This window comes from Corythoichthys intestinalis, chromosome 7, assembly GCF_030265065.1.
Source record: "Corythoichthys intestinalis isolate RoL2023-P3 chromosome 7, ASM3026506v1, whole genome shotgun sequence".
NCBI lineage: Eukaryota > Metazoa > Chordata > Actinopteri > Syngnathiformes > Syngnathidae > Corythoichthys > Corythoichthys intestinalis.
This window is the reverse complement of record NC_080401.1, coordinates 7,200,279-7,272,367: the sequence shown is the minus strand read 5'-3', so window position 1 is coordinate 7,272,367 and position 72,089 is coordinate 7,200,279. Positions and strand designations below refer to the sequence as shown.

Genomic DNA, 72,089 nt, shown 5'->3' with positions numbered 1-72,089 from the left:
TGGAAAAATATGTTTTAATTATATACTGTATATGTGGTAAAATGAAACGCTTAGCCATTGGGATAAAACAATAGTCATGATCACTGTATGTGAAATGCTGTTTTTGATTAACACAAAATGAATATTTTATGTTATCAAACAAAAAAAGTTGTGTGTCGTCCTCGTCCCTGGCCCTACAGTTACAGTATTGCCTTGAAAACGAGCAGCAGCACAACCTTTGAATGAGACTCAATAGGTAAAGATTTGCATCCTAGAACGGAAAAGTGGCATCACTAAACACACAACATATGTCAGCTGAACAATTTAACTCATCATTAACTCTCATCTAAAAATAGCTATACAGTACGTACATTTTGAAATCCAACCCCAATTCTAATTAGGGTTGGAACACTGTGTAAACCAAATAAAAATAGAAGCTGATTTTTTTGTTTGTCTTTAGAAAATAATCATTACCTGAGAATTTTATGGCTTCAACACATTCCAAAAGAGCTGGGACACAGTCATGTTCACCACTGTGTTACATCACCTTTTGTTTAAACATTAATGCATCTCCCGAGCCGCTTATCCTCACAATATTCAATATATATTTGGGAATTTAGGACACTAATTCTTGAAGCTTTGTAAGTGGAATTTTTTACCATTCTTGCTTTAAGTACAGCTTCAGTTGTTCAACCGTCCAGGCTATCCGTTGCCGTATTTTACGCTTCATAATGCGCTGCACATTTTCAATGGGAGACAGATCTGGGCAGCAGGCAAACCATTCTAGTACCAGCATTATTTTGCTATGAAGCCACACTGTTGTAACACGTGCAGAATGTGGTTTAGCATTGTCTTTCTGAAATAAACAGGGGCGTCCATGTAAATGATGTTGCTTGGATGGCAGCATATCTTGTATCCATAAGCGTAGTTTAAGGGGAGGCCAGAACCCCCCCCCCCCCCCCCCCCCGGTGGCCGAAAAGTGTTGTTGCATGTAAGTGACTTTCTTATTTATGATTTTAAAATTAAGAATTTTCGGGCAAAACATTGTCTATAAAAGTAGTAAAGCAATAAAACAAAGAACAAAAATGAATGAAATGAACTAAAAATTATATTTTTATAATGGGTCAAAATTATTTTTTGATGTGACTAACACCTTAGACGGTCATTTGCTTTGCTTAACCAAAACCACCCGAGGACCGAAGCTTTCAAAAGCGACAACAGCTACCGAGCAAGAACCAAAGAATGAAAATGTGGACCATGAAACACTAATGACCACCGCCAAAATGTTGTGCGGAGTTTCAATTTGCCCTACTAAAGACGGTAATTGTACAACAGAGCCACCACCTGTGTCTTGCCAATGTAGTTACCCCCATCAAAAATTGTGGGCCCTGGCCGCAGGAGCGCACACACAATGCGCACACACAAATTTAACTAGTGGTCCTGTATGTCCTCCAAATGCAATGTTGGTTTAATTCTTGTTATATAACAGTCACAAAATCAACTCCTTTCATTTCCCATTGACCTCTGATGGATATTTTTCTGTAAAAAGTAATAATATTTATTTACCTAAGACAAGAATGATAACTAATACTTTTGACTTTTGTTTTCTCTTCCTTGCTTAGGTCTTGAACCTGCAACAGGGAAGCCTGTCATATTTCTGATCTAAATAGTCGTTGTAGATTTTTCGTTCCTATGTGTAAGAACTAGTTTAATCGGAAAAGCCCTTCCAAATAAACATCTTAATAAAAACAATTTATGGTGCTGTGGGAAGAGCTGTTTAATTTCCTCTTGCATGACTGTGAGCTGGAAGGCCTGAGAATCTAGACACGTACTGTATATAGTCACCCGACCCCATGTGACAGCAATTCAGCAAAGCTTACTTGAGAGAAAAAAAAAATAAAGACATTTTAAGATGAAAATATCTGACACATTGAGTAAAGTAAAATGTAGTGCTACACAAAATCATCTCACAGAATATTTTGGGTTTGACATATTGCATAAATTTTATGTAAATAAAAAATAAATGCCCCAAAATCTGATCGCTTTCGCCATAAGCAAGACATGTTGGAAATGTGTTAATGCTGTGAAAACCAGAGTCATGCCATATTCTGTGCATATGAAATGATGCAATCCCGACAAATATACACTACTGGCCAAAAGTATTGGCACCGCTGCAATTCTGTCAGATAATGCTCAATTTCTCCCAGAAAATGATTGCAATTACAAATGCCTTGTTAGTAATGTCTTCATTTATTTAGCTTGCAATGAAAAAACATTGCAAAAAAAAAAAAAAAACAAAAACATTTTACTCAAAACAAAAATGGGACGGACAAAAGTCAATTTGGCACCCTTTAAAAAATCATGTGATGCTTCTCTAATTTGTGTAATTAACAGCACCTGTTACTTACCTGTGGCACATAACAGGTGGTGGCAATAACTAAATCACACTTGCAGCAAGTTAAAATGAATTAAAGTTGACTCAACCTCTGTCCTGTGTCCTTGTGTGTACCACATTGAGCATGGAGAAAAGAAAGAAGACCAAAGAACTGTCTGTGGACTTGAGAAGCAAAATTATGAGGAAGAATGAATCTCAAGGCTACAAGTCCATCTTTAAAGAGCTGAATGTTCCTGTGTCTACCCTGCGCAGTGTCATCAATAAGTGTAAAACCCATGGCACTGTGGCTAACCTTCCAAGATGAAAGAAAGATAAAAGAAAAATTGATGAGAGTTTTCAACGAAAGATTGTGCGGATGGTGGTTAAAGAACCTCGACTAACATCCAAACAAGTTCAAGCTGTCCTGCAGTCTGAGGGTACAACAGTGTCAACCCGTACCATCCGTCGGCGTCTGAATGAAAAGGGACTCTATGGTATATGATACCCAGGAAGACTCCACTTCTGACCCAGAGACATAAAAAAGCTAGGCTGAAGTTTGCCAAAACTTACTTGAGAAAGCCAAAAACGTTTTGGAAGAATCTTCTTTGGTCAGCTAAGACATAAGTAGAGCTTTTTGGGAAAAGGCATCAACATAGAGTTCAGAGGCAAAAAAACTAGGCCTTTAAAGAAAAGAACACGGTCCCCACAGTCAAACATGGCAGAGGTTCCCTGATGTTTTGGGTTGCTTTGCTTACCACGGCACTGGACTGCTTGACCATGTGCATGGAATAATGAAGTCTTAAGACTACCAAAAAATTTTGCAGCATAATGTAGGGCCCAGTGGGAGAAAGCTGGGTCTCCTTCAGAGGTCATGGGTCTTCCCGCAGGACAATGACCCAAAACACACTTCAAAAAGCACTAGAAAATGGTTTGATAGAAAGCACTGGAGACTTCTAAAGTGGCCAGCAATGAGTCCAGACCTGAATCCCATAGAACACCTGTGGAGAGATCTGAAAATGGCAGTTTGGAGAAGGCACCCTTCAAATCTCAGAGACCTGGAGCAGTTGGCCAAAGAAGAATGGTCAAAAATTCCAGCAGAGGATTGTAAGAAACTCATTGATGGATACCGGAAACGGTTGTTCGCAGTTATTCTGTCTAAAGCAGCGGTCTCAAACCGACTCCACAAAGGGCCGCAGTGGGTCCTGGTTTTTGTTACAACAGATCCAGCACAAACAGTTCAACCAATGAGGTTTCTACTAACATAAGCAGCACCTGATTGCAATCAACTGATTACACTTGTAAGAAACCAGATTGGTGAAAAGGTATTTGTCTCGTTTGGTTGGAATGAAATCCAGTACCCCCTGCGGCCCTTTGAGGACTGGTTTGAGACCACTGGTCTAAAGGTTGTGCTGCCTAGAGGGTGCCAATACTTTTGTACGGCCCATTCTTCTTTTTATGTGTAAAATGATAATGTTTTTTTTTTTCCCATTCTCATTTGTTTTTTTTCTTCATTGTAAGCAAAATAAATGAGGATATTACAACAAAAACATTTGTAATTGCAATCTTTTTCTAGGAGAAAATGAGCATTATCTGACAGAATTGCAGGGGTGCCAATACTTTTGGCCAGCAGTGTAGATTTTAATCTCTTGTGCCTAAACAATCAAGCAAAAACTCCCACCTAGGTCAATTTGCCTCCAGTCATCAGGAGTTCATACACGAAAAGCAATATAATATGTTCCATTTTTGGCATACCGAGTACTTATCACCGATATTGATTTGTAGGTCACAGCAACCCGTGACAAGGGTGTGGCCTTCTTTTCCTATAAAGGGTTCTTGTTTTTGCAACACTGGACTAGTTTTATGGCTGTGGAATGTGTGTTATGAATTGTAACTATAGTAAAGTATAAGATGTAGTAATAGAAAAGTTGCTTCATGAAAAGACCAGAAAGAGTAAGGTTAATATGAGTGTATGACAGAGTCAGTTATTAGTTCTTATTTATTTACTATTTTGCGACTGATGGAATGATCTTAACCTTACAAGTGCACTCCCAATTTTCTAATATGTTCTGTGTCCAGCTTGTCAGAGTCCGTTTTGTGAGCACATTTTTTTTTTTGTGAACACATTTGAACACATCACACGGGAGCGAGAGTGAGATCATGCTCAGCTTTTACAAGCAATCGACGAGTTTTGATTGAAATAATGTTGAGAAAACAACAAAGGAAGCCAAACATTTTACTTGGGATGTTACAATCATTGCTTGGTTGCACACTCACCAATTGGAAAATAACAAATAGAAACATGAGGTGGCGTCAAAAACACAATCAGAGAAAGCAGGGGGGATTTGTGAAACACAATGGCCAAGACAGGGGTTTCATGGGTCTCGCTCTTGTGGAAGTGGCAACAATTTGACAGGCAAAAAAGTCATGAAAGTGAAACCGATTGTGAGCCTCTGTGACATGGCGTACCACGCAGATCACTCTCGTGGTTTAATTTTCTCCTATGCATTTATTATATCAAGTTCACTCGGCATTGAGTTGGGAGTTGGCTGAGCGAAGAATTAACGCAGGAGGCGAGCCGATCTCCATGCAATGCGTTTATGCATTTATGACAGCGCCGGAGTTTCTTTGTTTTCCTACAAGACAGGCGCACGTGAGAGAAATCAACTTGGGTTCCAGCAATGTTAGTTCACGTGGTGAATAAAGGTAAAGGGTGAGGCTTAGCATTTAAATGATGATGGAAATGATAGGAAAATATGAGCGTGGGGTGCGCATCCGTGAACTGGTTCAACATTACGGCCGTAGACGATCTATGGTCTCGGCGGTCCTTTTCCGCTCGTCTTTATAAATTATGGTGACAATTATTATTATTGTAACATCGCCAAAGAAATTGCCAACTTCCTTAGGTTTTTGATCATTTATTACAGAACTTGTACAAAACAACATACCTACTGTCCGCCGCAGCTGAACATGTAAAGTGAAAGTAAAATGTCCTCCCTCACTCTGACACGTCAACCACGCGGTGCGTTCAGGTACACCACGCAAAAATACATCTGCCACATTACAACCCGATTTGTTACATTATTACAGGAATAATTATTATTATTACTAATATTATTATTCCGATTTTTATTCATAATTAATTTGTTTTGCTCTGTGTAATTACTATTTGCAATAGTACCATCAGTATTTATTAATGATTTAGTGTAGTCTTTCGGGCTGTGGAACGAATTAATGGAATTATAATTTATTCTTATGGGAAAATGCTGTTCAACATACACCCGTTTCAACTTACAATCAAGGTCCTGGAACGAATTAATTCGTATGTAGAGGTACCTCTGTTTAATTGCGATGTACGTTTGAAGTGCCCGAGATCAATGTGTGACTGCACCATCAGCTCATCACACTTCGTTCATGTCAAGTGAGTCGGCCAATTCCACATTTAAGATTACGGGTTGGCGGAGAGCCAGAAGCACTCATCAAAAGAGTCAGAAACGTATGATTCATGAGACATAGATTCCCAACAACTGATGTAGAGCGTGTGATCGTTTCTTGGAAGAGTATCAAGTAGATTAAACACTGTGTCTGAGAGGGCGCTAGCGTCATGTCGAAGCAATACCCTGTTGCAAAGTCAAAGGACTGTACAGTATGCGATTTGATCCTATACTTAAATGGATTCTTTAGTCGTAAACTTTGAATGACAAGCGCTCCCACCGCTGCTTCATTCCATCACATCAATGCCAAATGTTCAAAGTGTCAACACTTTGTCCAGCACCTAAATTAATTTTTTTGTTGTTGTTGTTGTTGAAGTTTTTTTGAGGTTTAAAGATCAGCTGAAGAGCTTTTTGGATTTCGGTGTAATTTTACAAATAGTATCTTTGGACGAGTTCGTCAATACAACCATGTCATTTTTAATGTGGTACTGCGAGGATAATTTGCGTTTTATTAGGGTTGTGCTCTCCGTTAATAGACCCTACCCACCGACGTCACAAAATCACGTGATCGCTGTATTGTTCCGCCCCATTGTCCGTCATTTTGTGTCTGTATTATCAATGGTCTCAATTGATCGAGCAATTTATAATGCATTTCATGGAAGACCCGGTGCTTTCTCACTGGATGCGTTGCATAAAAGGCGTTCTGTGGAAAAGCTTCAGTTTATCCATTCGCCAGATCCGTATTTGATGCCTAAATCGATGTTTTTCGACCCGCTGTCTTCGCCGTCTTTGCCTGACATCTGCTAGCTACCCTGCTATTTACAACTATCTTGTCCACACAAAATCAGCCTATTCTCACGAAAGTTTGAAAAACTTTAAGAGCTTGGAGGCTTATAAATACTTCGTTGCTGGTTGGGTGAAACAGGTCCTGGTCCACGAAAATTCGGCAGGAATCTATCTTGTGCTTGGAAAGGTGAGCTACGAAATTTTCAATTCAAAATCTTTTGTTCTTTCTAACATCCACTGTCAAGTCTAATGTATTTCATGTCATTTGTCAATGGAGCTAGGGCTTTTAATGTATATATGGTTTAGCGATAGCACTCTCACTACATACATACGTGTATGTTGTCGGCAATTAGCCTAGCAATGATCTTAATTGTGGTTGTCAGCCCAAAACCCTCTAAATATATATTAAATGCATCTTACCAGATATAAAATGACTACTACATAATCTGTGGTAATCGTTTGGAGCCCAGTTTTCTCGTCGAATTGCAGCAGCCCATCTCGCTCTCCTCACCGGGTCTCTCGGAATCCGGTAGAACTTCAAGTCTCTCCGTCTATCTTCTCTGTTATTGCAACCGACCGCCACACACGCATTCACCATTTTGATTATTAATGTTAACGAGCAGAAAAACACGCCGTAAATAGGAGGAATGTACGTAACCGTAACAGGTAAACACGATGTGTTGACGGACAATTGGGCGGCACCAGTCAGGAGGGCGGAGTTGTGACGTCACGTGGGTAGGGTCTATAGTCCCTTCCCAAACCCAGAAGTGTGATGAAAAGCTCATAGATTTTGGTGGAAATTTTCATACAATATTGGTGACATAAGTTAATCCTCTTGTTGCAAAAATTGTTTCCAATTACTTTTGCTGACATCACACCACCGGACCACAAGACTTGTTAAATTTGCAAACGAAAAGTACCCATATCAGCGACGAGTCGATATGTACAGATTGCTTCAAAATGGATTGATGATAATTAAACAAATGCCCTTTTTTCCTTGCAAAAAAAAAAAGTTTTCTCATGAAAAGGGGCTATTTTTGCTGAAGTGTCAATAGCTATCTCCCACATTTGTCTACTCCCAGCATTTGATCAGGAATTTCATTCATCTACCGTATTTTCAAACTATTTAATCTCTCTTTCCCTTCCTTTCAATTTGTACCACTATCCTGACTCAAGGTCCATGTCCTTTTTTTCCGCCATTTTTCTGAATGCAGATCAAGAATGGATCGTTAAGGCACTCAACCGCAATCTAATTTACTCATGAAGTGTAACTGATAATTGTATCCCAGCGTTCGCAATGTACTCACATGCATGGGTGCATGCGTCAGTCCATCATTCATCTAAGCAAAGTCTTTTGTCTTTTTGCACCTACACACCCTGTTATTGGTCAAGACTAACAGCTGTGCACACATGAGGCTCCAGTCACCAGCAATTACCGAGGATCCTGAACAGTAAACACGAGAAAACTGGTATCCAGGCGGAAAGCAGGATGATGACAGTAACATGGTATTACTATGGAATTGTTTAATTAAAATGCTGAAAATTTAAAATAATAACGTTTTTGTTGTAAAAAATATTTTAGATTTAGTTCACTATTCAAAATGTGATAAGACATTGAAAAATCTGAAAGATTTTTGTGGGTTACATAGTTCATTATTTGTACAAAGACAGTGGAACATAGTTCATGTTTTGCACACATAATGAATGGACTCTATGGTAGGATACCCAGGAAGACCCCAATCATTTTTGAGGGAGAAATTGAGCATTATCTGACATAATTGTTGGGCTGCCAATTCTTTTGGCCAGCAGAGTAAGTTCCCACATGCATAATTGCTTTGACTGAGAATACAGGGTTATATAATGCATACAAGTGAACATATAAATGTGAGTACATAACACTATATATCGTGTTTAACCTCGAAGCCTATGACCTACGCTTTATAATATAAGCATCTAATTAATCTAATACATCGATATCATCCTATAATCAGCAATCCAAACGGCAACACAGGTCGAAAAGATAATGGATAGCACGCAAGCCCTCATTATACTGGTTAGGTTAGATATAGTAAAGAACGCTAACATTTCTTGGCTTCTTAATAACATGCCAAGAGCACCCTCATGTAGCTGGTTGTGGTTAATGTTTACTCCATGGTTGGCCAGTATAACATCTCAGAAGATTTTAGCTTAACATTATTTAATTCGCCCATGTATAAATCAAAAGCTGCGACTTATAGACCGCAAAATACGGTACTTCCTTCGTGGTTGTTTATATTGTTTGAAAACAAAATGCAGCTGTAATTGTAAACGCATCAAAAAGTAATTAATGTAAAGAGACAATATGTCTTGTGTGGGACCATGTTAACTATCTAGACAAGAGAAGGGGGTCAGTAACTCTTTTGAAACAAAGATCTATCTTGACTTTGATTTAAAGTGCTTGTGACAGCATAAAAAAATTGTAAATAGCATTATTACGTCAATTAGAATAACATTTTGAGACGATTCGACTATATACAACAATCTGGCAAAGCGCAAACGACAAGAAATTAGTCTTTTAATCTGCTGTTGAGCCCCGCCTGTCACTATCGCGCTCTAGCGTCCTCAGCTGTAGGATGACGTCAGCAGGGTCACGATTTCATCTGTTTTACCATTCAGCCCATTGAGGGGGAATTATTCAGAATGAGGAAAATGCGATGAAGAGAGCAGCAAAATGGCATTGTTTCAATCTCGCTACTCCAATTTGTTTACAGGATATTCATTTTATCTAAGTATTTTTCCCCAATTGCTAAATAAATGGTATGGTCATGACAAATAACAGTCTTGTGCTATATGGAATATGAAATATTAAAAATGCATTTATTCAGTACGACATGGCAAAATTATTCCATAATGGTCAAAACTTCTTGCACCTCACGAGCTATAATTTATGCCACCAGAGTTAGTCCGGCTTTTGTCATTTCCCTGCCCCGGCTTCGGAGAGCGTGAACAAACCAGGACGCGTGACAGTTAGCTGAAATGGTAACCCGAACCGAGCGGCGTTTCCGGATCTTATTCTCGCCTTTCGAAGCGAAAACTCACACAAACCTACCCCGGATCACATCACAAGGGGTTGTCGATTGTCTTCACCGATCGGCAACCCCCCCCCGGCGCCGAGCATAGTGATCTATTGCCGGGCACACGAAGAGGGCAGAAGAGGCTGGAAGTATGGACGATATGGACAACCGCTGGATCATAAGCCGAGTATAGCACTCTCCCAGCGGACACGCAAACAGGACCGAGGGGGGTGAGTGACAAGCCGCCGGTTGTCGGCTGAGTGGCCTTCTCGGTGGACAAGGAGCATGTCAGCCACAAAACGCAAGCCACCTCCTTACTAAAACGTGTGCCATGATCCCAGTATTTGACATAATACAAAACACAAGGTTTACCCACTTCCTCATGCGTAAGTCCAATGGTCCCACAGTTGTCGGACTTGTTTTGGCCTATCTCAGCGGTAAACGGGAACTTTTTGAAACCCAAAAAGGCTCACATGCCTCTCTCTGGTCCAGCAACAGGACCCTGCAGCACATTTGGCTGGCGTGATGGAAAAAAATAAACGAATTAATCCACAAAATCAGCTGAATCGGCCGTCCATCTGCATGCTACTAGTATAAAGCAATGCTGTATTGTGAGATGCTGTCCCAGGTGACATCACATTCGCATTCCTCCTTAATACAGAAAGTTATTCTTTTTAATGGCACGGGATTTAAAAAATTTAATATATAAATCGATCGCTTCCACACAAATGCAAGTGGTCCATTTTATTCAGGACCATAAAATAATAATATGAAATAAACATGCTTTTTGCTGTCATAGGTACTTTAAGCGTCATGCATATGCGGATTTTCAGGGAGGTCCAGTTGGCCGAAAAGTGTCATTGCATGTAACTGACTTTCCTATATAATACTGTATATGATACAATATATGATTTTAAAATGAAGAATTTTCCAGTATAATATTTTCTATAAAAGTTGTACAGCAATAAAACAAAACAAAAAAATAATAATGAAATGAACAAAAAAATATAATTTTATAATGGGTCAAAATTATTTTTCGAACAGATTATGTGACTAGCACCTAAATTGGTCATTTGTATGCTTAGCAAAACCACCCGAGGACCGAAAAGGCAAGATGGATAGGCTATACGTAATTTTTGATAAAAACCTAAGCTTTCAAAAGCGACAACGACTGAGCAAGAACCAAAGATTGAAAATGTGGACCATGAAACGCTAGAGACCACCATCAAAATGGTGAGCAGAGTTTCAATTTGTCCCACTAAAGACGCTAATTGTACAACAGAGCCATTACCGGTGTCTTGCCAATGTAGTTACCCCCGGCGAAAATTGTGTCCCCTGGCCGCGGGAGCGCGCACACACACATTAGGTATGAGGGTTGTCGACTTAAACAATTAATTGAAGCCAGAAAGGAACCACAGTTATATATTTTGGACTTCGACGTTTACTAAACAGGAAAAACTCAATACAGGACTTGAATTACAGTAAGAACAGTTATTGGTCATCCTACGAGTAAAACAGTGAAACATTGCCTTTTTTAACGTTCAGTACGTTTGTTACGGTATACGACAGAAAAAAAAGTTTTTAAAATTTTTTTTTTTTTTTTTATGGATGTGCCATGTTTTAAAACCTCGTAGATGACTACATCACCAAAACATGGAAATCAAGCAAATCAGTGCAGTGAAGTGGCTCCACCCAGACTGGGGTAACTACATTGGCACGACACCTGGATGACGATCTTGGCGAAAAGTATAGCCTGAGCAGCCTGATTTTAGAATCCCCCTCAAGAATAATGGGAAACAAAAAATGTTCATTTTCAGCTTATTATTATAAATATTCTTATAAGTTAATTTTATTGCCGACACTGCGTTTCGGGGTCATCAATATATTGTGCCCCCCCTGCCCCAAAAGTCAAACTCCGCCTATGGCGTCATGCTACCAGGTTGGGACACATTTGAAAAATTATCAAATCTGCTCATATACGTTTCGATGGGTTGTTAAGGATTAAACCATGTCACATTGGGCAAAGATTAGTGATCTGATGCTCTTGTGGAAGCGAAAAGAGGTAGAGGTCGAAGAGGAGTGTTTGCGGTGGCGAATGTTGAGATGATGTAAGTTTATCTTTCTTTCTTTTTTCAAATGGGTGAGCGTAATCCTCATTATTGAAGGTCGAATGAATGGAGATACACACTGGAAAAGTCTTGTGCATTCCATTCTGTCTAACGAGCATGAAACATTTTAAATGGTCAACAGTCTGCCATGAAAAAAATAGATTTAGATGGTCTGGACCCATTAATAGTCTTTATGGATAGTGATGACAGTATATAGTAGAAATGAATTGTTGAAAGAAAATTAAAAATGATATTTTCCTGCACTCAGGCATCAACCAATGTTAGGTGCCAGAAGGATGGTTCCGTTAGACTCCATTTGAATCGTTGCTCATTATCTTCTCAAACTATATGTTTATATCTAAAATGTCAGGAAACAACTTCTTCCTCCTTAAAAGAGTTTCCCAGAGTGAGAGCTGGGGAAAGGTCAGTCTCTTAGCCTTCTGCCTGCTGTGAGTCTCTGTGGGTGAGTGTACAAGAAAATTGCCACTATTCGGTAAATGAACACTTGTTCAGGATTGAGTCCTGAGCTTATTATTGGTTGTGAACTGACAAAGACATATCCATTAGTATCATTCTCAGTAGCTTTATTTTGCATTACCAATGTGACTGTTTTATGTCACACAGTCCTGGATAAACAACAGGCTCTTGATATTTAAATACAGTATTATGATAGTTGTTTCTTCTGATTCAGCTTCTCTCAAAATTCTCTTAAATCCAACCAAACATCAAAGTTCTTAGCTGTTGTCTTCCTCTGTATTGAGAGAAGAGTGGAATATTTTCCAGAGTTGGGTATGTGTGGGTGGTCATGTAATAAAAATAAAATAAAATGATTATACACTGGTCTGTAGTTAAAGATGATTATTCTGTAACACAGCCCCACCAGTCTGAAATCTGAACTACAAAGGTGTTCAAATGTAAACACCTGTTTTTCTTTGTCCAGGCATCGCCGCTGCACACATTCCAGTCTGATTGGCTTCACTTTTGGCGCACAGCCCAGAGGGTGTCTGCATAAAACCCCGGTGTGTTTAAAGCCAGCGCCAGAAAGCAAGAGGAACTCTCAGGCTCATTTTGGACTAAAACACTGAAGGTTAATCTAATTTTTGAGCAACGTGCCTGAGGGTACTGCAAAATGTGTAAAGGATTAGCTGCCTTGCCCCAAACCTGCCTCGTACGGTAAGGCCTACTTGCAATTTAAGTTTTCCATATAATCGGCAATTAATGTTCGTCTTTATATTCGTCTTACTTATAGTACAACAATATTTTTAAAAATATTGTATTTCAGGGATAAAATAAAATGTGTTCCATAATCATTACTGTCCTCTGAAAATGTTTTAGTTCCCTGATGTGTCTATGCCACGACATTTAATTTTAATTAAAATTTAATTTTTATTCAACATTTATGATACAAAATGCTATTTAGGTAAAAGATTAAAATTAAATGTGCAACATACAATATTAATAAATTTTGGTTAAAACATAACTAATCATTTTGTGTTTCTTTAGTATGTATAGTATCTTGTCAATGAAATATCATTCTCATAACAAAATATCAATATTTAATGTGAGCATCAAGGTTTGTTTTTTGTGCGCTTCATCCCGTTCAGCATTTTTTTGTTTGTTTCGTTTTGTTTTAATTTGGTATATCACTATTCTGTCATAATTTCTTATAGTATGTTTGTGAGTGCTAAATAAATACTCCATTATTATATAGCCTATATATTTTTAACGAAATTACTTGGAGTTTGTTAGATGAGATTTAGGTCCCGCTGTGGATGAAATTTAATCTGAATTTGAAATTTGATGATTTGAAAATGGCAACTAGCTTTTCGAAATTTTGTAGTATAATGTCGAGTTGCTGTTGAGAATGGCCCCCACATCTTAAAATGAGCAGCACTATTTATGTGTCCTTTTCACATTGCTATATCTCCTTGCATGCATGCGATCTAGTTCTATATATTGTGGTGTAATACAAATATACTGTATATACAGCTGCGTCAAAGTTCAATGTTTTCTTAAGAGTTTAAAATGAGTACAATCAAAACAAAAGTTCACTTCAAGGAAAACTATTACATTCCCCTCTGCGTCATGTTTTACAGGGCTAAGGAGATCAAGTCAAAATTGGGAGTTTTGCTGCAAAAACCAGAAAATGCAATCGATCTCATTGTTCCTTATCCGGAGAAAACGGAGAAGAAGCCAGAGAAGTTGCAGAAGTAACTTTTTTTTTTTTCCTGATGTGTGTTGAGAGCAAAGATCACAGATAATCCCAGTTTGAAATGTTTGATCGTATTGTATGTAAAGGCAGACTAACCTAAAGCCAGGGCATTATTAAACAAAGACATGATTTAAAGGTTCAAAGGCTGAAGCCGTTCAAACATCCATCAAACAGCTTCACCTTGACGACACTATCGTGTGGACTGCAGGGGCGTCAATAATAATACGTCAATCCTGTCAATACTGTCAATACTGGGGCACAGCAGGGCAAATTATTTTTAGCACTTGCTGTAATTTTTGGACTATAAGCCGCTACTTTTTTCCCTCATTTTGAATCCTGCGGATTATTTGTTGATTTATTGGGTTAGTGGGTAAAACTTTATTTGACAGCGGCGTCATAACACTGCCATTAGACCCTCACAGTTATGACATGACACTATCATGGGCATTACTGAATGTTTATGACTGATGTCCTTAAGTGTCATCTGGCAAATTATGTCACTAACTCCATTTACGTCCAGCAGGAATCTTTTCCAACCATTCAAAAGTTAGATAATTTGCCGGATTAATGAAACAGCTGGAACAGTAACTGAAGAAATAATTAGCACAGAACATGAATTTTGATTGTTATTTTCATCTGTATCGCTGCAATACACTTCTAGGAGGCATGTTGGACAACAACAGTTTTGACAGAAGATGGCAGCAGAGGTTGACTGTCCCTTCAAGGGAGCAATGATGGCCAAATGAAGCTTTTTGAAGCAATGAAGCTTTGCAGGCAATTGGTTCAAAGCTTCATGGTGGTTCATTTGGTTTTTACAGTCTTATGATGCCGCTGTCATATAAAGTGTTATCTTCTGGTGTAATATCCTATAATACAGTGAGGACAGCTGCGGCTTATCTATGAGCAAATGCTGTTTTAGTGTCAAATTTGGTGGGTGGCGGCATATACTCAGGTACGCCTTATTGTCCGAAAATTACAGTATCTATCATAAAACGTTAGAAATATTGCTTTAAAGTATATATAGTTGAACAAAAACACAATTTTCTGTAAAAAAGGTTTTTTTTTCAGCCATTAGTGTTTAAAATCAAAATTGGAACATCCCTTGTTGATAGTCAATTCACCTCATGCTCATCAACTTTTATCTTTCCTTCACCTCTTCCTACACTCTGCTGTTCTACTTTGTCTCAACCAAAATGAGGATATATCACTGTAACTGCTATGCAATTTATCAGTGTTTCTCAACTCACTTGAGCTACAAGCTACAGTACAAGTATAGGTTAGCTTCCATATAGCACGACTTACCGACAAATTTCGTTCATATAGCTTTTCCCCATAAACATACATATGCATATTTACTGGTTAGTATAGATGGAAAATATTTACAGACATACCGTTTCCAAGGCAGAAGCGTAACAGAAAGTACTCGTCAGCATCAATGCGACCGACAGGCTGTGTACGGGGAAAGTGAGTGACCATGTATTCCAAACTGCGTCACACGATGGATGCAGTGAATTATTATGACCACATAGTGGCATTAACGAACTGTAAAATGTCAACTGGGTCTAAACACTGGCGACTCTCGCCAGCACATTAAACATTACGTATATATAACATAAATTAAAAACCCGTTCCTTTTTACCCCATTCCGATCCTTTGAAAAATGCCCTGATTACATGATTGGATCGGGACATCCCTAATCTGGTGATTTAACAACTATTGCAAAATCATCCTGCTATAAAATCTCCTTCTTTTCCAAATCTAAAGATCTTGCATTTTACCTGTGTGACTTTTAAGTGCCACAACATTGCTCAGATTGGTACTATTTAATAAGGAGTATGAAAAACATTCTGCTGCCTCTGAAGACACAAAATTTCTCTGTGGATAGTAATTATATTTTTCGAGTGACGTTAATACACGAACAGAACTAGTTGAACTCAATTGTTCCTCAAAAACACATTTGAAGATTTAAATTTGCATTGGCAACAGCATCTCTTTATCTGTTTATTGTTTTTTTTTCATGTTAGATGCTCTGACAATTTATTTTTTGTATTTATTTATTTAGCTAGTTTACAGGGTTTATGCAGGTCAGTAAGTATTTAAGCACAAGCATTTAAAGTCATAAAATTGATTTTGTCAAAATTCAGGCCTTAAAAGCATCAAACTAAATGTTTGATGCATTTAAAAAATTACGCAAATAAAACACTTTTTTTTTTACATTATTGATTAGAGTGGTCTGATATTATCGGGTAGCCGGGATAAGAGAACATGAGAGCATTACGGGATAAGAGAGCTGATACTATCAGCTACCCGATAATATCGGCCGATAAACACATTTCGGATATTATCGACGTCTGTTTTTAATTGTCAGTCTAGGGCCAATATGCATGTTGCCTTCAAAATGAATGTAGAAGCCTTCTGCCCTTGTATACTGTAAGGGCCAGTCACAGCTTAGCACAGCAGTTAATGTATGTTTATTGACCATTAGATGTCTCTACAGCAGTATTTCCCAAATAGTGGGGCGCGCCTCCCCAGGGGGGCCGCAGAGCGATGCCAGGGGTGGCGCAAGTGACCTCGGGGAACATGCTGTTTTTTTGTTTTTGTTTTTTTCTAGAATAAAGTGTACTTGCACATACACTCAGTGGGTGGCAGTGGCGCTCTCATTTTCAAAGTGCGCGCAGTATTTTTGAAGTAACCAAGAGCACACAGAAGAGAGATATGAAGAGCTGTGCGCCGTTTTCGAAAGCCGTTTTCTGGCCGGACTCACGCAGCGACCCACTGTCTTCTCCGGTTCTCACGTGTCCGCCCGAGACGTGCCATTTTCGGCTTGGGATCGTGACAACAACCGCCCCCACCTACGGTTCTCCCTCGGCCGCCGAGCTTTTTTCGGGCCGTTTGCCTTTTGGCTTTGACATTTAATACAGTGGTAGATGAGGAAAGACCACTGTTTACTGTGTCTAAAAATGATTATAGCGGACAGCCGGAAGCTAAATCAATTAAGATGCCACTTAAACACATTAGACCCCAATCTCATTGATAAGCCGCTTGATTGTTTATCAGCGAAACGTGCCAAATATTGTCAACAATCGTCCCGCTTTGCCAGTGTTATATCAGTAAACCAGTGAGCACTGTTAGCATGCTCAGTGCAAAATAACCCCACACCATTGCAAACTGGAGGTGATACTGTGAGCAGCAAAAAAAAAAAAAAAAAAAAACTGTCCTTCTGTCCAAAGACACTCTTTTTTTTCTATTCAGTTATGTTTTTTGGTCAAGTTTTTTGGCATGTTTTCCTCATGAGTTAATCTTTCTAATCAACTTGAATTAGTTATTATTTACTGATTTTATTACATTTTATTCTTCAGTATCAAATGGTCAAAAATGTACCTTGAGTGTATTTTTACAGTTTGGATGTGACTTTTTTTTTTTTTTTAATTCAGGCAAATTGATGCACGTTGTCTTTTCTCTTACAAACAAAACAATGTTAATAAAGTTATACTTTATAAGTTGATCTCTGTTATTTTCTCTAATAGAAAATAAGGACGCAATGTGAGGCAGAGGTGTACTTATAGTAATATTATAGACAAATGATACTACTTACAATGGCGGCAGAGTTTGGGGGGGGGCGAAACATTTACGTCTTCCTTGGTGGGGGCGTAACAGAAAATAATTGAGAAGCACTGCTCTAAAGTAAGATGCTTGGGATTTGTTATGTGAGCAGACTGTTTAAATTCATGGTGCAAAAATTAAATGAACATTAAATGAAAAATAATCACTTATAAACTCATTACATACCTCATTGACTTTACTGAAGCTGTCGACCTTTGTTGTTATTTTGAGCCAGAAGTACTGTGTAAGTGATATTGCAAACATCAGCTTTATGGATCATTTTGATTTAAACAGCAAATATAGCGGTGCAATATTGGCAATTTTTCCATAACTCTAGTCGAAGTTTTTCTCTTATTTTTCTCAGAATTGAGAATTCTTGTTGGAAAACAGTGAAGTTGTTACATTTATCATTATTATAGTATCCATTGGGGAATCATTGTAAAATTAGCCATAGTACGTTAAAACCACGACCGCATTGGTATCATTTTGATATCTGTATTAGATTTTTTGGAATTGGACATTATCGGGATATTGGTTAAAAAGTTATCGGACATCTGCGTTAATGGACAACTCTACTTATAATTTGTGTGTGTGAAACTATCTGCAGTGTGGCATGGGCATTAAATTAGTTTAAAGTTGTATTAAAAAGCATTAAATGAGATTTGCTAATACCTGTAAAAACTCTATTTTAGTACTCTGTAGCTGATATGGCAATGTATCATCAGTAAAAACAAACTAAGGAGCAATCCCAATAATATGGATGGATTATACAAGAAAGGTTTTTTTCCCTGAAAAAACAGACATTTTTGTAGTTCAGAAACAGAGAAAACAAGAATATTTTTCTTAACTTTATAAAGATGCATTAGGTTCCCTGCCATTTTGTTGACATTAAGTATTTCTTGCACAGACCTTCAAGAGAGGAAGCTGCTCAGTGGCGTGAAAGTCTGGACCGTGTTCTGAACAACAGCTGTAAGTCGACTCTCCCTGGTTATCTCCATCATACTTTGTATCTATCTCCCAATACAACAAAAAATCCATACAGTACATCTATAATTTTGTGGAATTATTCCTAAATTGGATTAGATTGGATAAAAAACCAAGACCAGGAACTAAATTGACATAAGAATGTAAGATGTTTAATGGGGTTCTCTGCTGGGAGTTGTACAGTCAAATGCAACCTGTAAACAAACACAGAGCGAGCTGTCCTCCCCTGAGCCCAGCGACCTTATATGTCCAAATGATGAAATGTTTTGTCTAATAATTTGTCCCACTCAGATCAGAGTGTTCCCAAATCCACCTGGTCTTCAAAACAACAAGAAGGATTATTGTTCTCTTTAAAACAGAAATTAAGATTATTTAGCCTCCACTCCAATCTGGTTTTAACATATACTGTAATTTCCGGACAATAAGCCCTTACTTTTTTCTTGCCGTTTCTACCGTGCAGCTTTTATAATGAAGCGCCATATTTATGTATTTTTATTTATTTATTTATTTATTTATTTATTGACAAATTTGCTTCATATTTTCTTGTTAAAAATTTTAAAAATGGATACTTAGACATATTTTTAAAAGACTGAATTTCAAAATTTTTCAATGATATAGCATTCAGCTGCTACGCTAGCACTGATAAAGCTTGCCAGAAGCTCATCAGAATTACTCAAAAACTTTTATAGATGAATATCGCTCCATCTGATACTATATGTTGCTACAAAAGAATTATTTTAAGTTGATGGGCATCCGCTATCTGCTACAACAAGAGAACGTGATGCTAGCATTGACTATCCGTTTTCAACTGGCACTTGGAGGACTTTATTGCCACAGTATGCTACAACAAAGCAGGCATACAAGGGCTAGCGCTAGCTGTTAACCGTTTATAATAGGATTTCATCCACTTCAAGTTTAGAAGGAAAGGCAAAGTGGATTAAACATCTTTGCAAATGTAGTGAGCTGCTTTTATAAAGTTAGCTTGTTTTCAAGCGTTCAGACAACACGAGTTGGTGATGTTGATGTGTGATGTATAAATATATTTTTGATCAAATATTTCTGGATAACATCTATGTAAATATCCAATGTTAAGATATGGACACATGTGGTTTATTGTCGGGTAAGGCATATTTGTGGATTTATTTTTAAAATTTTGAGGAATTTGGCCATTGCGGCTTATGATCTGCTTTATTGTCCAGACATTACGGTGTAATAATGTGTGTAATAATGTAAGATGTTTTGCCGAATACAGTGGTACCTCTACATATGAAGTTAATTCGTTCAAGGACCTTGTTTGTAAGTCGAAATGGTCATATGTCGAGCAGGATTTTCCCATAAGAATACATTATAATTCCATTAATTCGTTCCACAGCCTGAAAACCTACACTAAATCCTTAATGAATGCTGCTGGCACTATTGCAAATAGCAATTAAACAGAGCAAAACAAATAAATTATGGATAAAAATTGGAATATAATAATGGTATTAATAATAATAATAATAATACCTGTAATAATGTAACGACTCGGGTTCTAATGTGGCGGATGTGTTTTGCGTAGTGTATTTGAACGCACCGTATGGCTGACTTGACAGAGTGAGGGAGGAATTTTTACTTTCACTTCGTCCAACTGCGGTGGACAGTAGGCATTCACAAGTTCTAAAATAAAAATTAAAAACCTGACGAAACTGGTGATTTTTTGGCAATGTTACCACAATAATAATTTAACAATAAAAACCTTAAGGTCAGGGGAGGACCGTCGAGATCGTAGACATTCTACGGCCATATTATCGAGCTAGTTCACGGACGTGCACACCACGCTCATATTTTTCTATCATTTCCATCTTCATTTCAATTAAAAGCCTCACCTTTTTGCTTTTTTCACCACCTGCACTAACATTCTTGGAACCCATGTTGATTTCTCTCACAAGAAAAAAACGCTGTGCGCCCGTCTTGCGGGAAAACAAATCGTTGTATTTCGAGCATGTCGTCGGATGTAGAAACAAATGGGGAGTCAAATTTTACGTCGGATTTCGAAAATATTGTGTGTCGAAACAATCGTATGTTGAGGTACCACCCTGGCTGGGTGGGGGCCGTGGCCCTGGGATGGCGCCTTTCTCTGCTCGTCTGCGTGGCAGTCGCGTGTTTGTTGGGGCTCGAGCACGGCTGGATGTGATTGGGCGCGATCGGGTGGGGGGCCCCGATGTCGGGATTGGCGATGGGGCAGCGTAGGGTTGGTTGCCAACAGGCTTACACTCACAAGGGATTCATATGATTACTGGTTTTTAGATCACAGAGCTTATTTGTGTACACCCCTTCCAAACATCTTATAGACACCCCTGACCCTTCTTTCCCTGGTCAACAGGCCCCCCACATGCTGTCAACTAGAAATACATCTAGCTGACGATAGCACCAACATATTCATAGTGAGTGTAGGCGTTCAATGTATTTCTTGTTGTTGTTTCTGTGTCTTTTTGTGTTTCTTTTCTTCTGTTCCCCCATAACCCCTTCCTGTTCGCGGCTTTGTCATAATAACGAGGTATGTTGAATGACCACAATGGGAGTATGTCATACTCTCAATGTGAAACATTTAAACTGTTCAGACCAACCGGAGACTTAGCCTTCCATTCTTCGTGTCAAACAGCTGAACAGGACAGGTTTAAAGAAAAAAAAAACACTTCATAAAGGTTGCATGGGAATTATATAACCGATGATTTTAGGTTTTACACTAACCATTCCGTAACAGGAAACAATGCCTACTGGAGGCCTGGGGTCTGTCTGCGAGATTGTTTACAGTGGAGCAATCAGTTGAACTGGAATTCCATGAGGCAATACAGTATAAGTAGTGTAATTAATATATTTAGCTGTGTATTTACCAGACACAAATTGTTTGACATTTGAAAAACACTTCACAAAAAGACATGGTGCAACAACAGTAAACAAAATGAATGTATGCAAATCTCAGCTGAGGAACTATTGATCTTAGGCTTTAGGCAAAGTAGTACTGTTTAACTCAATATGTGAATGCATTGTTTGTGTATGTAGCCAGCTGTAACATACTGTATTCTGCTACATACAATAAATCTAAGTGACGGCCATATTCAGAGTAGAACCACATTAAAATACAGTATATACCACTATATATTTTCCATTAGACTACAGTTTAATACAGTATTTGTTTACCTGTAGGGTATCATTTTTAATTTGAATTTGTGCAAAGTAAAGGGAAAAAAGGCCACAAAACATCAACATTGTTTTACAACACAAGCAAACATGTCTGAAAATACTTCATATGAAACAAAAATCCCCAAAACTGAGCCAGTGCAACTCAGTGGGTGGCGGAAGACCTTTCAAAGCCTTTCATTTGCACTGAATGGAGCTGAGATTAATGTTTTCTTTACGCTCTGATGTGTTTGTGGATACACTTCATGTTAATTAATATGGACTGGTCAGCGGAGGCTGTGTATATTATGGCCAAAAATTCACTGGGGAGTCTCAATGAATCTAGCAGTGATTTATCCTACTACAAGTTGAAAGCTATGATAGTTTTTTTTCTTTGAATTGTTCCATGCACTAAACACTCTGTTCACAGAACTCAAAAATGATTAGAGATTACACAACAATATTTTAGTGATGTACTGTACAGTTACTAAAACTTTGCGTGTGCCACACAAATTAGCTATAAAATATTAAGCCCTGTTCAATTAAAGTGCCATGAATCTTAATAGAGCTTGAAACTTTATAGCTCAGTCAACTGCAGAATGGCATTTGACTGTTACGACCTTAATAATTATGGGGTAGTTTTACTGTTTGGGATTATAGTGTGGGATTTCAAATAATTACTGAATTTTTTTTCAACTATAAGTGGCTCCTTTTTTGGGGGGGGGGGTTGTTTTTTTGCCCTTTTTGGGCATTTAACGACTAAGGAGAGTGTTCCATTTTGACAATATTCTTGACTTCCAGTGGGTATTCACGTGCACTTGATGCGTATTGCATTCTCCAACCGGTGCACCCTTAATTAATCCAGCTACATAGGCTCTGTTTGTAAAAAAAAATGTTATTTCAGGCACATTTCGACTTGTAATCAAGACCCTCATTGCCACTACAGAAAATCCATAAATGATAAGACATTTTTAAAGAATGGATATCCAAATTTTACCATTACATGTGATTCGCAGCTGCTGCAGTAAAGCTTGCCAGAAGCTATGTCAGACCTCGTAAAAAAGATTAATTAGATGAATAGGAATCCATTTACAGCCGCTATAAAAAATGAGTGATTTTAAAAGGATGGATAGCCACTATTTGCCATTACTATACTAGTGTTACTTAGGCATTTTCAACCAGCACTCAAGGACCTAAAAAGACTTTATTTCCCAGGAAGGTCCTATTCGATGCTTGATCTCATAACAGAAGAACAGTTTAAAGCTTGCGCAGCGTGTTTTGAATTTCTTTTGATTTAAAGAGGACGGCTTGCAACAATGTTTTGCAACGTAACTGCAATACATTATAGCTATAGCAGCTATAGCTATTAGCTATACCTACAGTATAGCAGCTTACAGTCAGGTGCACTTTATTGTCCATAAAGTATTGCAGCCTATATTAAAATTCCATCTTCTATCTAGATTTTAAATGTCAAAATTTAGTAGATACTATAGGCAATAGGAATTAAACAGGTGACTGATGACACTGCACTAAATATCGTCCATCATTTTTCCATGCCATTTGTCCTTATAAAGTTAGAGCATGAGCTGGAGCTCGCCTAGTAATGACAGGTATAAAATTTGAGTTAGGATGAAGTATACACGTCTTTATGTTAACCCAGAGTACAATATATCTTAAGATCTTATCCATTACTTTTCATAATTTTACAGGTGCATTTTACAGGAATAATATCACACAAGAGAAACTAAGAAAAACAAATTGTTTAATAAATAAGCACAAAAAGCAGTAAAAATATTCAGAATAATCTAAAAGCTTAATAAAAGAAAAAAGAAGAGAGGAAAAAGTCTGACGACTGTGACCTTTAGCTTTCGATTAATCCATCAACCTTTGTCACTATGGTCTTGGGATGCAATCAATAACTAAGGCTGAGTAGGTTAGCAAGACATAGTATGACATCACGGAACTAAATGTTGATTTAGAAAGTCATTGACGCTGCGTTGACAACATAATACATCAATAGAGTCAGACTGAAATTTGTGAGCTGTTGCACCAAAACCAGACACCTGGATAAAATATTGACAAATCAACTGCCCTTGTTGTATTTTTTCCAAAACTACAAATATATTTTAAATCTGATTAAATTAGCAAAGTAATTCAGCCAAATACACTGATTTCTGGCAACCATTTTGATCATTTATGGAAGATTGGCACTACAACAGTGCTGCTTGGGGTATTTCCAGAGGTGGGTAGAATAGCCAAAAATTCAACTCAAGTAACAGTAGCGTTACTTCTAAATAACATTACTCAAGTAAAAGTAGTCATCCAAAAATTCAGTCAAGTACAAGTAAAAAGTATTCATTGAAAAGAATACTAAAAGTAATGATTAACATGGTGAGTAACCGCTTACAATGTCTGTTTTTTTTATTTTTTATTTTTAAATAATGGTATTTTTTTTCTCAGCACAACTTCATGTATATGAACTGTTGTTATTATTATGCTGTACTATAACCTATTACATGACCATATCAGGCCAAAAAGATGACACAAAAATCCTTGAAATCTGACCAGAACAACACTGTGAAACATCACCAGTTCAAAAAGCATGATTGCCCTCTAGCAGAGAAAAAAACATTGCTACCGCTGATTGGTATAATGGAGTCATTTGGTTATTTTTGCAACGTATCATTGGTGAAACTGAGACAGCCACAGATGGCTTCTCTGGCAAAAATAATGTCAATGTGTAGAATAAAGAGGAGAAATGTAATGACTCGAGTGTAGCCCAAAGTAGCGGAGTAAAGCCTGAGTTAGTGGTGACGGCATAGCGACGATGTAGACCTTACGGCAGGCGTCTCCAAGCCGGTCCTCGAGGGCCGCTGTGGGTCCTGGTTTTTATTCATACTGATCAAGCACAGACCCTTTAACCAATGTGATTTGAACTAAAACAAGCAGCACCTGACTGCAATCAACTGATTACACTTATAAAACACCAGATTAGTGAAATGGTGTGGTCTGTTTTATTGGAGTGAAATCCTGCACCCACTGCGGTCCTATGTGGAATAGTTTGGAGACCAAAAACGTCCATAAGCATTCGATAGCTCTGCAGCAAGGGAACACATTGCTCTTCAATTCACTGCCAAGCCAATAGAGGGGTGTGGCGTTGTGTTTGTACGATTTTGGGGGACTCTTGTCAACTTCCTCTAGTTTTCTTCCGGTTACACACCAATGCAAACAGAGATGGAACGCTTGAATATGGATCTTCAGCTCATCAACATTGAACAACAAATGCTGATCATACAAATGTTGAGGCGCATGCGACGCAGAAGACGGTTGCAGAGGTGGTCTCTCCGACTGTTGATGCCGCACAGAGAATGGCAGTCACATTACAAATTCTAGCGTTGTCCAGCGTTTTGTCCGATTTCTTTGCTGTGTCGTACAACCAGCTAGTGGGAAGCCATAGCAGATTTCTGGCGGCTATGGAACTTCCCAAACGGTGTTAGAAGCCTTTATGTTAAACAGGTTATCATAAAAGCACCGAGGCGCTCTCAATCAGTGATGATGTATTAAGTGTGTGAACTGTCTGTTGTTGATAATTAAACATCAAAACAACTGTTTTGACACCAAACCTGTGCTTTATTCTTCATATACTTGAAGTGTCAAATATCAATAAGTCACAGACTCACAGGAAACATATGTACACTATAAATCAGGGGTCCCCAAACTACAGCCCACGGGCCTGATACTTTCAATAGTGTTATTTATTTCCTGGGTTTTTTCTGTGAAGAACCCAGAGAGGGTTATTTGTAAGCTTGAGAACGATAAACCGATGCGACCGGATATCCGGTTTTACAGGTGAGAGATGCAGCTGTATCGATAGTAAAGTTACCATTCGACAGTAATTAGCCATTAAATATTCAATGAACCGATAGTAGAGATAGAATTCGGCTATTGCGAGCACAAGAATCGGCTTCTAATGCCTAGTTCAATGCATGGGATAATAATTTAGCTTTTACTTCACATGCTGCGCTTGTGTCATTCACCACACAGCGCACTTAGATTGAGACCGCACGCATGATATAATATGGACAAGCACAACTCAAGGTCGTGGTTGCCTCAGAAGAACCGCTACTAATCGCCGTCATTACCCGATCGTCACGGGCGTGTCATAGCAACGCGAGAGCTAACAAAACCACTGTAACGCACGCTCCAAAGCGTTTTCTTCACAGCCCAAAACGAAACAAGTAGTGGCAACGAAGCAACATGCTAAAACAATGGACAGTTTGCGCACCATGCCAGCGAGGTGCAGCGATTGATTTTCAACGCACCCAGGAAAACAAAAGTCGGACTTTGAAGTGAGGAAGGCAGCCAGATCTGTTCGCATGGGACAGAGCAAGTGTGAAGTGTGGAGCGGTACAGAGATCGTGAGTTTTTAACCCTGAAAAATAACCCACTACAATGGTGGAAAGGGCAGCACGACCCTCTGGAGATTTTTTTTTCCATGAAATGCAATGTACTTAAACATGAACATGTGGATTAGTTAATCTTCCTCAAGGAAAAATCTGCCCTTCAAAAAAGATATGGACAGTGATAAGGAGTAAAAAAATGTGGAAACACAGGCATAAGTGAAAGACTTTGCTGTGTATCAGGTTAAAGTAACGATTATTGACCTGTCTGTCTAAAATGCCATATTTTTATTCCCCCCTTTATACCAGTGGTAAAGCATAATTTATTATTTATTTATGATAACATTGCAGGTTTAATTCTTTTTTTCTAGAGCTGCTGCATATAATTAATATTTTTTGTTTGTATGATGTTTACGTTAAAAGTTTGCACTTAAATTACTTACCTCTTGTGTTCAAAACACCAGGAAATACAGTAATTGAATTACTGCACTTTATTGTTGTCTGTCACTGGCGTTTTATTATCAATCCCATGCAACAAAATGACGGTCATATAGTTAGCCTTAATTTTTTCCTCATAAAAAAATAAAACATAATATTGGTATGAAATTTTGTTGTTTAATTTTGCTATTAGAAGTGTGGTCTTTTTTAAATGTTTAAAATACTGTACAAACACACACAACAAATGTTTGCTATCGTATCGTTTTCACTCTGTATCAAACCCGATCAGTCTACATGTGTTTTGTGGATCTGGATAAGGCGTTCGACCGTGTGCCTCGGGGAGTCCTGTGGGGGGTGCTCCGGGAGTACGGGGTACCGTGCCCCTTGGTAAGGGCTGTTCGGTCCCTGTACGACCGGTGTCAGAGTTTGGTCTGCATTGCCGGCAGTAAGTCGAATTCGTTCCCAGTGAGGGTTGGACTCCGCCAAGGCTGCCCTTTGTCACCGATTTTGTTCATAATTTTTATGGACAGAATTTCTAGGCGCAGCCGAAGCATTGAGGGGGTCCGGTGACCTCAGCATTGAATCTCTGCTTTTTGCTAAGGATTTAGTGCTGTTGGCTTCATCAAGCCGTGACCTCCAACTCTCACTGGAGCGGTTCGCAGCTGAGTGTGAAGCGGTTGGGATGAAGATCAGCACCTCCAAATCCGAGACCATGGTCCTCAGTCGGAAAAGGGTGGAGTGCCCTCGGGGATGAGATCCTGCCCCAAGTGGAGGAGTTCAAGTATCTTGGGGTCTTGTTCACGAGTGACGGTAGGAGGGAGCGGGAGATCGACAGGCGAATCGGCGCAGCGTCTGCAGTAATGCGGACTCTGCACCGGTCCGTAGTGGTGAAGAAGGAGCTGAGCCGAAAGGCAAAGCTCTCGATTTACCAGTCGATCTACGTTCCTACCCTCACCTATGGTCACGAGCTTTGGGTCGTGACCGAAAGAACAAGATCCCGGATACAAGCGGCCGAAATGAGTTACCTCCGCAGGGTGTCCGGGCTCTCCCTTAGAGATAGGGTGAGAAGCTCGATCATCTGGGAGGGACTCGGCGTCGAGCCGCTACTCCTCCGCGTAGAGAGGAGCCAGCTGAGGTGGCTCGGGCATCTGGTTCGGATGCCTCCCGGACACCTCCCTGGAGAGGTGTTCCGGGCATGTCCCACCAGCGGGAGGCCCCGGGGACGAACCAGGACACGCTGGAGAGACTATGTCTCTCGGCTGGCCTGGGAACGCCTTGGGATCCCGCCGGAGGAGCTGGTTGAACTGGCTGGGGAGAGGGAAGTCTGGGCTTCCCTATTAAAGCTGCTGCCCCCGCGACCCGACCCCCGAACAAGCGGAAGATAATGGATGGATGGATGGATGGATGGATGGATGGATGGATGGATGGATGGATGGATGGATGGATGGATGGATGGATGGATGGATGGATGGATGGATGGATGGATGGATGGATGGATGGATGGATGGATGGATGGATGGATGGATGGATGGATGGATGGATGGATGGATATATTTTGGGCTGTCAAACGATTAAAATTTTTAATCGAGTTAATCGAAGCTTAAAAATTAATTAATCGTAATTAGTAGCAATTCAAACCATCTATAAAATATGCCATATTTTTCTGTAAATTATTGTTGGAATGGAAAGATAAGACACAAGACGGATATATACATTCAACATACTGTACATAAATACTGTATTTGTTTATCATAACAATAAATCAACAAGATGGCATTAACATGATTAACATTCTGTTAAAGCGATCCATGGATAGAAAGACTTGTAGTTCTTAAAAGATAAATGTTAGTATAAGTTTTAGAAATTTTATATTAAAACCCCTCTTAATGTTTTCGTTTTAATAAAATTTGTAAAATTTTCAAACAAAAAAAAAACTAGTAGCTCACCATTGTTGATGTCAATAATTACACAATGTTCATGGTGCGGACACCCATAAAATCACACCCAAGCGCCAGCAGAGGGTGACAAAACACCAAAAAACACAAGTAACAAATGGACATGACACTGTGCTGTCATTTTAATCTGTTTGAGCGGTGCATGTGCGTTAAATGTGTCAAATATTTTAACGTGATTAATTAAAAAAATTCATTACCGCCCGTTGACGCGATAATTTTGACAGCCTTATATTATATTATATTATATTATATTATATTATATTATATTATATTATATTATATTATATTATATTATATTATATTTACTTTTGTTCCGTGAAGAATTCAGAAAGGGTTATTTGATTGTGGCTTTCTGAAAAACAATATTTTTTTACATTTAGGCACTTCGCAATCGTCACACTTTTTCTGTTACAAACTCCCCCCTCATCAGAGAAGGAAAAAGTTATGTGGCCCTCACAGGAAAAAGGGGGCCCCTGCTATAAATGGTTAAGTGCACCAACCAAAAATACGACATAAAGTGATAAAAAGCTGGCAGTTTTTAGCCAACTGTGTCACCACTTCGCGTGGCCATTCACATACCTGTCTCGGAGGTTCCTCCAATTTTTTTTATGCTAGCACTGACCTCTAGCCCCGTATTTTCAGCAATCTCCTTCCACGAATTGCTTGCCATTTGGCAATCTTTATAATGTCTTGACGAGACATTGTAGAGGTTGTCATACTTGCATGATACTTTGTCTGCTTGAAAATGGCGGTGATTTCGCACTGAACCAGAAACAACAGTCTGAGCGGACCAGTCACAGTCCATTTGCGTCACCTCACCACGCTTTGAAATGACGCCCAGTCAGGTTTCTGTGGAGGTGCGCGTCAGGCTAAGGCGGAGGGTCCTAAATCGGGTCTGCCTTGACGGCATAGGTGGCCGCAGACACATTACTTGGCCTTAACCCAGTACATGTAACGCCACATTCCCCACCTCTTGGTATTTCATTTATCAGTTGATATCTGTTAAACTACCCTAAATTCACAAATTTGTTTTTGGTCATTCCTCAATGTTAATGATCGGTTTGTTTACAAAAGCACACTCAAAACGCAACTTTAGGTAATTTTTTTTAGGTCAGAGTTGATTATTTTTTTCTATTTCAACAAAATAAATACACATACAGTATTACATGTTGAGATTGTCAGATCTTATTTTTACGCTGTGTAAGATGTGTCTGATTTTAGTGGATTCGGCTTAATATTTAAGGAGGAGGGTCCAAATAGAATATAAAAAAAACATACTACGGTGTTTATTTCATTAATTTACGATTCAGATCCTGTTGTTATCTGTTTTCGGGATGAACCACACCAATTACTGCTCCTCATACTATATCTCTTGATGGTGATAATGATTGTTTTACTGTTTCGTATTCTCAGTGTTAACTTTTCACTCAGTGCTTTGTTAAGGTCAGACAAAGAGCTTGTCGACACTATTTGGGCGTCTGTTTGTGTATCTTAGCACAGAAGCTTGATTGCTACTCAGAGCTATTTAAAAGCAAGCCAGCCTATGACGGTAGAAGTTGGATAAAAGCCTGAGGGCCTCGGCGAAAGCTTATCATCAGTAGCACAGATTTGATCAGACAATGGAACCTTTTAAGGGCATTGTGCAGAATCACAATGGCTTTTAATGAACTAAGGTTTTATTGCGTCAGACTTGTTTTAGAAAGAAAATATTGACAAAATATAATGACACAAAATTCCGAGATAAAACACTATATTTACTTATGAGAATAAAAGCACTGATTTGACAGGATAGTGTTATGATCCCAGATTAAAGTTTTGCCAGCACATTTGATGTAAATAAAAAATGCAAAAGTCATTTAGGTCATTTCACTTCCAACAACCAAAAAAATACTTAACTGAGTCAAGTGTTTAAAATGGCCACTTGGAAGCAGTGTCATTTATTGGTCAATTTTTAAATAGGCTATACAGTGGGTTTTAGTTTAAATGTATTTGTATTACAAATGATGGTACACTTAAATTTTTTCCATGTTTTGTCTATTAGATGGTCTTGCTACTTTCCGTAGCTTCCTGCAGTCTGAGTTCAGTGATGAGAATATTGAGTTCTGGATGGCCTGTGAGGATTTCAAGAAGATCAAGAACCCAGTGAAGATGGCCGCCAAGGCAAAAATGATTTATGAAGACTACATTCAGTCTGAGGGACCAAAAGAGGTAAGACTTCATTCTACTATTTGAATGCTTAAACAGTATGCCTCTAACTACCTGACTAACAGCTATGGACAAGCTGCTGCTAGTTTCCATTAAAAGAAAGAGACAGTAGACATCCGGATAACTTGAAATGGACAAATTCTAGGGCAGGGGTTGGGAACCTTTTAGACAGAGAGAGCCAAAACCCAACATATTTTAAAATGTGATTCCACAAGAGCCATACAGTGTGTGTATGAATGTATATAAACACACACTGTATATTCTATGTTCTTTTGCCAGCTTGTCCGAGTCCCTTTTTGTAAGCACTGTTTCTTTCGTGAACGCATTTCAATGCATTACATGGGAGGCAGAGGGTGGTCAGGCTCTGCTTTTACGAGCAGTCATTGAGTTGCGATTGAAATAAATCTTGAGAAAACGACAAAGAAAGTCTGACATAGTTACTTGGGTTGTTACAATCGTTACGCAGTTGTGCACTCACCACAAGTAAACTAACAAATAGAAACATTGTGTGACGCCACGTATATTTCCTGGAATAGGAAACCACAATCAGGGACGAATAGAGGGACGTGTGCGTAACAGTGGCCTAGACAGACAGAGCCTTTCGGGGCGGTCGTTTCGTGAGTCTCACTCGCCTGGAAGTGGCGGCAATTTGACAGTCCAAAAGTCACGAAAGTGAAGTGCCTGTGTCACTTGGGGTACCACGCGGTTCCCTTTCGTGGTTTAATTTTCCCATCTGTATTTTTTATATACTCCAATTCACTCGGCATCATGTCAGGAGGGACCGACCCCGCCGCTGGCCGACTGGTGACTTAACGCATGAGGCGATCTCACCTTTCTCCGTGCGACTCGACTTGAAGCATATTATTGCTACACACATTTGTAATCTCCAAGTGCGATTGTGCCATCAGCCCATCATAGCTGGTTCATGTCAAGCGAGCTGGCGGGTTCCACATTTAAAATGACGGGTTGGCATATCCGCTCATCAAAAGAGCCATATATTGCTCGCGCGACATACAGTGTATCACAAAAATGAGCACACCCCTCACATTTCTGCAGATATATAAGTATATCTTTTCATGGGACAACGCTGACAAAATGACACTTTGACACAATGAAAAGTAGTCTGTATGTAGTTTATACAATAGAGTTAATTTATTTTCCCCTCAAAATATAGCCGTTAATCTCTAAACTCCTGGCAACAAAAGTGAGTACACCGAATGGGAACTACACTACGTACATCCCTAAATGTCCAAGTTGAGTACTGCTTGTCATTTTCCCTCCAAAACAGACAAGAAAGCCCGCCCGTCTAATCAGACCATAGGAAATGGTTCCAGTAATCCATGTGCTTTGTTGACATGTCTTCAGCAAATTGTTTGCGGGCTTTCTTGTGTACCGTCTTCAGAGGAGGCTTCCTTCTGGGGTGACAGCCATGCACACCATTTTGTTGTAGAGTGCGGCATATGGTCTGAGCACTAACAGGCTAACCCCCCCACCTCTTCAATCTCTGTAGCAATGCTGACAGCACTCCTGTAACGAATCACATGACATTTTGGAGGGAAAATGACAAGCAGTACTCAATTTGGACATTTAGGGATGTACGTACTGTAGTTCCCATTCGGTGTACTCACTTTTGTTGCCAGGAGTATAGAGATTAACAGCTATATTTTGAGGGGAAAATAAATTAACTCTATTATATAAGCAGCACACAGACTACTTTTCATTGTGTCAAAGTGTCATTTTGTCAGTGTTGTCCCATGAAAAGATATACTTAAATATCTGCGGAAATGCGAGGGGTGTACTCACTTTTGTGATACACTGTAGGTTCGCGACCCCTGTTCTAGAGTATTTGGAGTATGATGTATGATGTATGATATGTCAAATAAATATATAAAATTACATTACCCCAACTAGATTCCTATGCTCCTCAAAATATAGAATCATATAGAATCGGGTGGGAACCTCTGGGTACCTCACGATGCGATTTGCGATACAAGGCTCAGAATAACGATTTTCTCACAATATTGCAGTGTAATAACAATTAATCAATACATGGGTCAGGAAATAATTCTACAATATTTTACTCTACAAGTAATAAACAGAAAAATAAGCTCTTTTCATTCTTCTGATGTGAATTGAGCTAAGTCTATCACTAGTAGGCATCCAAGTCATTTGAACTGGGAACTAATGTTCATGCGCAGCTATCCCTCCCACTTCAAACGGATCGAACATCTATACGGGCAATGGCAACCAATTAGTTTAATTTGAGGGCGTTTTAGGTCATTCGCTCTTGATTTTCAGTTATTTCGTCTTGTTTTTGCAGCATTTCTGAGTCATTTCTTGTTAATTTGGGACATTTCTGGGTCACTTCCAGTTGATTTTGGGTTGCAGAACTGTTGATTTTGGGTTACAGAACAGGAAGTGAGCCAGGAATCTCCCAAAATGAATGGGCAGTAACTCAAACTCAATAGGAAGTGAGCAGTAAATGCCCCGCAAATCGAAAAGACTGGCTGAGAATGCTCTGGTTTCGAATGAACGAACGTTCCTATCAATATGGATCAAGAGCCATCAATGGCAGCCATTGAGTTAACAGAGACACTTTTCTAGTGGAAGATTTTGTTAGCAACTTGTTGTTGACTTTTAAAAAAAAAAAACAGTGACACCTTTTCTAAATGAGATATCGATTCTTTGCAGGAGCATGTCGATAATCTTTTGGAATACAAAGTATCCAGATGTATCACCATTTCGATATTTTGTCACACTCCTATTATACACTCCTCAACAGCATTTTAATGTACGTACACGCATCTTGCTTAATTTTTTTATTTTAATTTTTTCAAGAAAATTTGGTCCAGTCTGAATATGCTATCAATTTGCAGTTTCCTTAATTTGACACACTGAGGGCAAAACATTATATTGGTATGCAATACTATTCTATAGTACAAGACAGTTCATCTTTTAGTTGCAATGTTTTTTTCTTTCTTGTTAGTATACTTTGCTTAAATACTATTTTCTTAGCATATCAATTCACGAATAATTGCTTAACTTGTCACTGACAGTATACACTGTGTTCCTCTGCCATAGGTCAATATTGATCATTTTACCAAGGACGTGACTCTGAGGAATTTGGTGGATCTTTCTCCTGAAACCTTCGATCTGGCTCAAAAGCGGATCCACGCCTTGATGGAAAAAGACTCCTTTGGCCGTTTCCTGAGGTCTGAGCAGTACCAGGAGCTTTTGGTCAACTAAACTTCAGAAGGAAACTGAGCAGCTGGGTGGGGAGGTGGTGAATGGATTCCGATTTGTGTTTTGGACAAATATGATGTTGAAAATTTAAAAAATCCAATTTTATCAATGCCAAAGTTTAAGAAAAAAAAAATTGAGATAAAAGAAAAAAATAATTCACCTCTCCACCCAACACAGTTCCCAATCCTTCCAAATAAGTGAGTTGCTAATGCTAAATTTGTCAAATTCCCCCCAAAAAATTGTATTCTTTGTGGCATACAGTCGAACTCACACCTATGGGAGAGGAGCAATATTTAGACATAGTTAATGCCAATCAACTATCATCTCTAAAAATTTAAAGGTGCCATGAAATAGTGTCAAAAAATAAAAAATGACTACAATAACATAATTTTACATGGAACAAATAAATTTGTCATGTAAATTTGGCTGATTTTCTTTCTTTTCTTTTTTTTTTTTTTTTTTTACCATTTCTTTGTCATTCCACTAAAACAGTGTATCAAGGAATGCTCACTTATATTCCAGCTGGTGATGTCACCACCAGAAATGATGATCATGTCTAGCTTTCTAGTGCTTCGTTAGCTAGTTAGCTAGCTAGTACATGTTCACAGCTAACTGAACAATTGGATGGCAACAAGAGAATAGAAAGCCTAAGGATTGCATGCTAGCAAACTGCAAAAATCTGCCGCACATTCTGGGTGTGACATCATCTTTTGTTTGGAGATTTTTTAGTGGGCGGGGCCAAAGCATCTGAGAAAGGACAACAAACTAGGATTTAATTTCATTATTAAGCCTTTTCTGTCACTTTTGTTGGATAGATTTGTGTACAAAATATGGTCTTCTATCATTTTAAAGTCAATTGTTGTCATTCTGATTTCATAGCACCTTTAAGTAATTAGCGTTTGAGTTAAAAATCCTCTCCTTGTCTAGCGCCCCCATGCCGACCACTTATGACGAAGGCAAATCGCATAAGTTGTATACCAAAATACATGTTAATAAAAGATGCTTTGGCGTTGTGGCGAAGCTACTATTGTAATCTCTTCGAAAACCGACAATAAAAATAATTTCAAATAATTATATAAAGTGTTGAAACAACTTCATTTGCTTCAGAATAATACAAACACACCTGATATGATACTGACTAAAAACCATACTATTATACCATTTATTATATAAACTAATAACTTAATTAGGATTTGACCTTTGCAAACTTTGCAAAGACCTGCGTCTGTAGTTAATAACTTTACCTCACTTCGCAAAAAATAAAAAAAATTTAAAAAATAAACAACGAAACAAAACAAGGTGTATACAGGCATGTTTGGATGAGTTTGTTATGGAAGAACTTGCCAACCATGAACCAAACCCCATTGTTGGAATTAATTAGAATGGAAAAAGTGAAGCACACACTGCCATCTAACATAATGGAGTGAAGGTGTGGAGGGGCAGGATTTCTTCATCCCTTCTTATTATATTGTAACGTTTGACCAAAATTCGTAAATCAACCACAACAAAAAATAATTTGTTTATTTTGAACAATGCTACTAAATCTGCTACTGCTAAGTATTGACACATTAATTAAATCAAATATGTACAAGCCCTCGTGCTATTTGCTATGTATTGTATGGTGAACAGTAATCACAAAACTATAACTTGTATTTTCCACTTTCTTTTTCCTCCCACACACAAGTTTATCTACAGTACATCTACCAAAGTTCCTTTTTGGCTCTGGTAAGAGCCATCCTTGAGAACAGTGCAGGCCAGTAGGTTCAGTGGTCAAGCCTCTTGGCTGCCACCAAACTGCAAGTTGTTTGGATGGGAAATCAAGTGGGAGTGAATCTAAGAATGAGGGAACGGTATGGCGAAATAGTTTTATAAAGGAAACACAAATATATTAGCAAGCTGCAGTAGTGTTTTTCCTGTGCGCCTCTACTTAAAGTGTTGAAAATTGTAAAAGCTACATAAGCTTATTTAATATAGACACATTTAAAGAAGGGTGGGGGGTTTCTGGGTTGCTGCAGTGGAGCTTATCTGCGATTTGATCCCTTTCTTAAATACAGTTGTTGTTAAATATAAGTTTTTTTGTTTTTGTTTTTCAAATGAATCAAAATTACTTAAAACAACTCCATATTAAAATATAATTTATTCCCTATAAATTGCTATACTGATTTACAATAAGTGAACATTGACGGAAACAGTGGTGGGTTTGATGTCTGTGTTCATTTTAAATTCACAACGTGTGATGATATACTCATGCTATGTAATCTGTTTTTGTTTCTTACTAAATCATTTATGTTGTAACCAACACATTATCATTTATGTACATATTCACCATTTGTCAAGTCCTTTTTGCTCAGAGAACTTCACATTGTCAGGTGGCACTGTGGCACAGATTAGGCAGTCTGATGCCATAAATAAGGAGTCAAAATATCATAGCTCGCAGAATAGCAATTAGGACTTTGAAAGTGCTGAATATGTCATACAATTGTGCATGTATGTCTTGAAGTTGACCACATAAATATATATCTGCATACTACTTTTGAAGATGTATTTATTTGACATATGTACATTATATATTTCTATAGATATCATTATTTGAATTTGACTGTTTCTAATTTATTCACAATGATGAGATTCATAATGATTCTTTCAATGGAGAAGTGACAACACATTCTCTCAGAGACATGTTTCTTTATAAAAAGAGGAAACATTTCACTTGTCACCTTGTGTTTATTCAAGATAATAGTATGAGAGAGAAACAAATTAAGAGAAGAGTCATATATAGATTATATCGAAACTGTTATAAAGTGGAAACCAGATTACAATACATGCATAAATACACAAGAATAAAATGTGTTTGCAAAGATGATTTAATGTAGACCCACAATGGACTTAAATAGTTCAGAATAGAGATGGTTTCTTAGTGTCTACCCTGAAGCCAGATACAGTATATGTAATGTATTCCATAGTAAAATGCCAGTCACAAATGGTGTAGCGGTGTACCGTAATTTTGGACTATAAGCCGCTACTTTTTTCCTTCATTTTGAATTCTGCACACTTTATTTGACAGCGGTGTCATAATACTGTCATAAGACCGTCATAATTATGACATGACACTATCATGGGCATTACTAAATGCTTATGTCATTAAGTGTCATCCGGCAAATTGTGTCATTTACTCCATTTATGTCCAGCTTGGATCTATTACATCCATTCAAAAGTGAGATAATATGCCAAAAAACACTAAAATGACATCCGTTCAACTGCTCATGACAGCGTCATGTCATAATTATGATTGTCTAATGACAGTCTTATGGCGCCAGTGTCAAATAAAGTGTTACCAAATACCATAACTAGCAATGAATGAAACAAATGGAACAGTAACTGAAAAAAAATAATTAGCCCAGAACATGAATTTTGATTGAATTTACATCTGTAGCACTGCAATGCATGCTAGGAGGCAAGCTGGACAACAACATTGTTGATAGCAGGTGGCATCAGAGGTTGACTGTGCCCCCCAAGGGAGCAGTGATGGCCAAATAAATCTTCTTGAAGCATGGTGGTTCATTTTATCTTATGACAGTCGTATGATGCCGCTGTCAAATAAAGTGTTACCGGTTAATATCTTTTGGTGTAATTATCCCATAATACAGTGAAGACAGCTGCGGCTTATAGTCCAGTGCGGTTTATCTATGAACAAATGCCGTTTTTGTCACACCGTGGTGAGATTCTGTCATGTCATGGTTATTTCCTTCTTTATTTTGTAAGTCTTACCCTCCTTGCGTCAGGGCACTTGCCCTTCCTCATGTCCTCCCTAATCACATATTGGTTCCACCTGTTCCCCATTACCTTCTGTGTGTACCGGTATATATAGTCAGTCTCCCCTTTGTTTTGTGCCAGAGTGGCATCGTATACCGTCGTGTCACCCCAGCTCACTTCCTGTCCACAGCCATAGAAGAAAACCCGATCTTGAATCTTTTGTAAGCATTTCTGAGTTTGTTTGCTACTTTGTGTTTTTGATAATGTTTTGCCTTCCTTGGTGAAAGTGAATTTTTGTTGAAGAACCTGCCTTGTTTGTTTTTACCTTGAGAGAGACATTGTTGAACAAATCATTTTTGTTAACCAAGAAAACTCTGCATTTGGGTCCTGCGTCCAGTCTAGTTCTGACAGTTTTCGTGCCAAATTTGGTGGGTAGCGGCTTATAGTCAGGTGCGCCTTATGGTGCGAAAATTATAGTACTTGCCTGACTTTGGTGCAAGCAGCATGGGATCAATTCCCACTCAGTAGTGATATGAATGTGGATGCAAATGGTTGTCCCTCTGTGTTTGCTCTGCAACCGACAGACTTTGGGTTTAGTTCGCCTTTCAACCGAGGTCAGCTGTGAATGGTTCCAGCACCATGCAAACCTGATAAGAATAAGCGGTGTTATGGATGGATGGATGGATGGATGGATGGATGGATGGATGGATGGATGGATGGATGGATGGATGGATGGATGGATGGATGGATGGATGGATGGATGGATGGATGGATGGATGGATGGATGGATGGATGGATGGATGGATGGATGTTGAAGTCCCACTGTCACCTCAGGGGGTACATTACTGAATTCAGTAGATTGGACTTTACTGAGCCACAACCTGTAGTCATTTTGTTTGTAAAATAAACCAAAGAAGCATCACATGCAGTTTTATTACCAGCTTAAATCTCCCACCGTTGGCCATTGACGCCAGAGTCAGTAAAGTAACAGGAAGTGATGTATGAAAAGGCAGTCTTTATCGCACACAGAACCCTCATCTGTGTAGTTTCATTCTTGTGACGAGCAGCGTTATAGTTTTTTCCAACCAATTCAATTGTTTTTATCGGAACAATGAGTTATCCATGCGTTTAGGAAATTTCTATCCAACCAAGCGGTGGGAGCCGAGTGGATTGATAACATAAAAGAAAGTAGATCAGACCAGGGGAGTATACGTATTCTGTTGTTTGATCGAAACATTTTCTTGAAGATTGCTATGACCAAGTGACAAATGAAGTGTTTCCAGTAAAGAGTTATTGACAATGATATTGGAACCAAAACAACAAGGCACTAGCCAAAAGTGCACCAGTAAAAATTACCTAATTTTAATATTTTCAGTTGATAAATTATTGGTTTTTCAATCGCTATCCTTGCTATTGTGTAGAGTCAAAAGGCATAATTGTAAGATATTTACTATTAAGTAAATTATTAATATATTTACTACTAGGCTCTGGGAGCTGATAGAAATGGAGCGAAATCTAATGCTCTCATGTCAGACTCATTACTTGCGCCATGCAGTCAGTGGTGGATGAAGTACTCATTTATTTTTACTTAAGTAAAAGTACAGATACAGGGAAAAAAATACTTAAGTAAAAGTACAAGTACCTGAGAAAAAAAATACTCAAGTACAAAAGTACTTGCTTTAGAATTTACTTTACAAGTAAAACGTAAAAGTACTTTCTCCCGATGCAAAAATGTGATATATGAGATCTGAGCCAATATGCAAGGAAAGAACCAGAATATTCATTGACTGCTCAATTTTATTTAAAACTGTACAAAATGGGAAAAAAACAGCAATAAAATGGACCGCACTGTAAACAGAAGCTTAACAAGCTCAAAATTTAGCTTGATGGTGGATTGCAAGTTTGTGACACGGGATTTATCCCTTTCCTGGTTTTCAGACATGTGTAGATGTACCAAGAATTACCCAGGTTGGACACTTTCAGACTTGCCCCGTGTTAGCAACTCGCGCTCTCTGTGCGGGGAGGGCGGAGGACGGGATTTTATAACCAGGACATGACATCATATTTGTGCAGCAGCCAAACAACTCACAATTCCAAAGATGGTAGCCGAACTTGCAACAGACGTACTCCGACTGATTGCTATGGTCTTGATTTCCGTTATACGTTCAAGGAAATGCATAAAAGCGATAGATTGACGTAGTGAAAACCAGCCTGTGCTGTAGTCAAGGTTGTTAATTTTACTTTTAAAAAGTAATTAGTTACATGTACAAATGACTTCTCCCAAAAAGTAATTGAGTTATTAACTCAGGTACCTCATTGTACAGTGGAGTGAAAACGTATCTGAACTTTTTGGAATTTTTCACATTTCTGCATGAAATCACAAAATAAATAAAGAAAAAATAAGTAAGTAAACCCACTGCATAAGGAGACTTATAGAGCAATTGAAACCAATTTTTACCAAACAGTTTAAGTCAGGTGTGTGCCGAATCACTGATGAGTGGTTTAAAGCTGCCCTGCCCACTATAAAACACACACCTGGTAAGAATTGTCTTGTTGAGAAACATTGTCTGATGTGCATCATGGCTCGGTCAAAAGAGCTGTCTGAAGACCTTCAATCAAGGATTGTTGATTTGTATAAAGTTGGGAAAGGATATAAAACCATCTCTAAAAGTTTGGATGTTTTTCTTTAATCGACAGTCAGAAAAGTTGTCTACAAATGGAGAGAGTTTGGCACTGTTGCTTCTCTTTCGTGGAGTGGCCGTCCACCAAAGATTACACCAAGAGTTCAGCGCAGAATACTAAGAGAGGTAAAAAGGAACCCTGCTTTGTCTGCTAAAGACTTACAGAAACCACTGGCACAATCCAATATGTCTTTGCACACATAAACTATATGTAAAACTATGGCCAAGAATGGTGTTCATGGGAGGCATCCACGGAGGAAGCCACTGCTGTTTGAAAAAACAAAAAAAAAACATTGTTGCTCGTTTAATGTTTGGAAAAAGGCACTTGGACACTCCACAGAAGTTTTGGCGAAGTATTTTGTGGAATGATGAAACCAAATTTGAATTGTTAGGGAGGAACACACAACGTCATGTGTGGAGGAAAACTGGAACAGCTCACCAACATCAACACCTCATCCCCACCGTGAAGCATGGTGGAGGGAGCATCATGATTTGGGGCTGTTTTACTACCTCAGGGGCTGGACAACTTGCAATTATTAATGGAAGAATAAATTCAAAGGTTTAGTAGGATGTTTTACAGGAAAACCTGAGGCCCACTGTCAGGCAGTTGAAGCTAAAAAGAGAATGGATGCTGCAACAAGACAATGATCCAAAACGCAGAAGTAAATCAACTTCACAAAATGCAACTTCTGGAGTGGCCAAGTCAAAGTCCAGACTTGAACCCATTGAGATGCTGTGGCATGACCTAAAGACAGCAATTCATGCCAGACAACCCAGGAATTTGATGAAACTACAGCAGTTTTGTAGGGAAGAATGGGCCAAGATTAGTCCTGATCGATGTGTCAGACTTATCTGCAGCTACAGGAAGCGTCTGCTTCAAGTTATTTCTGCCGGGGGGGGGGGGGGGGGCGCAAAATATTAAATGTGATGGTTCACTTACATATTTTCCCCCCTTCTGTCATTGTTTGCATACTCTCCTCATTAAAATATGAAAACCTATCAATGTTTGGGTGGTTCTGGTTAAAGCAGACACTGTTTTTTCATCTGTGTGATTTTGAAAAAGATCAGATCACATTTGATGGTGATTTTATGCAGAAATGTGAGAAATTCGAAAAGGTTCAGATACTTTTTTATACCACTGTAAGAGTAATTAGTTAATCAGCAAAGTGATTGACGTTCTTTTCATGTTCTACATGCGATTGCATTATACATTCTATAACATCTTTCACAACGATGTTTGTATTAACTGACTGAACTGATTTTTTTCACCCCCCCCCCAACAAAACGTAGATTACACTTTTTACATAAAAATAAAATAAAATAAAATAAAACATTCACTTACATAAGAGTGTTACGGTATTGAAATTTTAACTTTAAAATGCTGTGAGAAAAAAAGCCTTTTTGGTTTTGCTGTTGTACTGAACCATGATCCCCGTACCGAGGTACGTACTGAACCGTGTCTTGTGAGTATCGACACACCCCTAACATATAGTATATAAATATATTTTTCAATATGCAGGTAAGGCTGTGTCTTTGCTCTTGTTGTTTTGATCAAAAAACACATGACAAAAGGTTCACGGATACTTCATTCAAGAAAGGTTTAGTGCAAGTGACAATTTTGGTAATTAATTGTATTGTAGTGTTTATAAGGACAACGCCGAAATGGGCAGCGTTTTTTTTTTTTTTTATGAGACGCAACTCAGCCCAACGGTTGTCACAACTGGTCTGTGATTGGCCAAGAGTGACTTCAGTTAAAAACATCCTATATCATTGGGAAACCTGTCAAGTTGTACGGTTTTGGCGTAATTTGTACAAGTGAGCACTGATTTTTAAACGTGTACTCCGTACGTTCAGAATCTGTACATTTTTCGTGCATTATGTTTTTTTTTCTCCGTTATGATTTTGTTACCGTTTCGGCAATGAGACAATGTTCGTTACTATACGTTACTACGTTGGTTCAATGATGCGAGAAAAGTCAGCGACACGGAGAGAGAAGAGACGTTGTAGCAAACGCGATGCTAGGCTAGGTGGCTCCAATATTTCCTGACTGTAGCCGTGTAAGCCTACAATCTACGCCTAAATATCACATGCATATAGAACTACATGCAAAATGACAGACTCGGCGGCATAAGTAAACAGCCGCCATTTGAAAGCAGTAGACTTCTCAGAAAGGCTCTGTTTTAGTGAACCTTCCTAGCGAACCTAAGGAACTTTTAATCTAAAATAATCCTAAATCGGCAAAATCTTGACTTGAATCTATCTTTAAATGATGAAAAAGTTTTAAAACTTTCATATGTCAAAAGTAGACAGATGGGAACTAATGCAAAAACTGGAGCAATTTTAATAACTTTAACAGTTGACTCACAACATTAAATGACTTCCAAACATAGCAAAGGTTACTATGTTTTGTTTTGTTTTGTTTTTTTTTGGGGGGGGGGGGTGAAAAAAGAAAGGTAACACCAGTTACTTTGCCAAGTAACTAATTACTCTTACATTCATGTAACTGAGTTACTAACTCAATTACTTTTTGGGATAAATAATTTGTAACTAATTAATCACTTTTTAAACGATTAACAACGCTGGTCAAAAGATGAAGTCTGCAGAATGAAAAGTGACGAAAGCAGAGGTTTTATTCTGCCAATTTGTTGCCGAACACAATTTGCCTATTGCTGATCGCATCTCAGAATTGGCAAAAGAAATTTTCCCTGACTCAAAGATTGCATTGGTAAGTTAATTTTTAATTTTTTTAATCTAGAATTGGACACACTAACGAACTACCTTCAAGTCAAACTGCATCGCGAGCTGAAGTGCCATGAAGTGCAGCCATCAAAAGACATGACAGAAATTGTCAAAAGTGCTCCATACAATTATAACAAAAGTCACTGTTAAATTTTAGTAAACATGATGTAGCTCAAGATACTGATTGTTCTTTGATTGCACCAGGTTATAGTTTTTTTTTTTTCATATTGCACGCTATATACAACGTTGTAAGTCACCAATTTGTAAGGGCATACTGTATGTCACTATTTGTAAGATTGCCAACGGCCTCGGGTTGACAGGTATGCATTGGTTCAATGAAATGTAAACCTAAATGTCCACCTACTCCTTCCTTCCTACTACAACTCCGTCGGACGACATCCGCGTGCTGTTAACAAGAATGAGTGTCCTTCAAAATACCGCCAGGGGCCACCCTAATAAATGTTACAAATTATATATATATATATTTTTTTAATTTTTTAAAAAGCGATATTGGATAATTTCTCTCGACTCACCTGTCGATCGCTCCGCAGCACACTGGTTGAAAAACACTGCTCTACATTATACTAGGACGTTACCCAGTTAATGTCCGTGTCATCTGCGTGTCAGTTGACCCGTGAAATTGCTTTCAAACTTAAGAGCTACCCCTTTAAATACCAGGAATTAAACAGAGTTCAGCGTATGTCCGAAAAGGGCTTTAGAGATGTGAGTGCCGACTTTTTGACTGATGGTTTAAGTAAAGTTTACATTGAATGATTTTGTTGGCAACGCATACTCTATGTGTGCCAAAAATGAGTACTTAACAATAGAATGTTTCAATCCAAAAATAGCTTTTACATGATGTAATGTTTAAGACTGATTTATTTCGGCCAGACTGTAATTAAAAACAGGTTGCTGAAAGTTTGGCTCAGCCTTTTCTCCTAATATGGTATCACTTTTTATATAATGCGGTAACCCAGCTGAGACTCCGCAACTAATATTAAACTAATTGAAGTTAAAAAGTTCATGATAGCGCTTATGTGAAATTATTATGTTCCAGATGATGGCTTTTCATAGTTTTAGCGATTCTTTTCTAAAACCTTGTCCCCATGTTTCCCCCCCTCCCAATACTCCGTCTGGTACGTAAAAAACGGAACGGAAACAGATGTGACAGAGAGAGTCTGCCAACACAAACACAGAGGCTTGCATGGTCACATCCTTTGCTATTTCCAAGAATAAGTTGAAAAAAAAAAATCCCTTTGGGCCTCACGGGGGGTTAATGACATTTCTAACGATTTGTTTGTTTTACATATCTTGTGCATTGTCACATATATCCTTAAGTTACCATCTCAGAAAACATTGCTTAAGTACAGTATGTACTATCAAATGCCGTATATTTAATTTAGTGTGGAAAATATTACATGATCCGGCTTTGTCTATGTTAAGTAAAATGTCATTAAGGCACACATGCAGTACAAAACACTATGGATTTTCCATAATAATGGGCTCTTAGTGCCTCATTAAAGATGGGAATGACATCAGCCTTTCCACATTGTTGTGGAGACATCGGAGGTTTGGCGCTACCTTTTAGAAAAGCTGTCATCTGTTGTTATAGACTAAAATGCAGGGAAATGGCAGAACATAATTTCACTCTTATATCAACAACAATCATTTGTTTGCCAATTAGAATGTCCATTGAGAGAAAATTCCATCCAGATACAGATAGACCCAATTGTGTCTGACTAAATTCTGTTGTTGTTGCCTTCTGCTCAGACCAGGTGCTATTGCGCATCAGGTTCCCTTATTTGAACATTAAAAAAAATAAAAACAAGAAATAAAAAAAATAAAATTGACCGATTTTCACTCATCTGCTACAGCACTAGGTTTGGGTATCGTTTGAGTTTTATCCAATAGCAGTTACTAAACAGTACTTTTTAAAACGGTTCCAATGCTTAAAGGTGCTAATGCTATAACAAGTGATTATAAAGTGCGTACGAAAAGATTAAAAAAAAAAAAAAGTCTTAAATCGCACAATTATGTGAATTAGAAACATATTTTGAGATGATTCGACTATATACAGTGAGGCAAATAAGTATTTAGTCAACCACCAATTGTTCTCCTACTTGAAAAGATTAGAAAGGCCTGTAATTGTCAACATGGGTAAACCACAACCATGAGAGACAGAATGTGGAAGAAAAAAAAACAAAAACAGAAAATCACATTGTTTGATTTTTAAAGAATTTATTTCCGAATTAGAATGGTAAATAAGTATTTGGTCACCTACAAACAAGCAAGATTTCTGGCTGTCAAAGAGGTCTAACTTCTTCTAACGAGGTCTAACGAGACTCCACTCGTTTCCTGTATTAATGGCACCTGTTTTAACTCATTATCGGTATAAAAGACAATTGTCCACAAGCTCAGTCTGTCACACTCCAAACTCCACTATGGTCAAGACCAAAGAGCTGTTGAAGGACACCAAAGACAAAATTGTAGACCTGCACCAGGGTGGGAAGAATAAATCTGCAATAGGTAAAACGCTAGGTGTAAAGAACTCAACTGTGGGAGCAATTATTAGAAAATGTAAGACATACAAGACTACTGATAATCTCCCTTGATCTGGGGCTCCATGCAAGATCTCACCCCGTGGTGTCAAAATGATAACAAGAACGGTGACCAAAAATCCCAGAACCAAACAGGGGGACCTAGTGAATGACCTACAGAGAGCTGGGACAACAGTAACAAAGGCTACTATCAGTAACACAATGCACCACCAGGGACTCAAATCCTGCACTGCCAGACGTGTCCCCCTGCTGAAGCCAGTACACGTCCAGGCCCGTCTGCGGCTCGCCAGAGAGCATTTGGATGATCCAGAGAGCATTTGGATGATCCAGAAGAGGACTGGGAGAATGTGTTATGGTCAAATAAAACCAAAATAAAACTTTTTGGTGGAAACACAGGTTCTCGTGTTTGGAGGAGAAAGAATACTGAAATGCTTCCAAAGAACACCATACCCACTGTGAAGCATGGGGTGGAAACATCATGCTTTGGGGCTGTTTTTCTGCAAAGGGATCAGGATGACTGAATTGTGTAAAGGAAAGAATGAATGGGGCCATGTATCGAGAGATTTTGAGTGAAAATCTCCTTCCATCAGCAAGGGCATTGAAGATGAGACGTGACTGGATCTTTCAGCATGACAATGATCCTAAACACAAAGCGAGGGCAACAAAGGAGTGGCTTCGTGAGAAGCATTTCAAGGTCCTGGAGTGGCTTAGCCAGTCTCCAGATCTCAACCCCATAGAAAATCTGTGGAGGGAGATGAAAGTCCGTGTTGCCAAACAACAGCCCCAAAACATCACTGCTCTAGAAAAGATCTGCATGGAGGAATGGGCCAAAATACCAGCAACAGTGTGTGAAAAGCTTGTGAAGAGTTACAGAAAACGTTTGGCCTCCGTTATTGCCTACAAAGGGTACATAACAAAGTATTGAGATGAACTTTTAGTATTGACCAAATACTTATTTTCCACCATCATTTGCAAAAAAATTCTTTAAAAATCAAACAATGTGATTTTCTGTTTTTTTTTCTCCACATTCTGTCTCTCATGGTTGGGGTTTACCCATGTTGACAATTACAGGCCTCTCTAATATTTTCAAGTGGGAGAACTTGCACAATTAGTGGTTGACTAAATACTTATTTGCCCCACTGTACAAAAATTTGGCAAAGCGCAGATGACGAGAAATTAGTCTTTTAATCCGCCGTTTAGCCACACCTACCACTTTAAATGCAGAGGTGGGCAGAGTAGCCAAAATGTTACTCTACTAAGAGTAGCGTTACTTTAAAATAATATTACTCAGGCGAAAGTAGTTGTCCCAAAAAAGTATTTTGTGAATGAATATTCAAATAAAGAGTAACATTGTGAGTGACAATTTAAGATTTTATTTTATTTTTTCAAACGTTTTTTTTTTTTTTTTTTTTAAACTATATGGACTGTTATTATTATACTTTAAATAAGAAGAAGACTATAACCTATAACATAACCACATTAAGCCGAAGGGAAAAAAAATAATTTTAAAAAATCATTGAATTGAATTGAATAAAAAATACTGAAATGAAGCATCATTTGTCGAAAGAGTATGATTGCACTCTAGTGCAGAAAACATATTTCCTGTTTTGAAACTAAAAGGATCATATCTCCTGTTTCCCGTGGTCAATCAGTGCCAAATAAAAACTGGGAGAGAGATTAAAATCCACACTTTCGAGTCATGTTGACGGCAGCGCTCTTTTCAAATACTTATTTTTTCACGGTGCTTTATGGACGCCACGTGATTGAACAGGTCGGTATGGTCATAGAACAGCAAGCTTGAGTCTGATTGGTATAATGGAGTCATGTGATTATTGTTGCGACGTCTCATTTGTAAAACTGGTAGCGCCACTGTTAGCGTGTCTGTCAAAAAACAAAAAAACAAAAAAAAAAGAAGAAGAAGAAGAAAGAAGCAAAATCTAATACGTTAAATAAAAAGGAAAAATGTAACAACTAGTGCAGCCCAAAGTAGCGGAGTAAGAGTAGAGGTTCTTTTTCATAAATCTACTCAAGTAAAAGTTAAACGCAAGGCTTAGTAGAACTATTCTTAGAAGTACATTTTTCTCTAAAGGTTACTCAAGTAAATGTAACGGAGTGAATGTAACGCATTACAAAAATCAGGAATTGCATGTTGTGTGAACAATTTCATTCATTACTAAACATATTGCTGTTAAAAGCAGATAGAAACGTGGACATGCAGTCTAGTTTTAAGAGTATCTAAGTATTATTAATCAAATCCATCATAAAATGTGATTGAAGGCTTAATAATGGATTAGATCCTAAATAGGCTTCATTTCTCAGCTGCCTTGGCCCCACCCACTGAAAAAATATCTGCACAGAAGTAGGGCTGCCCCAAACGACTGATTTTCTCCCAATTAGTCTGCCGACTATTTTATCGATTAATCGACTAATCTAATGATTTATTTATTTATTCATTCATTTATTTTTTTCTAATTTAGCAATGCAATTTTTGGTGACACTCATTAATTCACAAAAACATTTTGGAGCACTTAAATTATTTTTTAAAATACAAATAAACACATACATAACAATAATAAATTACAAATAAACAATGAGGTCAAATGCTGATAGCATTAACTGGTGCAAAAGAATGGAATGTAAACAGATGCAGAACACTGACTTCGCCTTTCCAACATGATTCAAAACAATTCTTAAAATAAAAAAAATGTAGCATTAATATTATAGTGTGTATATAATAGTATGATAATAATTATGAAAATTATTCATTGCTAATCAGATTTTCCATAAAGGGTGTCATTTTAAAGCTATTCCTGGTGTAGAATCTGAATTCTGAAGTATGTGGGATTAAGTCCAGAACATTATTTATATGACGAACATGGCTTTTATTTTAAAATGTTTACCGGAAGTACGTTCGCTAAACCGCTAACTGTAAGCTTTACACTCCGCAAAAAAGCACCTTTTAACCGCAAGTTTGCATTCTGGAGAAGACTACCGATGTTTTATAGCAGGCTAAAGTAGGCTTTTTTTTCTCATTAGCCTCAATCTAGCAATGCTAGCGTTTACAGTGTTTTATTTAGATGTGTTTCCTTATTTTGTATGTCTGAACTTTAATTCTACAGCGTGTTGATGACCAATAAACATGTGAAAGGAACTGGAGTCAGTGAAATTATGGATCATGGAAATTATCGCCCTCATTTTTATTTACCGTGCGATAAGTGGACTCATTGCATATCGTGACAGGCTTAGCAACTTCAATAAAATATGTTGTTAGTTTGTTAGATGAACCTACAATCTGCCAGCTTGTTGTCTCCTGTCGTCTTCCAAAATTACAACTTGGTGACGGCGCTTTAGGTGTTCATTCATAGCCCACATACAGCTTGGTATGCAAGCTTGGCATTAAAGAGACAGGACAAACCAGTGTACCCTCCTTTGTTTCTCTGAAATAAGTCAATGTTTTGGCCAGTCTAGTGCCGTTTTTCGGCTTTGTGCCGCTTTCCCCGCTTGCTTGCCGGCGTCATTCTCAACTTTCCACGCATATATTTTTTTAACCCTTTATTAACCGTCGACATGATGTTGTGCTCATCGACATACAGTATTTACGTTATCGATGATGTCAACTACACCAACTAGTCGGGACAGCTCTACACATAAAATGAAGTCACATGCGCAATTGAGCTGCAGTATTTTGCTGTTTGCTAGCAAGCCATCCATAGACTTTCGATAGACAAGTTTCTTGAGCGAAATACGGGTGGCACCATTTTGGACAGTGTCTGCCTCGAACCTTCGGTTCAGAACAAACTACATAAATTACGGTTGAATTAAGCAGTGTTTTGTCAAAGTTAAAACTGGAAAATTAAAGCAGAGGAACTCACGTAATCTCCAATGGATTCAACACGACGTTGAGACGTGGATGAGATTGTATGATTGTTCCTATCACTTTGTTGATCATTCGTGGACAAAATTGTAAAAACCTGTTAGCCTGTTTTGACGTGAGGTATACATTGATATGACGGCCACTTGAGTGACCAATATGAGATGAAATTACACATTATATTACATTTGCCGAATGCAGAAGGGCTGACACGAATTTTCTTCTTACAAGGTATCTACATATAATAAAAAATAGTATGTCATTCTTTCTTCTTCATTCATTCTTCTAAAAAACATTTGGACAACATGATTCCATTTCTTGTTTTATTTAAAAGCAATTGGTGGCAAAACAGGTCAATAAATCACAATTTATAAAATGATCATAAAAATGTTAACCAAGGTTAAGCATACGAGGAATGTTTTATCAGACAGCAGAGCTTAAGGGAGCCAAACTTTCACCCGACATTACCAGACCCTCGGCGGCATTCAGACAAGCTTTCTCCCGCTGTCCTCGGTAATTCCAGCTCCAATAGCATATCTTAAAGATGCTCGTATATCGTAGTTGGATCTTGGCGAACCACCGTCTGTCCCAGCCCTTGCCTCTGGCCACCCCCGGGAATCAAGCCGTCCATCATAAAAGTAGAACGCATGTAGTCTCAATATATGACCATCAATGTACAAGTCAAGTTGTCTTTCCTTGCCTAACAGCATTTTCCAGCTGTATACAAACGAACAAAAATTTGTAATACTTGGATTTATGCGGTGCCATCAAACACGTACTGATAAGCAACAGGCTAGCAGCAGCAGCAGTAGCAGTAGTTGTAGTAAAAATGATTAAACTTCATAATTACAATCATCATCGTAATATCATTAGCAAAGGCAACAAGTCGTTTCATGCACCAGATTTTAGGTTCTGTATTTTTGGAGCACATACCTTCCATAAGACAGCGTCAGCCGTGACCCGCGGGACAGCCTATAGCAGGGTTCACTAAATCCGGACCTCGGTGCCACTTTTCCTGTCGTATTTTCCACATCGCTCTCCCCCAACACACCTGAATCAAATGATTATGTAATCAGCAACGTTTCCAGAAGCCTGATACTGATCGTGATTATTTTGATTCAGGTGTGTTGGAGGAGGGAGACATGGAGAACACGACAGGAAAAGTGGCACCGAGGTCCGGATTTAGTGAACCCTGGCCTATAGTTTGGACGTTTCCCTCCCTCCGGTACTACGAGCACCCATGGTTTGTGGTACGGAGTATTGAGGCACTGACTTGGTTCTACATTTACCTTCATGAAGACAAAATTCCCGTGTTAGTGAATGAGGAAATATAACTTTATGGAAGGGCAACTAGTATTGGAATGTCTCGGCGCTTCCTGATGGCGTTTCCATCGACTGCCGTAGAGTCAATAAAATACGATAATATTTTACTTGTGGTCACCCCTGGCCACTTCTTGATTCTGTCTTCCCATGTCGAGATGGCAGAAAAATGCGGTATTTCCAAATCGTGTTTTTTCAGGTTAGGTTTTTTTAATTGATTTTCTACATGTGCAACAGTACAAAAGAAAAGAACAGACAGAATAAATGAAGGCAAACCAACAATAACTAACAACAACAAAAACAGCAAGCAAGAACATAATTAAAGGAGTGCAGAGCAATGAAAGGGAGAAAGTACTATATTACACAAATGCCCTCGTCTTTTTCAGGGTTTTTAGTGAGTGATGCCACTCTGGCACCATTGAAGTCAATGGTAAAAAAATCGGAAACGGTAGTAGTAGGCAGACATAAGGAAGTAAAGCGGAAGTACCTCGGCAACTTGTCTATTCTCTTGTTGCAATGTGACCATTCTGCAACGTGTACTAGCTAGCTAACTAGCAATACATAATCGCCAATTCTGGTTGTGTTGTCACAACCAGAATTGCTGAAACAAGTGGGTGTTCCCTGATGCATCATTTTGGGGAGAATAACTAAAATTACATTAGTGCAGTCATTTTCATTTTTTGACATCGTCACCTTTTTGTAGCACCTTTAAACAGTTCTTGAACCAATGCTTCCAAAAAACAAAAAAATAGTATGCCAACTTAGTCAAGCAAGACTGTCCTCCACAGCACAACACATCCTGAAGGCTGTGCACGCAAGTCTTGTACGGGCTAACTGCTAACCGATAGGTTACGTCTATCGGCAACACTGGCACCTAAAAGTCTGCGTGCATTGCAAGCGCACTGGGCTTAGTACCCAAACCTACGTAGCACACTACAGGGTAGTGATTCTTCAAAAAAGTAAGCAGAAGGTTTAAAGGTGCATATGGTTCCAATGTAAACTAACATCAATAGGATTAAGTCATTGGGTTGGATCACACTGAAATCAGTTAAAGCATGGATGAGTTGCCTTCAACACGTGTGGACAATTACAACTTAGATTTTCCAGCAATAGCAAAATATGTATGTCAATCATGATTTTTTAATGCATTGTTTTCCTTTATTGTAGACACTCAAATTAACAAAAGTTAAAAAATAAAAAATAAAAATAATGGGTCAATAAATAAATAAAGGCAACAAATACTGTGACAGCTCACTCTTGTCGTGTTTTCTATCAAAGCATGGAGAGAACCAGAAAAGACACTCCGTCCTCCAGCTGTATGCAATTTATTGTCCATCCTGGGTACTTTGTACATGTGTGGAACACACAGGTGGCTTTGATCGTGCCTGTGTCTGTGTACGTGCCTCGTTGCATGGATGATTAAATTAAATAGCCAGAAACCTGTCAGGATTTGATTAGCAGTGCTTACAACAGCTTGATGTTGGGGAGGCTGTAGAGAACATTCGGTGATAAACAGGCTGATATCGAATGAATGTTTACTAATCTCTAATAGATGAGTTACTAACATTTAAACAAAACATAGAACCAACATGTCAGTTTGCTAGTTTATGGTGCATGCTGAGCTGCATTTTAATGAAATTTGTATATGTGTTTGGGGGTGTGTGGATGTGCGTCTGCGTGCATGCGTACGTACGTCATATGTTTGTATGTGGTGTATGTATGTATGTACTGTATTTATGTATGGAATGGAAAAATGAAGCCTCAAGAGGCCTTGAACCTTTCCAGCCAAGTGATTCGAGAAAAGGGTCATTTCTTGTGGCTTAATGTGCACGGGAATCACTGCCAACATAAATTGAAACTCCATCACTTAATTGTGTATGGATCATTCATCTAGTGTATTATGATTAATACAGTAGTATGAAAACGTTTCTGAACCTTGTGGAATTTCTCACATTTCTGCATAAAATCACCATCAAATGTGATCTCATCTTTGTCAAAATCACACAGATGAAAATACAGTATCTGCTTTAACCAAAACCACTCAAACATTTATAGGTTTTCATATTTTAATGAGGATAGCATACAAACAATGACAGAAGGGGGGGTGAAAAATAAATAAATGAACCCTCTGCCTATGGAGACTTAAAGAGCAATTGAAACCAACTTTTACATTTTAAGTCATGTGTCATGCCAATCACAGATGAATGGTTTAAAGCTGTCCTGCCCACTATAAAACACACATTGGGGAAGAAATGTCTTGATGAGAAGCATTGTCTGATGTGCATCATGGCTCGGTCAAAAGAGCTGTCTGAAGATCAAGGGTTGTTGATTTGTATAAAGTTGGGAAAGGATACAAAACCATGTTTAAAAGTCTGGATGTTCATCAATCAACAGTCAGAGAAGTTGTCTAATAATGGAGAGAGTTTGGCACTGTTGCTTCTCTCCCAAGGAGTGGCCGTCCACCAAAGATGACGCCAAGAGTTCAGCGCAGAATACTCAGAGAGGTAAAAAAAATAAAGAACCCAAGAGTGTCTCCTAAAGACTTACAGAAATCACTAGCACAGTCCAATATCTCTGTGCACACATCAACTATATGCAAAACTATGGCCAAGAATGGTGTTAATGGGAGGACTCCACGTAAGAAGCCACTGCTCTCCAAAAAACATTGTTGCTTGTTTAACTCATTCACTCCCAGCCATTTTCACCAGAGCAAGGCCCTTCGCTCCCAGCCGTTTTTTCTGGATTTTGACCGATTTTGCAAGGCCAACAGAAAATTCTGTTCTATTGTTATATAAACCTGGAACCCACCAAAAGAAAGATCAGACTCTCTTCTTTCAGCAGAAAAAAAAAGTAAGTTCGTATCTTTTTCCATTCTTTAGAAATCAGCATTACAAAATAGCTTAGTTTGAGCAATTTTCCAATTTCTGATGAAAAAACTGAGAAAATGAGCTTTTTGTAAACGCATACATTTCAAACATAAGTTTGACTTTAACAAAGCTATTTTTTTGCATTAGTTACATTCCAAACATCTGAATAATGATTTCCTTTTACAAAATACCATGAACAACCAGACATATAGAGCTTTAGATTGCAAAGTAACAATTTATTCACACACGGCTACTGAGAGATGACGGTTTGTCGCCGAGATGACGCCGTTGTCGCCACGTCAGCTGTGTAAACTTTTCCCTCATCGTTGTCTGTCTCACAAAGATGGATTATTTTTGCATTTCTGCAGGGTCTGCTTGGCGAGCCGCTCCACGGGGGGTTTCACTCGTTATGCGCGGTCGTCCAGCGCCTGGCGTCCCAGTCGTCCTCTTGTTGTTTTGTTCGGTCGGAGCACCGCCTGGCTTCTAGCCGCCAGTGCTCTGACCATGCTGCCCGGCTGTTCACTGCTGTTGAATTGGGTTGCCCGGTCTTACAAAATGCGCTACTGCCCTCCAGTGGCCAGTTTTATTGCTTTAAAATGGGTTTGGAGCGTTGTTCTTTGTTTCTCAGATACAGCGGAAGCTATATATGCTTCTTATAAAAAATATATATATAATTAAAAAAACGCAAAAGACGTATAAATACGTTTTTGGGACAGTGGAGCATTTTAAAATAGAACGTAGTTATATGTTTCTGGGAGCAAATGGAGTTAATGTTCGCAAAAAGGCACTTTGACACTCAACAGAAGTTCTGGCAAAATATTTTGTGGACTGATGAATCCAAAGTTGAATCGTTTGGGAGTAACACACAACGTCATGTGTGGAGGAAAAATGGAACAGCTCACAAACATCAACCCCTCATCCCCACCCTGAAGCGTGTTGGAGGGAGCATCATGATTTGGGGCTGTTTTGCTGCCTCAGGGCCTGGACAACTTGCAATCATTAACGGAAGATTGAATTCAAAAGTTTATCAGGATGTTTTGCAGCAGGGCCGTCTGTCGGACTGTTGAAGCTAAAAAGAGGATGGATGCTGCAACAAGACAATGATCCAAAACGCAGAAGTAAATCAACTTCAGAATAGTTTCAGAAGAACAAAATACACAAACAAAATACACATTCTGTCAAGTCAAAGTCCAGACATCAACCCCATTAAGATGCTGTGGCATGACTTAAAGACTGGTTCTTGCCAGACATCCCAGGAATCTGACTGAACTACAGCAGTTTGGTAGAGAAGAATGGGCCAAGATTACTCCTGATAAATGTGCAAGACTGATCTCCAGCTACATGAAGCATCTGGTTAAGTTATTGCTGCCAAAGGGAAGGGGGCACAAAATTTCAAATATGATGGTTCACTTGCTTATTTTCCCCCCTTCAGTCATTGTTTCCATACTATCCTCATTATGTACTAGTATAGGAAAACCTATGAATTTTGGGTGGTTTTAGTTAAAGCACACAGTTTTTTTCATCTGTGTGATTTTGACAAAGGTCAGATCTCATTTAATGGTGATTTTATGCAGAAATGTGAGAAACTCCAAAAGGTTCAGATACTTATTCATACCACTGAATTTGGGTAATGTTAATGTAGATAATTAGCATAAGAATTTTGTCATTATTACAATTGCTTACTTCACAAGGTTTATTTCAGTTAAAGAATAAATGAATGAAATAGGACATTAGATGTATGTTAAGTTTTCCAGTGTTTCGAAAGATAGGACAAAGATGGAACATCTATTGTGCTTGTCACTTTATTGGTTGTTTAAAAACATCAATTTCTCCACAGTGGCAGAACTCAGTGGTTTCTCTCATTGCACACCACGTCTCCAGCTTTTGAGAAAGATCATTCACATGGTACTCAGGAGGCAGGGGTGCACAAGTATCCCATTGCAAGCCTGTAGCCTGCAAGTTGCCTGTGCCTTTCCCAGTTACTGCAGAATTGTACCCCAATTCCGTGGCACATAACAAATATATCGCCTTGGATTAAATGAAAACAAGTGGAATATTTTTTTTTTTTTCAAATATTAATATTTTTGTTGATAAGGAAAGTGAACTGATTTCATTCAGAGATCAGAATAGCCGCTTTTGATCTGCGCCAGCAACGCGATCCTCAACGTGCTAAAAGTCCAGGCTAGCATTTCCAGCTGCTTGCGTGCTCTCTTGAAAGGATTGGGGGGAGGTTGCACCTATTCATAAGCTCAAAATTGTCCAGGTTCCATAGGAAAATAGCCGTTGTACTCACAAACTATATCACCAACACAAACTCATGAAGTGTGAGTGGCTGCATAGCCGTACATTTGTGAATACCGAAAATTATTGTAACACTTCCTGATCACCGAGGCTTTGAACGAATCACTGACATCACACACCTTAAATAATACATCTGTTGATACACGCTCCACTCAATAATTCTGGGATTTCTGGACCCATGCTCCGAATCCTCAAGACAATAAGACCCATCACTAGCATGTATGTAACTGCTTCCAATATGCTGTTATACTTCAAGAAGCCAAGCACTGTGCTCCTAATACAAACGGTTGTAAGTTATAATCAACATTCCTTTTTTATCGATCTATTTTATGTTTTTTTTTTTTTAAGTTGCAGTCACACCAACTGCCATATTGCTAACCACCAATAGAAGTTTCCAAACACATTCGTTTAGTGTGTGGTGTGGTCATGAGGTGGCCCGGCCATCTGGTTGGGATACCTGCTAGATGCTTACCTGATGGGTTGTTCTAGGCATGCGAGGTCCCACTGGGAGGAGGACAGGAATGACCCATGAAGAAGAAAAAAGTCGATTTTTTTCTTTTCAGTTCTTTAATTCTCTTAATGAACGATGACAAACAATTCAGAAACAAAAAGAAAGTAATCGTCACCTAAACTCGATACATTTATTAAGAAAAGAACAATTAAAAAAAACTGGCCGGCCTTGACCAAATGTCCTCGAGTTTTCCAGGTTTCTTAGAGAAGATCTGCCTTGACCGTTCAACACATACACTTTTTGTCATTACAAACGAGAATAGGCTCCCATGTTAACCCATAAAGTGGCTCACAAGAAGGTAATATTTTTCTAGGCAGCTTTTTGATCTGTTTATGACCTTGCTTCAGAGAAGAAGCTGAGAACTGCACTCTTATCTTACCGAAATAAAGTCAGAAAGAAAAACAACATAAAAATGAATGTATCAAGTAAAATGAACAAATATAACGAAATAAATATCTCTACACACGAGACACACAGAAAAATCCATGTATTCTGGTTGACCAGGGAGCTCTTTGGAATCCACATAGAAGGGTTGGGAGAAGTGGTTTTGAGCCTTCTCCCTTAATATTCTGCCCCATGGCTTGACTAATGGATGGATATAATCAAACAAGGCAGTACTAAACCCAACTGTTGGAATATATATTAACTCATTTACACTCAATGAAATCAGTAATCCTACAATGCATGCTAAATGATCATATTATTTCCTCAATAGTAATTATCAATTGATTAAAGGTTTGACTCGTACAATATTTCCATAAATATGTGTAAGTAGTAAATAGTTAGGTAAAACGAAAACCATTAGTATTTTCCAGTATTTTTTTTTGCAATGGTGTTCAATGTTTATAAATATGCAGAGGTAATAATTAATAATAGTTAGATACTTTGAATTTAGACTGCATTTCCATGTTTCTATCTACTTTTACCATCATTATGTACGGTGGCCGAGAGGTGTTAGGTGAAATGCAAAATCCAAACAGTTTGCAAATAGAAAAAACCACGAACCCCAATTGCGAACGCTTTGCTAAGAAAAAAGCACAAATGCAAACTGCATCAACACCATCCCCAGTTCCTAAAGCGTGATTGCAAATTGGCAAAGGCATGAGCCCCAATTACCACAACACGACAGCAAATGGCTCACAGCACGAATGCAAAAGGCTCGCAAGGCAAATGCGAAGACCCGAAGCAAAACGGCAAAAACCCGCAGCACAACAGCAAAATCTCGCAGCACGACAGCAAGAGGATGACCCGGAAGTTTAAATAAATAAATAAATAACACTTTGTATATTGCTATATGTGCTTTGTGACCATTTCTACGGACCTTTGTGAAGTTGCTTCCTCCATCAGAGGCAAATTTATATTAAAATGATGTCAATGGTTTCTGCTCTAAAAGTTTTGTTTGTGCTGCTTTCGTTTTAGAGATATTTAAAATTCTTTTATAGGTAATTATGAGGTCAGCTAGGTTTTGTAGATACAGTATTATGCTTTTATTGAGATATTATCGAGTGGTGACGTCACTCGTAGCTTTTCCTTAGTTTAGCTCCCGTGGCTAATGGAGCGTACCAACTCTCTCAATAACAGAGGGGTGTCCTAACAACTAGCACAAACGTAGCACAAACGAATGGCACCACTTCGGGACCATTTTGCAGGGGCTTAGAGTGACGTCATCACTCAAAATTAATATCTCAAGCCCCCCAATACTGCAAAATGGACGGGAATTTGTTTGTGTTACGATCATGCTAGTTGTTGGGACACCCCTCTGTTATTGATCAATTCAGTACGCTCCATTAGCCGCGGGAGCTAAGCGAAGGAAAAAGCTACGAGTGACGTCACCACTCGAAATTAATATCTCAATAAAGGCATAATACTGTATCTACAAGACCATTGCAGCACAAATATACACAATTCTTAATCGAAATGGGGGGCTAGCTGACCTCAGATTTACCTCTAAAAGAATTGTAAATATCGCTAAAATGAAAACAGGACAAACAAAACTTTTACAGCACAAACGATAGACATCATTTTTATATAAATTTGCGTCTGATGGGGGGGGGGCAACTTCACGGAGGTCCATAGAGATATTCACAAAGCACATATAGCAATATACTAAGTGTCGTCCTTTTTTTTTTTTTTTAAATACTTCTGGGTCATCATCTTGCCGTCGTGCTGCGGGATTATGCTGTTGTGCTGCAGGTTTTTGCTGTTGTGCTGCGGGTCTTCGCGTTTGCCTTGCGAACCTTTTGCATTCGTGCTGCAAGCCATTTGCTGTCGTGTTGTGGCAATTGGGGTTCGTGCTTTTGCCAATTTGCAATCGCACTTTAGGAATTGGGGATCATGTTGTGGCAGTTTGCATTTGTGCTTTTTTCTTATGCAAAGCATTTGCAATTGGGGTTCGGCTTTTTTTCTATTTGCAATGTGTTTAGACTTCGCATTTCACCTGACACCTCTCGACCACCGTAATTATGTTTTGTAATGAATGAAAAACGTCACACAGCATGCAATTTTTGAATTTTAAAATCATCTCAATCGTTAAAATGTTCTTTGGGTTTTTCCTTCCAGTCTAGGCACCGTCAACTCGTTCCTGCTTTATATCAGTGGTGTTGCAGCTACTTTTTTGTTGCTTCAGTACAACAGCAGGGTGGACCTGAGACAAATCGTAGATCAGCTTGGAGTTTAGGAAACGTCTGTAAGAGTCTTTCTCCATCAAAAGGTAAATCCTTTTTTGAGCTTCGTCAAAACAGGAGCGCGAGACGCTCAGAATATTTTGCATAGTTTCTTTTTTGGTCACAGCATCGAGGTTAACCTGAAAGAGACATGAAAGGAAAGGCTATGTAAGGAAAATAGTATAATATTCATAAATACTGTACTGATGCAACGTTCAATTTAAAAATATAAAACATAGTTCAATAATATGTATTGCACTGTTGTTTCTTTCAACGATGATGAAACCATTTCGTTGACGAACATATTTTTTATGACGTACCAGTCTTTTTTACCACTTTTTACTTTTACTTGAGTAGATTTGTGAGAAAGAAGCACTACTCGTACTTTGGGCACATTAGAGTCATTACATTTTTTTTCTTTATTCTACATATTAGATTCAACTTTGTTTTTGCAGCACAGTGGCTTTACCAGTTTCACCAATGAGACGTTGCAGCAATAATCAGCTGACTCCATTATACCAATCAGGCGTAGCATGATCACATGACCACACAAAAGCAAGTCCTATGATCATGCCGGCCTTTTCATTCACTACAGTAAAAAATAAAAGTACATATTTCACATAGAGTGCTGCTGTCAATATGACTCGAAAGCTTGGATTCTAACTGTTCTCCATTTTTAAATCGCACTGATAGACCACGGAAAACCAGAGACACGATCACTTTATTTTCATGGTAGGAAATATGTGTTTTCTCCGCTAGAGGGCACTCATGGTCTTTGAATGGATAATGTTTCATTTCTGTAGATTCTTATAGTCAGATTTTTTGTTTATTTGTTTTGGCCTAATATGGTCATTTAATAGTTTGTAGTACGGTTTAATTATAACAGTTCATTTAGATCAGTGGTCCCCAACCATGTTTGCACCATGGACTGGTGTAATCTGGGCCTTTTTTTCACGGACCGGCACTGTGTGTCAGAAAATGATCGTAAATATAACATAACACGTCGAGGCTAAAAATAAATATTATGTGAAGGGAAAATGTCACTCACCATACACTGAATCAACCTTTTTTTAACAGCAGCCTCTCCTAAAACTTGTCGGCAAATATCCGTGGTCGCAAGCATAATGAGTTCTTCTCCAATCGTGAAAGGTTTCTTAGCTTTAGCAATACGGTTCGCCATGATGTATGATGCTTTTAGTGCATTCGCTTTTGTTGCCTCGTTTGCTAGCTTTTAGCCACATATTATGCTGAATGAACTTGGTTGTAGGCTCCTCTTCTGGCTCAGCAGGCGGCCTTTTCCCCGTAAAAAAGCTGTCCGAAGACATCGCTGCCCGCAGCACACAACCAACAGCAGCTAATGTTACTGTTTACATTGACTGGCGCTAGGCTGCTATAGGTGTGCAAACCCCCTAGTAATTGCGGCCAACCATTAGATGGCGACCTATACAAATCTTTACTTGGCTTAATCTATAGAGTAGACAGGGATATTGATATGTCAAGAGCCACAGGCCAGATTGCAGTCGTTAATACATTATTTATTTCTCTGTGGACCGGTAGCAAATGAGCCACAGACCGGTACCGGGTGGTTGGGGACGAGTGATTTAGATGACGTTGTGCTGCGAAAAAAAACAAACAAACAAAAATCTGTCATTGTAAGCAGTTACTCATTACTAAGTACTTTTTCACCGAATACTTTTTACTTGATCCCGAAAAAACAACAGGAACTGTCAAAACCCCATGTTAATTTTTTCTTTTTTTTTTTAAACTTCCAGGCTGCCACACACACATCTCCAAGAAGAAAACTATCTACAGACGTTAGATTTAGATACACTACTGTTAAAAACAAGTCTAATAGAGTGCCTGTGTAGCATAGTCTGCTTCAACCAATATATATAATTTATTATTCCACGGAGCTCTTCAAGGTGCAGCAGTTTATCTGAGTCTGACGACTCAGTGGTGAGTCAGAGGCCCCGACTCAGTGGTGAGTCAAGGCGATGTGCGCACGCGCGCAGCAAACTACCCTGGACTCAGTTGTCTGTTCAATTGGGTGACAGTATGAATAGTTAGCTCTGGTTCAAATGCTTTCTGAAAACAGCAAAAAAGAACAAGGTTTTTGAATTAAAAAGGTCAATGCAACAGAAAATTGATCAGATCTTTAAGAGAAAATGTTAAAGAGGCTTATTTTATTTTATTTGCTCTGATGGCTCAGAACATCTTCCATGTTAATCTGCATTTTGGATCTATTTTTGTTTATTAATTTAAGGCTAATATTCAAAATATATTCCATTTCATTGTGCATAATGTATGTCAATTGTATTTATTTTTGTTAGTGTATTGTACTCATACTATATCTTTATTATTTAACAAAAGAGTAAGTAAATGCTTACATCATCTTCACTTTTTATGTATATCATATGTTCTTAAGAATGTAGTTAAAATTGTGGTTTTGCATATAGATGCGAGGAAACGAGGGACAATATAAATCAGATTGTCGTTACTTTTGTTTTTGTTAAATGTTATTTTTCAAATCATTGAAAAAATGCAAATTTGAATAAAAATGAGATTCTCATGTACTGCTTGAGATAAAGCAGTAGCCTAATCCATGTGTAAAACCAGTTTTTGTATGAGCGTGTTGTAGGTATAACTATGCCAAAAGCCGTTTTCTTTGCATTTCAATGGTTTGAGGAGGTTTGAAAAAAAAAAAATATATATATATATACATATATAAAATCTGCCTCTGTGGCGGCCATGCTGTCAGACAGTTCAAGCAAGAAATTCTAGCTACTTTCACCCATGAGTGCTACCCATTCAGACACCACACTTAAAGAATTGTGAATGTAAAATTTAGACGGTTTACAATAAATTTACCGTCAAGAACCATAAATCAGTGCAAACATTCAAATCTATAATCTATATAATCTATAATAATATAATACTGTATATACCTTTATTGGGAGAATACATGCTGTAAACCCTGGACTTAATGCTGCTGTATTTCCAGCTATGCAAATACTCCATGATCAATCAAATCAAATTTATTTCTATAGCCCTTTACAAAAACTCGAAAGGTCCTCAAAGTGCTTTAAACCAATGATAAATATAGTTCAGAAGAAATAAAAGGCAGGAAAGTATTATACAAAGACATTAAGAAAAAAAAATGAAAACAAAAATAACGCATCGCGATTAAAGTCAAAACAGCAAATAAAACAATAATACAGACATTAAAACCCTTAAGAAGAAAAACCAGGCTACCCTCGCCTGGAGATAAAGTGAGTATAAAAAAGTGGGTCTTTAACCATGATTTTAAAAGGCCTAGATTTGTAATGGTGTGGATTTCAGGGGGCATGCTATTCCACAACTGGGGGGCAGCAATTACAGGGGGCAGAGGGCCGGTAGAACGAAGAGTCCTGCCAGAGTCATGGAGGGTTAAAATCTCCAATAAATAAGAAGGAGCCTGGCCATTAATAGAATTTAAAAAAAAAAAACAGTAAAAATTTGAAATCAATTCTAAAATGAACTGAAAGCCAGTGGAGCGATGTCAGCACGGAGGTAACATGTTCACATCTGGGTGTACCGCAGTGTTGTTACCAGGATGCCAGGTGTGGGTGGGCATTTAACTTACCTGGGGTGGGGGGGCAAAAAAAAAACAAACTACAATGCTCAAGTAGGCTGAAATCCAGCGTAGGGCTACTGCACCTTAAAACATGTTTTTTTTTCTCCTTGAGATAACTGTTGTTGTGATTTGGTCTCAACAAATAAAAGTTGATTTGATTTTATTTGACTTAGAACACATCCATAACTGAAAAGTATGGACATGCAGGTGACAATGTTTTTTTTAGGTAACCTATTGTGGTTCCTCGGTTTTATTATTATTATTATTATTTGTTCCGCAGCCCCTTTGAGCTCAATTTGAACCCCTTAGAATGCTTCAAAATGCACCAAAATTGGCAGGCAGGTCAAGACAGGTGCAATCTTTGATACCGTGTAAAGACAAATTCCAAAACACTATGTAGCGCCCCTAGCAGTCATTCTTTGTCCCACGGACACTTTGAGCCCTACTTTGACCCCCTCAGAATGCTTCAAAACTCACCAAACTCAACAGCCAGGTGAACACTGGTGAAAACTTTGATAAAATGTAAAAAACATAATAATAATAATAATCAAAATATGCGTAAATGTGTGTAGCGCCCCCTAGGAACAAAACCAACATTTCAGTTGATTTTTTTTTTTTTCCCCAAGGTGAAAGAGGAGGTAACATCGCAAAGGTTAAAACTTAGAACACATCAGTACTGCCGTTAGTATTCCAGTTTTCTTTGGGTGGGCAGAGCGTGTCCGTGGGTGGGCACTGCCCACCCTTGCCACCCTCCCCTCCCGGTAACGCCCCTGGTGTACCGGCTAAAAATCGAGCAGCAGCATTTTGAACAAGTTGCAGATGAGAAATAGAGGACTTGGGAAGACTACCAAGATTACCTCGTTTGGAGAGTCTATTGCCACATATTGTTGGTAGATGAGCTTTGCCTTCTTCTCCAGCTTACAAGTCGCAGTATTCTTGAAGTCCTCACAAGCAATCCAGAAGTCCATGTTCTCTTGACTGAACTCCGAACTCAGAAAGCTGGTAAACACACTTCGACCAACTGAAAAAGTTATGAAATATAATGCCCTTTAACAGTCAATATACTGCAGATTCGTAAATAACATAAATATAAATGTCTATGCTACAATATTCTGTATTTTGACACCTTCCCACCCTATAAGGTTTTTCCTTTCCTTCCTCATGATCATGAGTGTCCTTAGTGGTAGACAAGTTTTGCGATTATTCATCTCGGTCTTTTTTAAACATTTTTAAATCAACTCTACATGGCACATTAATGGCATTGTCATTTAAAATTTCATGATTCGTTGTCATGGTCCAAAAAATATCTAACAAAAAAATGAAGAATCAATCAAATACATCTGTTCTCATAGCTGTGGCCCAGAATCTATCAAATTAAACCAGCTCAAAAAAAGTTAAACGTTAGACTTTAATAAAAGCATCATGGCGTTCAATTTCGAGTAATGAAGTAATGGAAGGAGCGGGTCAGATTTTAGCTTGGGTTACCCTCAGGCTATTGCTCCTCCACACACGCACGCACACGCATGCACGCACACACACAATAGCTGTCGAGCACTGACGGAAAAAGCCCTGAGGGACCGTCCAGTTGTGCGTTGTGACACGTAGCAGAAAGCACTGCATGTGAATGGAAGTAGTGCAGACGTTTCTGTGTTTGGGTTTTGGGGTCAAGTCATCCAAAAAAAATCATCCAAAACAAATTATTTAAAATAATAATTTTTGTTAGTTTCAACTAAACATGTGTATTTTCTTTCAAACTCACTTTCACAGTTCATTAGAGAGCTGAATGATTCTTTCCATTTCTCCACCTCAGCAGGAGTTGGCATCCTGAAAAATATTTGTCATTACTAGCAGCGTGGGGGGAAAAAACATTCTGAATATTGCAGTGATTATATTCCAAAGCTAATATCTTCCCTTGTTTGCTGAGATTTTTTTTTCAAATGGGTGCAGTTTTCGAAATTCATGCTCCAACCCAGAAATCGATCATTGTTGCACATCCTCTCCTGACTCAACTGACCAAATCAATGGTAGTAATCATTTTGTAAATATATACCGTAATTTTCAGACTGCAAGGCGATACTTTTTTCTCACCATTTGACCAATGCGCCTTTTATAATGAAGCAGCTTACTTATACATTTTTGAGAACAAGAGCTTCATGTTTTCTTGTTAAAATTTTAAACAATTACGTTATATTACCATTTAATTTTGCTCTGCGACCATCGCGTCTTGATGATTTTGGAGTGCATTCATAATGTCTGAGTTTTCATGTGCTTCGACACAAATTCATCCTTGCCAAAGGAGGACCTTTGGCACCACTACAGAACTATTTAGGCAGGGGTGTCCAAACCTTTTGCAAACGGGGCCAGATTTGGTGTGGTAAAAATGTGGGGGCCGACCTTGGCTGACGTCCTTTACGTAGAACAATATATTTAAGCAAATTTTAGCAAGCCATGCAGTGTGTCACATTTGCTTTATTATTTTTTTAAATTGAATAATTTCAACAATCTGACAACTAGCCTTTGTGTCGTTCTCTTTCGACTCTCGGGCTCTTGCGAAATACTGTTGCTGTGAAATTAAACTAGCTTCAAGTTGCTTCAATTTCTCACTGTGAATCTTCCCTGTAATCTTGCCGTACATGTCAGCGTGTTTTGTTTGGTAATATCGGCTAACATTGAAATCTTTAAAAACAGCGACTGTCTCTTTGCAAATGAGGCAGACACAGTTGTTGCGTATTTTAGTGAAGAAATAGTCCAATTTCCACCTATCCTTGAAGCGTCGGCCGTCACAGTCGACTTTCTTTTTTTTGTTGATTGTCGCCATTTTAGAAAATTGAATGGGTCAAATGGGGTAATGTTGCTTAGCCCTTCAATGCCTGCAACATGAGGCAGTTATCAAAGAATCCCAAAATTTGAAAAATAAGGTCCTAATGAAACCATTTTTTCAAATTTGTAAAAAGAAAAGTCAAAATGAATATGTGTGATAAGCGCTCTAATATTTATAACTCATGCTAAATCATGTTTTTTTTTTCTCATAGAACCTGCAAATGCATGTGTTGACTTGCATCCGTCGTTTTTTTTTTTTTTTTCAAAAAGAAATGTCAAAATTCTAAATTAGTCTCAAAATCATGAAATTTTAGGTGTATCAAATGTGATACATTTGGCAATAAAGGGTCAAAGTGCTGCTGCCTTTTAGTGGGTAAATGAGGAGCAGCATTTCATGTGTAAGCTACTTCATATGCTAGTTGCAGTACTGCTGACCAATTTATTAAGTCTGTGTGTGGGCCAGACGTTATTGATTTTATGACAGAGGCTGGGGGCCGGATGAAATTTGACCACGGGCTGCATTTGGCCCCCGGGCCGGACTTTGGACATTTCTGATTTAAGGTGAAGATATCTCAGCTGCAAAGCTCTCCAGCCGCTTCAAAAATCTTTTTTTTTATGGATAAATAGGGTTCCATTCGATGCTATGTACCAGTACAAAAGAACCATTTTAAAAGAAAGGATATCCACTGCTAGCTACAACTAGAAGATGGAATCTGCTCGCATATATCAGAACATAAAATAAATTTATGCGCAGACGACATATTACTATGTTTACAAGAACCGAAATCTTCTCTCCAAAAGGTTTTTAATGTCATAAAAAAATTCTTACAACTCTCTGACTATGCTATGGTCAAAATCAATGATAGTGCTTGTAACGACTAACTCACTGATGGACTCATGGATCTACAGATCCAGATTTTGATTACAATATTCCAATTTGGAATATAAAGTAACATAGAATTCTTAGAAGCAAAAATTCATTAACATATTGTTAAATTATACAGTATACTTTTAGCAAAAAAATGAAAGGCGACTTGATCACTGGAATAATCTAGCTATCTCACTGTTGGAGTGGATAGCAACAGTTAAGATGAAAACATTAAATTATTTGTTTTCAATGATTCCATTCAAATCGTTTCAAAAAATAGCGCCGATTAGCCGTTTTCAATCAACACTATACACAGCACAGTATCGTGTACTGCATATTTAAATTGTATATACCAAAGGGCTTTATTGCCGACGAAGGCTTTATCCGATGCTTCATGCCATTACAGAAGAACAGTTTAAGGCTCGTGCAACCGGTCTGAACCGCGTCGTGATCCTTCCCCCTTAATTAGGTCAGTACTCGAACCTGCGCCGACAAATGTGACAGGTGAGCACGATAGCCACAAGGCTAAAAGCCCATGCTAGCTGTTTCAACCTATAGCGTGCTTTCTTGAAGGCATCGGAAGAACTTACACCCGTTTCACTAGCCGTCGGTGTTACGACAGATTTAAAGAGGATACACAGTGTGCTACAGCATGGCTGCTATGCTAGCGCTGATTGCTGGTAGCCCTGAGTTAATCAAATAGGCGACCGTGGAGATTTTTAAGAGGACTTAATCTGCAAAAAAGCAAAGAACTGAAGTGGAGTTGTTTTTTAAAGTTAAGTGTTCCATGTCTATCAGAGTACCTCAGAGAAGACGAGCGGACTTGTGGTTTGTGGAATGTGGAAGACGCATTCGGCATGTTGATTTTAATTTTGTTAATTAATGTACTTATCAAATTTTTCTATGTAACATATGTTACATTTATATATGTATGTATGTATGTACAGTATGTACCGTTATGTTCGGTCTATAAGCCAAATCCTGCGGTTTATAGTCCAATGCGTCTTATTTGTTGATCTATTTGGATTAATAGGTAACACTGTATTTGACAGCTGTGTCATAAAACTGTGAGATAATTATACAATAGGTGAGATCATTTGCCGGATGACACGAAATGACATCTCTCATAAGCATGCATTAATGCCAGTGTCATGTCATGATTATGACTTATTACAGTCTTATGACGTTGCTGTCAAATAGGTCAAAGTGTTACCAGATAATATCTTTTGGTGTAAATATCCCATAATACAATGAGGACAGCTGCGGATTATAGTCCAGTGCGGCTTATCTATGAACGTTTTCCATTTTCGTGTCAAATTTGGTGGGTGGCAGCTTATAATCAGGTGTGCGTTATAGTCTGAAAATTACAGTATGTATTAATGGAGTGCCAAAAAAATTGATTATTCGATGCATCGTGATTCGACACGTGACAATTCGATTACGATTCATAAATGTTCAAAAATGATGACTTTCCCTAATAACTTTATGACAGCCGCTCCTAGCGGAACGAAATTCAGGACCCGTCTGCCGCCCGGACACCTTTGACGGATGCGCGCACAACGATATGATGGATGCTGAGCGAGAGATTTATTCCTTTCCAAAAGACTGGAAAATAAATTTGTGTATGAGACAGGCAGGGACCCGGCAGATGCGCTTCTGTGCGCACGTTATTTTTTAGAGCGAGAGGGGAAGAAAGATAGTTTGTTGCTCCTTTTCTTTCAGTTGTCCAGCAGTAGTTTCAAGTCATGTCAATTGATGTCTTGAGTGTGTTGCGAAGTCCCATGTGCGTCTATAAGCGGTGAGTACACGAACCCTCTTGTACTGTTTAGCCTTTATTTTTGTTGTTTTTGAGATGTTACTAGTTAGCGCCAAGCGCTATACTAATTTGCGAATTCGCTAACATGTATTTCCATGTCAAGTTGTGTGTTGTTTGGTGGTGTACATAAGTTACTCCAGATGCAGAACGTTTAAGGCCAGGATAAAATACTGGTACATCGGTAACACTACAAACATGGGAAATAGTACAGAAATCTGTGAAGACAAAGTATATTGGTTAAAAGAAGTCTTATTTCAAAAGACACTTTGTTTCCAGAAAATGTGGAATTCATTCCGCCAGTGTAAATTTTATTGTATTGTTGAGAGAAATAATATTGCCTTTGAAACAGCTAATGTTTTTGCACCTTCTTGTGAAAAAGAGTATCTCAAGGTCAGCTGTGTGTTGTATGGGCATCTTGAGGAATGAGTACTGCCTTTAAAATGTTTAATGTTTTTGCACTTTCTTGTAACATTAAAAAAAAAAGCAGTTTAAGGGCAGCTTTTTGTTGCATGGGCATATTTCCATCGTTCCTGTTGAATCATTAGGATATTTTAAATAAATAATGGACATAAATTTGTTTGGCTACTTTATTAATTAGTAATGTGCAATGCACGATAATCGTGGTAATCGTGATCATCGCTAATACCGTGATCATCGTTCAATAATCGAACCCTGAATCGTAATCGAATCGAATCGTGGGGAGCCTAAGATGGCACACCCCTAATGTATAGACAGAGATATCTCTCTCTCATTAAGACATGAACACAGGCATCTTAGCTATTGCCTGTTGTGGCATATATGGATTTTCCCCCCTAAATTCTGAGAATTTAGGCTGTGCGGTTTAGTGAGGCGCGCTCTATAGTGCAGAAATTATGGTCATCTTAGAAGTAAACATGTCTAACTGCCTTGTTGCACCTGAAAAGTGAAAAAAAGAATTGCAGAGAACATTTGATTTGAAAACATTTTTTATCGCAGAAAAGGACTGAGCCACTTTAAGTACTTTAGTTGTTCATTTTTTTGTTTAAGCTGCTCATATTGTTCGGTGTCCTTTAGGATAAAAAGATCAGAATTAACTAGTGATGAAGACATATTGAAGAAGAATCAACATCAACGACTTCACAGTCAGGCCTCAAATTCTTTTACTTTAATTGAAAACAGAATGAACAAAAATTCTTCTGACCTTTTAGCAGCATATTCATTCTTTTCTTCTCTCTGCTTCTGCTCCTTTTCTTGTGACTCTTGCCTCTGGAGCATGAAGTTTATTTTGTGTTTGATGTCTTTGGCACTGTATAAAAGAACAAAAGAAAGTGATTGAAGAGACATTTTGAAATCCATTTCTAATGTCTATCTAATTTTATTGACATTCCTGTATTTTTTTAGTAGCTGCCCAAAAGGCCAGAATTAATCAAGCAAATAAAAAATAAGGTTACATTTCTTAATCAATAAAACAGTCAATTAAATTCAGGAATTATAGCTGCAATGTCAAATCGAGCTTACCTTTTTAGGCATGTTGCAGGAAGTGTTGCAAGTCCTTTACACATTTTGTAATTTTAAGGATCCACAATGTTCTTTGTTTTTCCCTTTTAATACAGTAAAGCAACACTGAGGTCCCCGGAAGGAGTTATATCACTGATGTTCAGTTAACAGTAACATAGCAGGCGAAAATGACTCCACCCCTAAGCACAGTGACACAAACACAGTAATCACACTAGAGTCGGGGGGTGGGGGTGTGGGGTGGAATAGGAGGACCTTATATAACTACTTTGTTATGGTATTCTGTATTGTTTTGTTTTTGTCATAAAATATGTTGCACAGCTTTAACAAATTCCAGCTGTTAAAATAGGCAAAAAATTCCAAGAATGTTTTGAAATAAACACCTGAAAAATATTGCTTCATTGCTTGTCAATTTTAACAAGCACACAAATTCAGGAAAATTTATGAATATATTGACTGATTGATTGATTTTGTGGCTCATGAAACATTATTGAGAAGCTCTTCAATCCTTCAACGTATCAAATGTTCCCATTTGAAATTAAAGGACAAGATAGACAGTTACCTAACATTACCTTACCTAACAAATACAAACTCAAAACATTTCCTCTAAGCATGGTAAAAACAGCTGGTCACTTTCAAAACAACCAAGGGAGTCCATCCACCAGATTGCACTGTCTATAACCAGAGGTGGGTATAATAGCCAAAATTTCACTCAAGAAAAAGTAGCGGTACTTCAAAATAACATTACAAAAGTAAAAGTAGTCATCCAATACCGTACCCCACTACAAGTAAAAAAGCATTCATTTAAAAGAATATTCAAGTACTGAGTAACTACTTACATTGATAATTTTTTTCAAGCAATTGTAATTTTTTTTTTTCAGCACACTATATGAACTGTTATTATTGTACTGCACTATAACTGCAATATAACCTATCACATGACAATGTTAGGTCAAAAAAGACACAGAAATCTTGATTTTTGACTAGAAGAATCTACAGAAATGAAACATCACCTGTCCAAAGAGTTTGAGCGCCCTCTAGTTGAGAACACATATTTCCTACCCTGAAATAAATATGGTCATATCTCCGGTATTCAGAGGTCTATCTTCGTCAGATAAAAAGTGGAGGAGCTCTTGAAATCCTCGCTTTTGAGTAATGTTGATAGCTGCACTCTATGTAAAATAGATTATTTTTTATAGTGCTTTAATACGCTACTTGAGTGAGCAGGCCAGCGTGTTCATAGGACTTCCGACTGCAAGCTTGTGTGGTCATGTGACTGTAATATTGCATCTGATTGGTATAATGGAGTTGTGTGATTACTGTTGCGACATCTGATTGGAGAAACTGGTAGAGCCACTGTAGGCATTTCTGGCAGAATAAAGTCAATTCCAACATAATTTTTGGACTATAAGACGCTACTTTTCTCCTTCATTTGTAATCCTGCGGTTTAAAGTCCAGCGCAGCTAATTTGGCGATTTATTTGGGTTAATAAGTAACACTTTATTTGACAGTGGCATCATAAGACCGGCAAATTATGTCACTAAATCCCATTTATGTCCAGCTCGAATCTTTTACATTAATTCAAAAGTGAGATCATTTGCCGGATAACGCTAAAGGACATCTGTTATAAGCATTCATTAATACTAATGACTGTGTCATGTCATAATTATGATTGTCTAATGCCAGTCTTTTGGTGCCACGGTCAAATAAAGTGTTACCAAATACCATAACTAGCAATTAATGAAACAACTGGAACAGTAACTGCAGAAATAATTAGCACAGACCATGAATTTTGATTGTTATTTACATATGTAGTGCTCCAATGCATGCTAAGAGGCATGTTGGACAATATAACAGTGTTAACAGCAGGTGGCAGCAGAGGTTGACTGTCTCCCCCAAGGGAGCAGTGATGACCAAATGAAGCTTCTTGAATCAATGATAAGGGTTCATTTGGTCTTATGACAGTCGTATGATGCCGCTGTGAGGAAAAATGTAAATCTATCGTAGAGCCCAAGAGGAAGAGTAGCATTTCTTCTTCACAAATTGACTCAAGTAAAAGTAAAAAGAACGGCTTGATAAAACTACTCTTGAAAGCACATTTTAAATAAATGTAACGCATTAGTACAGGCATGAAAATGGGTCAGGGGGTTAAAAAGATGAGAAGGGTGTGGAGGAAATATGTTCCAGTAGGGCTGTCCCAAACGACTAATTTTCTCCAGATTACTCAGCTGACTATTTTTACGATTAGTCGATGAATGAAAAAAAATATATATATATACATATA

General features: G+C 38.3%; 2 protein-coding genes across 2 annotated transcripts; one reads left to right on the top strand and one right to left on the bottom strand.

The window, feature by feature from the left end:
• Positions 1 to 12,742: 12,742 nt before the first annotated feature.
• On the top strand, positions 12,743 to 36,656 carry LOC130919526 (regulator of G-protein signaling 5-like). The gene is made up of 5 exons (XM_057842318.1): positions 12,743 to 12,904; positions 13,828 to 13,941; positions 18,454 to 18,515; positions 30,524 to 30,690; positions 33,769 to 36,656. Exons 1-5 carry the CDS (start codon positions 12,861 to 12,863, stop codon positions 33,931 to 33,933), a joined length of 552 nt encoding a protein of 183 aa, XP_057698301.1. The 5' UTR covers positions 12,743 to 12,860; the 3' UTR covers positions 33,934 to 36,656.
• A 22,249-nt stretch (positions 36,657 to 58,905) lies between these two features.
• Positions 58,906 to 69,956, bottom strand: LOC130918483 (regulator of G-protein signaling 4-like). The gene is made up of 5 exons (XM_057840213.1): positions 69,809 to 69,956; positions 69,492 to 69,596; positions 64,567 to 64,631; positions 63,665 to 63,828; positions 58,906 to 59,334 (listed from the first exon to the last, which is right to left on the bottom strand). Exons 1-5 carry the CDS (start codon positions 69,850 to 69,852, stop codon positions 59,092 to 59,094), a joined length of 621 nt encoding a protein of 206 aa, XP_057696196.1. The 5' UTR covers positions 69,853 to 69,956; the 3' UTR covers positions 58,906 to 59,091.
• Positions 69,957 to 72,089: the final 2,133 nt, after the last annotated feature.

What these genes read in the sequence shown, in the direction of transcription:
- LOC130919526 (XM_057842318.1), top strand. Translation starts at nt 12,861, where the DNA reads ATGTGTAAAGGATTAGCTGCCTTGCCCCAAACCTGCCTCGTACG. An exon ending in CCCCAAACCTGCCTCGTACG is followed by an intron (nt 12,905 to 13,827) that starts GTAAGGCCTACT and finishes CATGTTTTACAG; the next exon opens with GGCTAAGGAGATCAAGTCAA. An exon ending in AGTCTGAGGGACCAAAAGAG is followed by an intron (nt 30,691 to 33,768) that starts GTAAGACTTCAT and finishes CCTCTGCCATAG; the next exon opens with GTCAATATTGATCATTTTAC.
- LOC130918483 (XM_057840213.1), bottom strand. Translation starts at nt 69,852, where the DNA reads ATGTGTAAAGGACTTGCAACACTTCCTGCAACATGCCTAAAAAG. An exon ending in CTCTCTAATGAACTGTGAAA is followed by an intron (nt 63,829 to 64,566) that starts GTGAGTTTGAAA and finishes TAACTTTTTCAG; the next exon opens with TTGGTCGAAGTGTGTTTACC. An exon ending in CAATAGACTCTCCAAACGAG is followed by an intron (nt 59,335 to 63,664) that starts GTAATCTTGGTA and finishes TGTCTCTTTCAG; the next exon opens with GTTAACCTCGATGCTGTGAC.